This window comes from Chiloscyllium punctatum, chromosome 16 (genome assembly GCF_047496795.1).
Source record: "Chiloscyllium punctatum isolate Juve2018m chromosome 16, sChiPun1.3, whole genome shotgun sequence".
NCBI classification, from domain to species: domain Eukaryota; kingdom Metazoa; phylum Chordata; class Chondrichthyes; order Orectolobiformes; family Hemiscylliidae; genus Chiloscyllium; species Chiloscyllium punctatum.
In genome coordinates, this window is record NC_092754.1 from 55,394,643 (window position 1) to 55,466,731 (window position 72,089).

Consider the following 72,089-nt stretch of genomic DNA (forward strand, 5'->3'; position numbering starts at 1 on the left):
TAGTGGGAGAGTTCTTTAAAAAGATCCTCTTGAATATCCAACTATATGTTATCCATTAGCTCCTCATTGCCTACGTCCACAAGAATCATCTTCAAACCATTCCAAAAAATGTTTGCCACTTATGGTTTTCGTTTCATCGATGCATTATCATCCTCCCCAGTTTTCCCATTACCTTCTATATATCCAGTAACACGTTCTTTATAATCGAGCCCAACAGACACGCGACCGCGGATTACAAGTTACTGGTCTGTAGTTCACCACTCTCCATCTTCATCCTTTCTTAAACTGTTGGATAATATTTAGAACCTTTGCCTTATCCAGATTGGCTAAATATCTTTCAGGAATGTATTGGAAAACAATGTGATAATCTGCAATGCAATCAATATGCCTATTGCTGCTTCCTCTGAAATTCTTGTATGAAGTACATCTGATCTGTCAGATTTATAAATACTCAATCCAGCTTTCTTTTAAAACATGACCTCAACACTTATAGGAATGATCTTAGTCTTTACTTACACAAGCCCCATGGTCACTTGATATTTCTGGGAGTATTTCTGGATATTCTGCCTTGAAGATAGACGCAAAGTATCTGTTTCTTTTCCCTGCGATTTCTCTGTTGTCATCAATAAATTATTCTGTCCGCACACCCACTGTTCCATATTTGACCTTGTTTTTACTTTTGTTTCATACACTGATGTACTTTTTTTTTTAGCAGTCTTTATGTTTTTATTTTGTTTGTATGCTTTTTCGCTTTTTGCTTTTCTTTTATTGGTCATCCGTTGCTGGGTCCTATATGTCTCCGAATCCACTGGCTTACTATGGTACTTGGCATTTTTCGAAGCTAATTCCTGTGATCTAATAGATAGTTGAAGGTGAGGAGTAGTGTGTACAGATTTAGTCTCTTCAATGAAGAAAGAATTTTGTTATATTGGAAGCAGCTCAGAGATGGTTCGCTCAGCTGATTCCTGCAATGAAGATGCTAGCTTATAACGAAAGGATGATCAGGTTGATCCAATAGCCATTGGAGTTTACAAAAATAAAGGATGATCTTATTTCAACATAGATGACAGGAAGGAGTCAACAACTGAAGAGAATAACACAGATAGTGGGGGAATCCATTCCGTTCTCAGCCTGTTACACAGGAACAACAGAAGGATATTCAGGCCTTTGACCTTGTTATACCAGAATAGAACGAGGCTGTTCAGCCCCTCGAGTACGATGTATATTTACAGGAGGAGGCCAATCAGCCCCTTTAATCTATAACACTGGACCCAGAGTAGGCCATGCTACACCAGTATCCTGTTAAACAGCAACAGGATCAGTCCATTCAGCATCCTCAAGTCCGTAACATAGGAACTGGAAGTGGTCACACAGTGACTGGAGATTGTTACACTGGGATAACAGGAGGCCATTCAGAACCACCGAGCCTGTTGCAAGGGAAATGTGTTAGGATAAAAGCTATCTGAGATTTTTTTCATGAAAAAGGAGGAGGCAATTCAGGCACGTGTCTGTTGTATGGGAACAAGAGAAGACCAATCGCTCCCTTCGTCCCATCTCTGGGATACATGAGGAGACCGTTCAGTATCTCCACCGATTATGGAGAATTATGAGAAGACCCATCAGACCCTCAAAATGTTACACAGCAACGGGAAGATTCCATAATCCCCCACCCCTATAACGCATCAACAGGAGGAGGTCATTCTGGCCTTGGAGATGACAACATGGGAACACCAGAAAGACTTCATCCCATCGATTTTGTACAGCAGCAGGATGATGAGTCCAGTCAGCCACACATACCACTTATGCAGCAATTGGAGCACGTCTCTTGAAACCTTTTGCCCATCAAACAGGAATTCAAAGAAAACGTAAAGGTTTTCAAAAGGGAAGAACTTATAATAACTGAACACATTAGGGATTAAAATGCAACAATAAAGTATTGTAATTTAAGGCAAATTATTAGAATCCATTGTTGAGGACATTTGCAAACGTAAACCACAATCCATCGGACTCAACATGGTTTGACAAAAGATAAACCATGATTGAAGTGTTTTCTTGAGTTATTTAAAGATGTGACAAACAAGGTGAATAGTGGGAATCCTAGAGATGGAATATATCTGGTCTCCACAAAGGCATCGGATATGTCGCTTCTCCAAAGAGTGAGTGGTAAGATCAGACAGCATCAGTTTAGGAGTAATTTATTAGCTTGGATGGAGGCTTGGTTAACGAACAAAATGCCGTAAGATGAATTAAATCTATCATTTTTTATTGGAAAATGCAATTTGTTGGGTGCCATAGATTTCAGTTCTCATGCCTCAACCATTTGGGATCGATATTATTACTCGGTTGACGGGATACAAAATACTATAGCTACATTTTCAGATGACACTAACATTGGTGGGAAATTACTTCGGAATGATGATGCAAGAGATTTAAAAACTATATGAATAGGTTGGGTGAATGGGCAAACATTTGGCAATGAAAATTGAAGTGGATAAATATGGGGTTATTCAAGTTGGCCAGCCTAATAAAAGGCAGATTATTATCAAAATGGAGAGAAACTTCAAAGTGCTTAAGTGCAGAGGGAGCTGGGTGCCTGCTTGCATATCACAGAAAGCTTGCTTGCGGGTACTTCAAGTAATGAGGAATGTAAGCATAACTTCATCGTTTATTTGTAAAAGGATAGAGTAGAAAGGTAGGGAGTGTAGGTGGAGAAATGCAAGGCATTAGTGAGGCTACAACTGGAGTACAGTTTGGGTGTCCTGCAGAATGAGGTATTTCCATTGGAGGCAATTCAGAAGAGCTTCATTAGAATGATTCCATATTTGAAGTGTTTGTCTTATGAAGAGAAATTGAGCAGTTCAGGCCTATACTCGATTTTATAAGAACGATAGGAGAGCTCATTGAGGTCTATAAGATGTGAAATATAATTGAAAGTGTAGATGTGGTGTGGATATGTTTTTCATCAGCCGCAATCTCCAACAAGAGACTAGAGTTTGACGATCGAGAGATAGCAGGGATGTGGAACAGAGGCCGCGATGACATCAGCCATGATTGTATTCCATGGCGGAGCAGATTCGAGGGGTTGGGTTCCTGACTGATTCTCCTCATTCATATTCAGCTTTTCCATTGTGTTACACAGTAATGGGAGAGGACTGTGTATCAAACAGGAAGCAGGCGCTCCGGATAAATCAGTCTTAATCAGTTTGACAGAACGTCACCAGTGGAGTCACACAGTGACCAGTGCAGGGCCCTGCACTATTTACAATCTATATCAATAACCAGGAGGATGGAACAGATATAAGTTTGGTCATGTTGCTGTGATAAGCAAGAGATTAAATTATCAAGAGAGGTAAAGGCAATGGAAAATTAATTTGGCAGATGCAATATAACATGATATAAACTGTCATTTCATTTACAGGAATAATGGAAGGCAGTATGTTACTGAAATGGAAAGGGATTACAGGACTTAGTGATACTGTGTACTGGGGCGTTCACTCAGCCCCGTTCAGACATGGGAGGTTTTGCTCCATCCCTGATCGTCTGCTCCTTCACACTCCAAGTGACCCCATTGCTCTCCGTACACATGGAATGTTTTGAAGTGTTTGGTTGGTGATGGGGATGCTGTATTCAAACATGTATTAAGGGGACGGCCTTTATCCAAGATACATTCATTCATTTCTACATGGAGACCCGAAGACGATGGGAATGCTATCTGCTTGTGAATGAAGGAACTGTGGCTGCTGTCAGGACAGAGGTATTCACCAACATAGTGTACTGAGCATGGACACACGGTAACATTAACAGAGAGAGAGAGCTCCTTCAGTTCCTCTACCTCTCCCCATTGACATGGGTACTCTGCAGATGCCATGTACACAATCGGGAATCCCATTATACTGGATACACCCGGCAGCTCCCTGCTGTGGGGGAAACGATGTATTTACCTCATCCACCATATATATCCTCCATCACCGAATGGTTACATTGATGGTAACATACTGGGAGATGATGGCTATGTCACCCAGTCCTGTTTGGAAAGTTCCAGAACATAGAAGCTGAATGCAACTGTGACCCGAACAGCCACTGGCAGCACCGTCCTTTCCCCTGGGGATGAAGCTGCAGGATGCGTTAAAGGAGGTGACACTGCTCTGTGACCAGCTCCATGTTCAATCAGTGTCCCCTCACACTCTGCTCCTGAATTAAGTGTAGCTTGCGAGGCTGTTAATGGAAAACTCGGGTGGGTCCAACAGATCCCTTTCCACACATACACTAACTCTGTGTTTTCAGAGTTTCCCCACTCTGTAACCTTTGCTCTATTTGTTGCTCATGTTACAGACCCAGATGCTGTAACTACAGTCCCCAGGCTCCACCCAAAGATGGGTCAGCAAATCCTCACGTCTCCCTGAATGTCTCAGGCAGCTCACAGCACAAACCTCCAGCAAACCATCCCCAACCCCTCCACTAAATTTTCAATAAGAGTCAGTCAGAAACTCCTCATCTATAAGTGTTGTGGACCAGACCAGATCCCTGCAAAATATTTTAAGAAGGTCGCTTAGACCCAAACCTTTCCTTATATTGAATATAGATGTGAAGTGTGCGTTCCAGATATGTTGTGACTGGTGAAACTACTCGACATTAAGCAAAATATAATCTATTTAATCTTTAGATAAAACACAATTAAAGAAAAGAACATTTTGAAATAGGTTAAGTGTTTGAACACTTACACAAACAATAGATACTGTACCTTCTTGGTATACACTGCTTGGCACAAAGATATATTCAAATACAGATCCTTACATGCAGTTTTCCGATCGAAGAGATATCAACATCAACAGAGATCTCAGAGAGAAAAGCAGCTGGGGATCATGTATTGAAACTTCCAACCCTTTCCTGGATCCCCAACAGCTTCTGAATGCTGCAGCTAAAAGTAAACCGAGTAAACCTGGTCTGGGAGAGCTGGCCACTGCCCTTCCATTGTTACCAATGTTTTAATAAAACCTAAAGGCTTTCTCAATTATTTACTTAAACTGTTTTCAGTCAGCAGTTCTGCACCTCTGTCTTTATAACCTCTCTTCAAAAAAAAAATCCCAAGATAAAATAACCTTTTTATAGTGATAGTATACTCACAACTCCACCTTTAATATAATGATCCATCAATATACAAAAAGGGATTCATTTTAGACCTCCTAATCTTCCCCTATGAGTAGACTGGTGGGAATGGCGGGATTAATTTACACTGAAAGACTGAAGTGACTGGGCTTGTATACCCTTGAGTTTAGAAGACTAAGTGGGGATTTGATTGAGACGTATAAGATTATGAAAGGATTGGACACTCTGGCAGCAGGAAACATGTTTCCGCTGATGGGTGAGTGCCGAATCAGAAGACACAGCTTAAAAATATGGGGTAGACTATTTTGGATAGAGACGAGGATCTATTGACGCTCTGGTCAAGGTAAGGAAGGAGGCATGTGTCCGGTAAACAGAGATGAGATTAAGTGAATCCCGAGAGGAGTATAAGGGCAATAAGTGTATAGTCAACGGGGAATTTGGGCCAGAAAAATGTGGACATGAGATTGCTTTAGAAATAGGGTTAACGAGGCATTGAAGAAATTCTACAAATCCTTTAATGGTAAACGATTAACTAGGGGGAGTACTGGGCCCCTTAAAGATCAGTAAGACTACCTATGTGTGGAACCACCCGAGATTGGAGGGATATGAAACAAAAATTTCTCCTCAGTATTTAATGAGGAGGAGGTTACAAGATCGAGAGAAAGAATAAATATACAGTGAAACATTGAAAGGTGTCTATATTACAAGGAGGTGTTTGACATTTTAAAACACATAAAGGTGAACTAATCCCTGGGACCTGATCAGTTGTATCCCAAATGTTTGTGAGAAGCTAGGAAAGAAATTGGTCAGCATTTTGCTGATATATTTGTATCATTGATTTCCACAGGTGAGGTGTCAAAAGACTGGAGGGCAGCTAACATTGTGTCATTATTTAAAAAGTAAGGAAAAAAAACAGGTAACCATAGATCGGTGAGCCTGACGTCAATGGTGACTAAATTGTTGGAGGGGAGTTTGTTGGAAAGGATGTAAATGCATTTGAAAAGACAAGGACTGAAGAGGGCTTTGTACATTGGAGATCGCGTCTCACTGACTCGGTGTAATCTTTTGAGGAAGTGATGAAGATGATTGATGAAGACAGGCCAGTGGATGTTGTCGTTATGGAATTCAGTAAGATTATCAAAATTTTCTACATGGTAGACTGGTTAGCAAGGTTAGACTTCCTCGGATCCAGGAACAACTCGCCATTTAGATCCGAAATTTTCTTGAATATTGGAGACAGGGCGTGACAGTGGACATTTGTTCATTAAACTTGGAGACCTGTGATCAGTGGCGTGCCGCAAAGATCAATAGTGGGTCCACTGCCTTTTGTCACTGATACAAATCATTTACATTTGAGTATATGAAGTATGGTCAGTAAGTTTGTAGATAATTCCAAATTTGGTGGTGTAGTCGACCATGAAGAATGATCTCTCAGACTATAATGGGACCTTTTTTAGGTGAACCGAGGAGTGGCAGATAGAGTATATTTTAGTTACATATGAGGTGTTGCATATTGGCAAGACAAATCAAGGTAAGACTTACAGGTAGTGCCCTGTCGAAAGCTGCCAGTAAAGGAGAACTCCATTGAAATTATCGAATCCCTACAGTGAGGAAACAGGCTTTTTGGCCCATCGAGGCCACACCGAAACTCTAAACAGTATCCCACTGAACAAACACCTGCCCTATCCCTCTGAGCCTGCATTTCCCATGGCTAATCCACCTACCCTACACATCCCTGGGTATGGTGCGCAATTTAGTATGGCCAATCTACACTTATCTGTATATCTTTATACAGTTGGAGTAAAACATAGCACCCGGAGGAAACTCACACAGACACGGGGAGAATGTACAAACTCCACACACCGAGTCACTTAAGGTTGGAATTAAAAACCCAGGTCGCTGCTCTGTGAGGCAGCAAAGCTAGCCTCGTGGTGCAGGTTCTCCGTTCCTTGAAAGTGCCGTCACAGGTAGACAGCGCAGTGAAGAAGGCAATTAGTGATCTTCCCTGTATTGGTTCGTGCTTTGAGTCGAAGCATTTGCATGATATGTTAAATCTGTACAGGGCATTGGTTTGGCCACTTTTGTAATATTGCCTTTAATTCTGGTCTCTCTATTGTCGGAAAAATGTTGTCAAACTTGAAAGGGTGCAGAAGAGATTTAAAAGAATGTTGCAGGTGTTGGAGGGTTAGAGTTACAGGGAGAGTTTTAATTGGCTGGGGCTATTTTCATGTGTTGAGGCTGGTGGGGGGGGGGGGGGGGATCCTTAAAGGGGTTTATAAAATCATGAGGGGCATAGATAAGGTAAACAGTCAATGTCTTCCCAGTATAGACGAGTCCAAAATTAGAAGACAAAAGTTTAAGGTGAGAGGAGAATGATTTAAAAAGGGACATGAGGGACAACATTTTCACACAGAGACCGCTGTGTGTATGGATTGAACAGACAAAAGAGGTGGTGGAGGCAGGTACAGTTACACAATTTAAAAGGCATTTGGATGGATACATGCATGGGAAGTGTTTAGAGGGAGATGGGCCAATTGCTGGCAAGGGGGACGAGATTAATTTAGGATATTTGGCGGTATGGATGACCAGACCGAACGATTTTTTTCCGTGCTGTACATCTCTGAGAGTCTATTGACTCTTCAGTGTATAACACGGGAACAGGAGGATGCGATTCAGCATCTGAATTTTGCCAATCGGCTTGTTTGCTCAATCACAGAGAGTCAAATACAAAAATACATCATTCAGATTTTGATGGTGCTTTACAGAAACGGGGAAAGGCCTTTAGTCAAGAAAAAGCTGTAAAGATTGTGAAGAGGCCATTCAGTCCCTCACCTCCATTCCACAGGAGCAGCAGGTGATCACAGAGCTATTGGAGCCTGTTACTCAGGAACAAGAGGAGGACATATACTTTCACAAACTTGGGATCAGGAGGGAGTCATTCAACTGCTTGAAACTGGGGCACAGGGACAGGAGACAGTCACTCAACCGCTCGAGACAGGGACACAGGAACAGGAGCCAGTTATTCAACTGCTTAAAACTGGGGCACAGGGATATCTGGAGGCTAGTGAGGCCAAAGGATCCTGTTACGCAGGAACAGGAGGAGGTGACTCACTCCCCACCAGTATGGGACACTGGGAGAGAAAGGAAGTTTGCTTGGAACAAACAGAAATATGTGATAAGTTGCATCAGTGGTCCATTCAATCCTGCCCCACCATTCACTAAGACGACGGTTGATCTGATTGTGATTCCCTCATTCCATTTTACAGAGACTGTCCTCTCTGCAGCCTGTGCTCCATTGTTGGTCATGTTGCAGACCCAGATGCTGTAACAACAGTTACCATGACTCATCCAGAGGGTCGGGTCTAACTGCATGAGTCAGGATTTGAAGAGTCCAATCACAAGAATTAAAACAAAAATAAAGGCATAGCCGGATGTTTAGTTCTCTCACATTCGCAATCTAACTCACATAACCATTACATATTCAGGATGGACCACTGTGCAGATCCGGCTAGTGTACTGCTGAATGCAACCCAGCTATGTGCAGAGTGAAACTCTGTGCGGCCCACACCAATGCTGGATCTATAATCCTGGGCTAAATGTCCAGCGTGGGGGGCTGTGCAGTCCGCACTGGATCATTCATATATAAACCCAGATTGTTGCATTGTTCGGTAACACTGTGTTAGACCGCAGCTCAGTGTGGGGAAACTTGCAACCAATGTTGGAACTGACAGGATGTGCAGCTCCCATCCATTTACAGCTCCACATCTCCAATATGCCTTGACAAGGGATGCTGCGGATGTGAAAGTCACTGCGAGGAAGAAATGTAAATGGAAACAATTTAAATACCAATAGTTCTGATTAAGGTGCGTATCACTCTAGTATTTAAAGATGAAATAACTGAGATAATATCCAACGAGATTTTGTAAATGATGCAAACAATAAGAGGGGTTGGTAACGTTATAGTGGTTGCACTATAAGCCTTCAAATAATCAATGGGAATTAGAAGTACAAATATGCAGGAAGACTGGCGAGACTTGCAGGAGCAATAGGGTTGTCATAATAGGTGATTTTAATTATCCTAACATAGACTGGGACTTCCAGAGGGTTAAAAACTTAGGTGGAACGTAATTTGTTAAGTGTGTTCAGGAAAGCTTCCACAAGCAGCATGTACAGGGTCCTACTCGGGAAGGGACAAACTCGACCTACTGTTCGGAAACAGGGCAGGATAGGTGACGGAGGTAAAGTGAGGGAGCATTTTGGGAAAAGTGACCAGAGATGTATTAATGTTAAAATAATTATGGTAGGGAGAAAATTGGCCCACAGATTCAAGTTCTAAATTGGGGCAAGGCGAATTTTGTTGAAATTCGACAGGGGATTACAGGGCTTGATTGGAGTAGTGTGTTTCCGGATAAAAGGATTCAGAGCAAGTGGGAGGGCTTCAAAGTGAGATAGCTCGAGTTCAAGGTCTGCATGTTCCTGTGAGGGTGAAAGGAAGGTGAGGCTGGAAGAGAGAACCCTGGCTGACAAGAAATATTGAGGCTCTGACCAGCAAGAAAGGAGGCGTCACTCAAGTACAGGCAGCTGGGACCAAGGGAATCCCTGGAGGTACACATGGGTTACAGGAGTTTACTGAAGAAGGAAATCAGCAGGGCTAAAGTGGGGTATGAGATAGCATTGGCTGAGCAGATTAAGATGAATCCAAATTCAGTATAGTAAATAAAAAGAACAACTAGAGAGAGATAGGACGCCTTAAAATCCAAAATGGGCATGCATGTGTAAAACCTCAAGAGATGGGTGAGGTCCTCAATTTCCCCTCTGTGTTTATCATGAAGAAAGACATGAAGACCTGTGACCTTTGGGAGGTTAGATGCGATATCTTGGTACAGTCAATATCACGGTAGATGTGTTGTTGGACATATTAGAATGCATAAAGTCAGATAAATCTCTTGGTACTAACCAGATATATCTAAGAGCACTGCACAAGGCGAGAGAAGGTAGTTCAGGGGCAAGATCCCGGAAGACTGGGCAGTAGCAAATGTAGTGCCCTTATTCAGAAGGGCTGCAAAGAAAAGCCTGGGAAAGATAGACCAGTAAGCTTCACATCTGTTTCGGAAAGCACTTGAGAAGGTTCGGAGATATAAGATATGGATGCATTTGGGAAGACAGAGTTTGACTTGGAGTAGTCAGCATAGCTTTGTGCGTGGCAGATCATGCCTGACAAAGTTTGATAGAGATTTTTGAGGAAGTGACATGGAAGGTTGATGAGGAAAGATGGTGGACATAGTCTATATGGATTTCAGTAAGGCCTTTGATAAGGTTCCACATGGTAGGCCGCTCTAGAAGGTTAGATCGCATGGACTCCAATGTAAACTAGCAAATTGGCGACAAAATTGGCTTAATGTTCTGAAACAAATGGCTATGGTGGAGGTATGCTTGTCAGACTGGAGGCCTGTAACTAGTGGAGTGCCTTAGTGGTCGGTCCTGGGCCCATTGCTGTTTGTTATCTATATCAATCATTTGGACCAGAGTGCACAAATCAACTTTAGTTGGTTTGCAGATGACACTAAATTCGGAGACATCATTTACAGTAAGGAACGTTATCAGAAATTGCAGCAGTACCTTCATCAGCTGGGGAAGTGGGCTGAGAAATAGCAAATGTGACGTCTTGCATTTTGGAAAGTCAAATCCAGGTAGGAGTTTAATGACGAATGATAGTGCCTTAAGACGTGTAGTGGAACAAATGGTCGTTGGAGATCAGGTGCACGGTTGTCTGAAATTTGAGTCACAGATACACAGGACAGTGAAGAAGGCTATTGGCACATTGGCCTTCATCAACGCATTGAGTATAGACGTTTGGACGTTATGCTGCAATTGTACAGGATGTTGGTAAGGCTGCAGTTGGAGTATTGTGTTCAGGTTTGTTCATCTTGCTCTAGAAACGATATTATTGAACGACAAAGTATGCAGAACAAATTTCCAAAGATGTTTCCTGGGCTATAAACTCTAAGTTATAGGCAGACATTGGACAGGTTAGAACTTATTTCTTTACAGCTTAGGAAACTGAGGGGGTTCTTATAGAAGTGTAGCCCTTATAAAATCATGCGAGGCGTGCATGAGGTGAATACTTCAAACGTCTTTCTCAAGTTTGGTGAATCGAAGACTAGAGGACATCCATTAATGTTTGGAAAGGATAAAAAATATAAAATGGAAACTGAGGAGCAACTTTTTTACATAGAGTGTGGTACGCATATGGACTGAGCTGTCAGTGGAAGTGATTGAGGTGGGTACAATAACAACATTGAAAAGGCAATTGGACAAATACACAGATAGGAAAGGATTAGAGGGATACAGAACAAGGGCAGGGAAATGGGGTGAGTCTGGATGTACATTTTGGTTGCCATGGACCAGCTAGGCCAAATGACTAGTAATACTGGCAGTCTCGTGCAATATGACTGTAAATGAGTGTGTTTTGGGGTGGAGATAGGATGCGGGGGGGGGGGGGGGAAGACTGAGATAACATGTCATGGAGGGATATGTTCACAGGTTTCAGAATGAATACATTTCTATAGTATCATGCAACACGGGTCTGTATTTCGAAGAATTATGAGTGAAATGGATATTGCTGTGAGTTCAGGCGATGGAGAGTTTTGGATGAGCATTTGTTCTGCAGCTTTGTAACTGTGAATGAGGACAGCAGAGTCTTCGCCTCACTGGGCTGAATCAAACAAAAAACTGTCACAGTGACATTTTAATTAAGTGTGACAGAGGGGTTGTCTGCACGAGGCCGAGCTAGTTTTCTGGTGCTATCTTACCAAACTCATCTCATTAACTAGCCTTTCCACTCCATAGTGTCCTTCTCATACAATGCCAGTCCGATTCTGCAACCCTTCATGACTGGAGGTACTCACAATCGCCTGGATGCCCCTGGATATTCTGTGATCACTGACACTGGTGCCATCTTTAAAAGGCCGATGGGCACACGGTTGCGCTTTCTCAGTTTGGAGCTGCCCTGCACATTTTCCCCAAGCATGGCAGCGAAGGGGAAATTACACCACGGTTTGTCGACAGCAACATGGAGGTCCTGGTGGATGGGCAAGTACAAAAGGGGACCATTGTCTTCCCAGAGGGGGCCACACTACCGGACCCACCGAGCATGGTCTGCTCTCACCACCAAGCTCAGTGCAGTATCTACGGTCTGAAGAAATGTCCAGCAAAACAGGACAAGCATCAATAACCTTCCCCACTCTGTCAGGGTAAGGGTGACCGTATTCTCTCTGCTCCCTCACACTCACTGTATATCTGTTATTGCACCGACCCCCGAACAAGGCTCATGCTCCACCACTCTCACTGCCGCATGCAGCACCTTCCCTCTCTTTCTCTCTTGCCTTTCTAATGCCCCCCACATAGTTAGAGAATATTCCTGGGAATGCTAATTATGGAATTTTCAAGGTATTCTTCCAACTTATTCCCAGTTTCAGGAAAACGGCTGTGCCCCAGTGTGTAACACGAAAGAGGATGGAGTAGAGATGTACGTTTTTCAAATCACAAACAATTAAAATCCATCATGAGGCCATTCAGTACTTCAAATATGCTCCAACATTCAATACGTTTCGGGGTGATCTGATGGTTTTCTCAGCTCCATGTTACAGGAACTTTCAGTCATTCAACCCCCAGGTTCCTGTTACCGAGCAGACGATTCTCAGACACTTCATACGGGTTTCTTCCACCATGTGTTCAGAAGGCATATCCCATGGGGACGGACTCTCCTAACAATATATTTCAACTGATTTATAAATTCATGCAACAGTCAACATGCTTTCAACAGACCAATCAAAAACATGCACTTATTTTATGGTTATCGATATCCAATCACAATTTGTCATTCTGGTTATTTCACTTGTCTCACCTTATTGCATTCAGCCAAAGACAGCTTCCAAACATTTGTCTCATTATAAAATACAATGTCTAGCAGAGAACATTTTGTATCAAATACACCTTTTTCCTTGTCATTAAAATTTCTCTTGCCCTTTTTCTGAGGCTAATTCTGTGTGTAGCAGTTACACAGTCTCCCACTCAGTTGGTTGGATGGTTGGTTTGTGATGCAGAGGGAGGTCACCAGCGCAGGTTCAATTCCCCACAATTCCCCAGAGGTTACCATGAAGGGGATCCTCTCTCAACCTTACCCTATCACCCGTGTGGTGACCTTCAACATAAACCACCACGGGTGGTCTCTCTAATGAGAGTTATTTGGGACTCTAATCTATCCATATTAGCATTTTAATTTTTTTACAAACTTTTTTATTGAAAAAGATATTTTTATTATTATATTAAACCAATAACAAAACAACTCAAATAACTGAACAAAATTACACCCATGTGCATGCATATACAAAATAAGTTAAAGTCTCTAAACGGACAGAAGAAAACAAAAATAAACAATAAATAATAAATAAATAATAACAAAGTGATAGCTCTCGTTCTTCGAGAGCATCAACTGATACACATTCATACGTTCATAGTTCCTAATATGTGATTCATTAGACATTATCGTCATGGCTACATAAAAGACCTTTTGCGAGTGGCAAATAAGCCTGCATCGCGGTAATCCAGAAAGGGTTGCCATATCTTACATTAATCTCTGCTTTTCGGTGCACCATACTAATGAGAACGTCCAAAGGGATATTCTCCATGACGAGCTTACAACGACCCAATAGGGTTTTCAGACATCCAATACAACAGAATATTCTTCCTAGCACATGAAGTATGGGGGAGATACTAAACGAGTATTGTGCATCAGTATTTACTGTGGAAAATGATATGGAAGATATAAATTGTAGTGAAATAGATGGTGACACCTTGCAAAATGTCGATATTACAGACGAGGAAGTACTGGATGTCTTGAAGCGGGTAAAGGTGGATAAATCCCCAGGACCTGATCAGGTGACCCCAGAACGCTGTGGGAAGCTAGAGAAGTGATTGCTGGGCGTCTTGCTGAGATATTTGTAATATGGATAGTCACAAGTGAGGTGCTGGAAGACTGGAGGTTCGCTAACGCTGTGCTATTGTATAAGAAGGGTGTTAAGGACAAGCCAGGGAACTATAGACCAGTGAGCCTGACGTTGGTGATGGGCAAGTTGTTGGAGGGAATCGTGAGGGCCAGGATGTGTTTGTATTTGGAAAGGCAAGGACTGATTAGGGATAGTCAACATGGCTTTGTGCGTGAGAAATCATGTCTCACAAACTTGATTTAGTTTCTTGAGGAAGTAACAAAGAGGATTGAGGAGGGCAGAGGGGTAGATGTGATCTATATGGACTTCAGTAAGGGTTTTGATGAGGTTCCCCATGGGAGACTGAATGGCATGGTTAGCTCTCATGGAATACATGGAGAACGAGCCATTTGGATACAGGACTGGCTCAAAGGTAGAAAACATAGGGTGATGGTGAAGGGTTGTTTTTCAGACTGGAGGCCTGTGACAAATTCAGTGCCACAAGGATCGGTGCAGAATTCACTACATTTTGTCATTGACATAAATGATTTGGATGCAAGCATAAGAGGTACAATTAGTAAGTTTGCAGATGACACCAAAATTGGAGGTGCAGTGGAGAGCGGAGAGGGTCACCTCAGATTGACCAAATGGCCAATGGGCTGAGAAGTGGCAGATGAAGTTTGATTCAGATAAATGCGAGGTGCTGCATTTTGCGAAAGAAAATCTTAGAAGGATTTTTACACTTAATGGTAAGGTCGCAGGGAGTGTTGCTGAACAAAGAGAACTTGGAGTGCAGATTCAAAGCTCCTTGAAAGGGGAGATGCAGGTACATAGGATAGTGATGAAGGCGTTTCCTTTATTGGTCAGAGTTTAGAGTACAGGAGTTGTAAGATCATGTTGCAGCTGTACAGGATACTAGTTCGGCCAGTGTTGGAATAGTGCGTGCAATTCTGGTCTCCTTCCTATCGGAAAGATGTTGTGAAACTTGAAAGGGTTCAGAAAAGATTTCAAGGATGTTGCCAGCGTTGGAGGATTTGAGCTATAGAGAGAGACTGAACAGACTGGGGCTGTTTTTCCTGGAGCGTCGGAGGCTGAGTGCTGACATAACAGAGTTTTACAAAGTTATGAGGGGCATGGATAAGGTAAATAGGTAAAGTCTTTTCCCAGGGGTCGGGGCGTCAGAACGAGAGGGTATAAATTTAGGGTGAGAGGGGAAAGATATAATAGAGAACTACAGGGCAACTATTTTATACAGAGAATGGTACATGTATGGAATGAACTGCCAGGTGATGTCGGGGAGGCTGATACAAGTGTAACATTTAAGAGGCATTTGGATGGGTAAATGAATAAGAAGGATTTGGAGGGATATGGGCCGGGTGCTGGCAGGTGGGTTTAGATTGGTTTGGGATATCTGGCCGGCATAGACGGGTTGGACCAAAGGGTCTGTTTCCATCCTGTACATCTCTATGACTCTATGACTTACATTAATCTCTGTTTTTTTGTTGCACCATGCTGGTGTGAAAGTCCAAAGGGATATTCTCCATGATGAGTTTACAAAGTCCCAACAGATCCAGGGAGTTTACAGACATACAACACAACATAATATTTTCCCTAGCCCAGAAAGTAAGGATATATTTTTTTCCCATGTGCATCTGTGTAAGATACTCTGGGCAGGCCCAGGAAAAGACAAACCGGGTCCATCTCCAATTCGGTCCCCATGATCCACTCTAGCACAACTAACGCAGTGCTCCAATATATACGAAGCCTGCAGCAGGACCACATGCAATGACTAAGAGTGCCTGTCGTCATTCTGCATATCGGACCTGCTGAAGATAATCTCACTTTGAATTTTGAGAGAAAATCTGGGGTCAGATAGACCCTATGAAGAATTTTCAACTGCATGGAATGGGTCCTATTTCAGATCAAAATCCTTCGAGCATTTTCACAAATATCCTCCCATGTCTCCGAAGAGATCTAAACCCCCAACTCTCTCGCACAGACGTCACGAAGCTGCAGTCTGGTCTGAGCAGACACTATCTAACTAATGATAAAGGGTACTGACGGAGAGTGTATTCTTAGCAGTAAGAACCCACTTCTCTATATCGGATCTCTAAGTGTCTGTTAAAAGTAATTTTTTAATCAAATCTCTAATTTGGAAAAAAAACAGAAGGAGTCTCTACTAGGTAGCCCATACTTACGAATTATTTGACCAAACGATATAATTGTTTCTCCTTCAAGTAACACGTGGTGGCTCAGTGGTTTGCACTGCTGACTCACAACACCAGGGTCATGGGTTTGGTTCCAGCCTTGGGTGACTGGCTGTCCGAAGTTAGTATATTCTCAACTGTGTCTGCATAGGTTTCCTCCCACAGTCACGCAGATGTGCAGGTTAGATGAATTGGTCATTGCTAAATCGCTCATCGTGTTCCAGGTTCTGTAAGTTGGGGCATTAACCAGTGTAAATATAGGATGGTAGGGGAATGGGTCTGAGTGAGTCACTCTTCAGAGAGTCGAAATGGACTTGCTGGGCCCAAGGACCTGATTCCACACTGCAGGGCTTCTTCTAATTCTAAATCACCCAAGCAAGGTATCCCCCTCGCTGCCCACAGTTTACACCTGGAATCCATTATCATGGTTGACAACCTGGTATACCAATTAGAGGGGTTAAGAAACATGGTTTTGGCTGTATTGCCCTCAATCTGACAGATTGTCCTTCATGCTTTAACAGTATTGATCATCATCAGTTTCTGACAATACTCCATAAACTTGTCAATTTATCTAAGAACGACAGACTAAAAGGGTTCACTTTGTCTGAGAGGGCTCAATGTCTAGCCATATTGACGCCAAGACCACAGCGGTCCAGGCAATCAAATACGTTGAAAAAAACTTAATTGATTGCTATTAATTGGGGAGATCAACTCCCCACAATCTTTGGGGCATTTGCAATTTTGTTAGCTTGATAAAGAATCGCTTATGGTGCCAAATAAAAGAGCTAAACCAGCAATTTTTTTCAAAAAAAAACCTTTCATTACTTACAGTCTGGAAACAGGCCCTTCAGCCCAACAAGTCCACACCGACCCGCCGAAGCGCAACCCACCCACACCCATTCCCCTCCATTTACCCCTTCACCTAACACTATGGGCAATTTAGTGTGGCCAATTCACCTGACCTGCACATTTTTCTACTGTGGGAGGAAACCGGAGCACCCAGAGAAAACCCGCGCAGACACGGGGAGAATGTCAAACTCCACACAGCCAGTCGCCTGAGGTGGGAAGTGAACCGGGTCACTGGCAGTATGAGGCAGCAGTGCTAACCATTGTGCCACAGTGCAGCCCACATGCCTCATTTGTCTGGGAAACATCAAAGAAAGCATTCACACGGGTGTAGGAAATGAGGAAGGACATTCATTTTAATAACAGCTATCTGACCTGGCCAGGATTTTGGAAATGCCTCCCGTCTTTGAAGGTCTTGTTTAATTTTGTCCAAAAAATTGACATAGTTCACGTTACATAAATGATCAAAGACAGATGCAATGAATATACTGAAATAGGGAAACCACCCCCGTGACCATTTAAAAGGAAACCAGGATTTAGCCTCAGTATCAGGTATTTCCCTGAGATCTCCCATAGGCATGGCCTCCAATTTTGTAAAATTAATCTTATCGCCCGGAAAGGCAACAAGCGAATTAATGCATTGCATCACATGAACTACCGAAATTGCGGGATTTGACAAAAAACATAATACCCTCATCTGCATACAATGTAATCTTTTGTGACTTATATCCCACCTTTGGGGCAGATATGTTGACATCCACCAGACGCTCAATCCCCAACGTAAACAACAATGGTGAAAGGTGTCAACCTTGTCGGCTGCCTGGAGAAATATTAATATTACTGGTTGGCACACCATTAGTGAGAACTGCAGCCAGAGGATCACGGTAAATGACCCTCACCCACTTGATAAAAACTTTGCGTAGACCAAACCGTTCTAACGTACAGAAGAGATCTGGCCACTCAACCCAATCAAATGCCTTCTCTCATCTAAAGAGATCAATAATCCCTGGACAGATTGATGTTGACACTCTTGGATCATATTGAGTAACCACTTAACATTGTAGGAAAATCTGCTGCCCTTTATAAAGCCTGTTTGGTCCTCTTTGGTAATGGAAGGCAGCAAAGTTTCCAGCCTTAATGCACGGGTTTCAGGCGGGATTTTTAGACCAACATTTAAAAGTGAGATTGGCGTGTAAGAAGCACAATCCTCCGGGGTCTTCATTTCTTAAGCATCAGAGAGACATGAGCCTCTCTTAAGGATGGAGGGAGGGATTCGTGACTGTATGAGTGACAGAACATATTAAACATCAGCCCTGACAATAGGTTTATAAATTATTTATAAAATTCACTCAGAAATCCGTCAGAACCGTGCACCTTTACATTCTGAAGTTGCTTCACACCTTCCCGTGCTGACAATGGTGCATTAAGCCACAACACTTATTCAGGGGTTACTCCTGGAAGACCCAGGTTTTGAAAAATGACTCCATCTTAATCCATCTATCCTCAAAATGTTCAGGCTGAAATAATTTGGTGAAAAATCTCAGACAGGGGGCATCAATCTTTTTAGAATTGAAGGTAAGGATCCCAGTACCTTCCCTAATTGAGGTAATGGCTTAAGAGGGGCGTTCGTTTTCCTGGCAAGATAGAATAAATACCTGCCTGGCTTATCACCATGTTCAATCAGCCTTTGTTTTGCAAAAGTAAGTACCTTCTTGGCTGTCTGTGTGAGCGTGGAATTCACTGTAGACTGAAGCATTGTGATCCTCTGCAGCTTAGCCACCGAGGGTCTATCACAGTATGCCCTCTTGGCTGGCCTCAGCTCTGCCTCAAACCAGCGTTCCTGCTCCCCCTTCTGCGACATCCTAAGGATTAATTATTCCCTCGGCAGAAGCCTTAGCAATTTCCCATCGAATGGATGGTTTACTGTTTAAATCTGAATTAATGGCTAAGAAAGATCTGAATTCATTGCAGTGGGTGGCACGGTGGCACGGTGGTTAGCACTGCTGCCTCACAGCGCCAGAGACACCAGTTCAATTCCTGCCTTAGGTGACAGTTTGTGTGGAGTTTACACATTACCCCTGTGTCTGTGTGGGTTTTCTCCGGGTGCTCCGGTTTCCTCCCTGTGCAGGTCAGGTGAATTGGCCATGCTAAATTGCCTGTCGTGTTAGGTGAAGGGGTAAAGGTCAGCGAATTGGTCTGTGTGGGTTGCTCTTCGGCGGGTCGGTGTGGAATTGTTGGGCCGAAGGGCCTGTTTCTACACTGTAAGTAATCTAATTTAAATACTCGATTAACCAACTCGTCTTAATACTAAAGAGATTGATTCGCTAATGTCTCGAAGCTGTTATATTGCCCTTAATCTTAATCAATAAGTATCCTGCTTCATGGTCAGAAATGGTAATATTCCTAATTGTGCAGGATGCCACCGAATCTAAGATTGTTGCAGGATGGGGAAGATATCAACCCACGTGTGGCATTTCTGCGGGTTAAAGAAGAAAATAAAATCCTTACTTGTGATGTGGATCTGCCACCAGATATCCACCAGCTCTCTTTCTGCACACAAATCCACTAATTGCTTACATTATAACGAGGGTATTGGGGCACCTTAGGACATTCTGTACACCGTGGGGTACATAAGACAGTTAAAATCTTCTACAATAATGTGCCACGATGAAAGATAACTGAATTTGGAAAATGCATCTACCAGGATTTTAAGAGCGTGCACCGGGGGTGGGGGGGTGGGGGGGGGGGAGTGGGGGAGGTGGGGAGGGGGTGCATTAAACATTCAAAATACTGTATTATTTACCATAGTTCAAGGCTTTGGGGATTATCAGCCACCCGTGAGTATCAAATACAATCTAGTAGGTTAAATGGAAGATTCTTTTTATCCATTATGGCTTCTCCCCAACTCGTAATATTAAAAGAGGAAAAATAAACCCGATCAAACGCGACCTGCTGGAAAATCAAATGTTCTTTGTCATCAAGGTGCATCTCCTGCAATAGGACAACATCCATCCTCTCTTTTTAACACTAGAAAGTAAATTTTTCCTCTTTTCTGGTTCATGATACCCCTTAATGCTCCAGGTAGACCATTTAAGCACATCATTACCCAGAACACACTGTAGCAACATTTGAACTTGAGAGACGAAGAACTCGAATTACTGATCATTAATAAACAAAGTCTCACAGAGCTTAAAAACTACACAAACTAAAACTACCACAACTGCCAAATCTCAAATCTTTCAAAAACTAAGCATTTTAAGTAAATGGCTGTGATGGAGTGGGTAGGGGAAGCACTTTGCCCGTGCTGTGATGCAGAACCCGACAAAGCAGACCTTCCAGATCACCACCATCTTGAATTTCCCCTTAATATTTTATCGATATTATCATTTCATTTTGCATTATATTCCTGGATGTTCTGGAGCAATGTGATTTTTTACCACTGTCAGCATTTCCCCAACACTGCACATTCCTGCCATTCCTCGATAATCCTTGACTCCGTTATTATTTATGAACCTTCTGTCTGTGCCTCAAACATATTTAATATCTCTGCCTCCAATGCTTTGCAGGGAAGAGATTTCCAAATAATATCACCACTGAGAAAACTAAAATTAACTTCATCTGTGTATGAGATTATTTTTGTCTCCTTACCTGAGAAAGGATATAATTAAATTGGAAGCAGTTCATAGATATTTCACTTCATGTACTCCAGGGATGAGGGTCTTATATTATGAAGGCTTTAACAAGTTACTCTTGGAATGAGAGGTGATGTTATTGAAACATACAAAACCTAGATGAGAGTGATCAGATAGATACCCACTGGGTGTTTGTATAGTAAAGCTTCTTGTTTTTATAGAATCTCGACATTGTGGAAGCAGGACATTTTGTCCATCAAGTCCACATTGACCCTCGTAACAGTATCCCCCCACCCCCCCGGACCTGCCCCCCTACTCTATCCATGTAACCCTGCATTTCCCATGACTAACCTATCTAACCAACACATCCCTAGGCGCTATAGGCAATTTAGCATAGCCAGTCTGCTCTAAGCTGCATATCTTTGGACTGTGGGAGGAAACTGGAACGCTGGGAGGAAACCCACACAGACATGGGGAGAATGTTCAAAATCCACATCGAGGGTTGCCCGAGGTTGGAATTGAACGCAGCTACTTGGGGATGGGAGGTAGTAGTGCAAACCACAGATCCACCATCCACATCCGTTAGTACGATTAGTTATTGATGGCTGACTAAAGAAATCTTCCTGACTTGTTCCTGTCACTGAACCCGACTCAGTCTGAGAACTTTATCATCGGCCATATCACCAACCTGGTTACATTTAAAATTATGTGTCAGCAGTGGAGGAATGAGATGAGAAAAGGAAACAGTGATACCCTCCAACCTCCATCAGAGCAGGAATTAGGAGAAATACACAAAGTAGGATTTCAGACAAGTCGGAATTCTCTTACCCAGAAGTTTGGGATGTCTGGATCTTTAAATTATATCTAAGCTGGCTTTGTCTGATTTTCCATGGACAGGTGAATCAGGGATACTGGTGCATGGAGAGAAACGTGCAGCAGGGATCACAATGAGATGAGTTATTTATTAGTGGAGTAGTGTCAAAGGGCTGAATGGTCCACTTGTGTCCCTCAGCCCTATGTTCTGATGTTCCATTCAGCCCTCAGACATGCTAAACAGGGGCCGATCGAGGCCATTCCGATGGTTAGGTGTAGTTTTGGAAATGCACTTGGAAAATCCAGACTGGATCAGGAAGTGACCACCACCCCCACCACCCAGTCCCTGTTTCCAGATCTTCCCCTCTCTGTAACTTCTGCTCCAGATGTCGGTCATGTTGCAGACTCAGATTCGCTGGGAATACAGCTACATACCCCACCTAGGGTTAAAACAACAAATCCGCTGCTCTTCCTGAATGCAACATTGTACAACACGATTTCCAGCAAAATAACCCGTTACTTTCCAAAAACATAACATGTGAAATTATTAAATAGGAACAGGAGTAGGTCAATCGGCCCCTCAAGCTAACCCTGTCATTTAATAAGAACATGGCTGATCTACTCCAGGACTCAACTTCACTCTCTTGCCGACTCCTTGTAGCCCTCCACACCTCTCTGGGTTAGGAAATTCCAGACATTCACTACCTTCGGAGAGAAGACATTACTCTGCATCTCAGATTGAAATCGATGTTCCATATTCGGTATCTATATCATCGAGTTCGATACTTTGCTCAAGAATGGAAACAACTTCTCAACACCTACCTACTCCAACCCCTTCTGTGTCTTGTAGGTTTCAGCAGTATCACTCCTCATTCATTTAAACCCTAATGAATTATCGCCTCAACATTTTAGAGATTCTCAATAACACAACCCTTTCTTCCCAGGAAACCACCTAATGTACCAATCAAGTTACTTGCTGCATCATCATGCTGACTTTATGTTTCATACACAGGAAGACTCCAAAGCCTTTGTACTGTTCATTTTCTGGAAGTCCTCTCCATTAAGTAACAGCCTGCCTTTTGATTCTCAGTGTCATCCTCAAACTCGAATGTGTATTGCACTCAACTCCCTCCTTCAGGCTGTCAGCTGAGATTGTAAATAACTGATGCCATCAGACTGATATTTGTGGTACTCCAGCAGTTAAACCTTTAGCATAAAGATCCATTAATCCTGACTCTCCGATTTCTGTGTTAAACAATTATCATCCCACGTTAATACAGTATCCGACGTCCTGGAGCTTCTGTTTTGTGTAACAACCTTTATTTTGTAATACCTTGTGGAAAATCTCTGGAAAGCCTCGTGTCCACCAGATCCCCTTTATCAAGTCCACTTGTTACATTTACAGGCATCTCCAGAAATACTTTGCATGATTTTACAGGGCAAAATATCATTTCCTTTTCACAAAACCACCTTGACTCTGCGTGAAGATTTTCTAAATGTCCATGATTGCCAAGTTTTCCAAACTATACTAGTCCCATCTGTTTTCATTAGGTCCATGTGCCTCTAAATGTTTCCCATTCATACGTTTGTCCAAATGAGTTTTAAATGTTGTAGCTGTCCTTACATCTCCCACTCTTCCTCTGGAAGCGCATTCCATACCCACACCGCCCTCTGTGTAAGAACGCTGATCCTTCATCCCTTTTAGATCTATCCTCTTTCACCTTAAACCTATTCCCACTATGTTTGGATTCCCCTACCCTTTGGAAAAGATCTTGGCTATTCACCCTATCCACACCTCTCAAGATTTTCTAAGTTTCTATAATGTCACCCCTCAATATCCTACACTCCATCTGATACTAACTTCAAGAACAAGCGTTCAAAGATAAGCACTGCAAAATTAAACAATATTAAAAATGACAGGTAACCATCACGCGGCCCAAAAGTCAAACTGTGATTTGTTTTTCTTCATGTTACAATACTAAGGCAGCATGAAACGTTTACTAGTGCCAATAAGAAGTCAAGCACCTGAATTCCTTTATCTAAAGAGGGTGATGATCAGGACAGTGAAAACTTATCTGTGGCCGGATGTATATACCACATGGTCAACATTCTCCCTCCTGGCCTCCGTATAACTTTGTGTGGTTGTGCCTTTTTTGTCTTACATTCAATAGAGAGAACCCCTTTCCCCCATTCACACCTTAAATTCGACCCGTTATACAGAATCTTTCCTTTCACCACTGCTAAAAGCCCGTTTTTCTTTTACCACACCTTCTTTTCCCTGCAACCCATCCTCTACATCTGGCAAGGGACTAAAAGAGCATTTTGCAATTGTATTCAGTTTTGAAGAATTGTCACACTGGACTGGAAACGCTAACTCTGTTTCTCCTTCTCTGCATATGTTGACAGACCTTCTGAGTTTCTCCAGAAATGAATAGGCGCAGAACAATTTTTCAATGAAATAAATAATTATGGATACTGGAAATAAAAATAAAAAGCCTTTATAGAAGGTTCACTGGACCTGAAAGTTAAACTCTGCATTCACTCCAAAACATTCTTCAACATCTTCCGCAATTTCTTCAGCAATTTCTGTTTTTGAACAATTTCCAACGACATATTGTCAAAGATGCCCAAACACCCTGTCCAACATGGAGCACTGTACACTGGGAACTGAACAGTAACGCATGGTGACAAGTTCCTTGACTCTGAAACTGCATAAGGCTGGCATCACTGACACTGCAGAGCTCTGAATCATGGTCAGGGAGAAAAACAGAAGGAAACACATTCACTTCAAATACCGAAGGTGACATTACTTTAAGGAAAAGATTCAGATTATTACCTTAAATGGATATTGTTTATGTAACAAATTGGAGGCGTGACACCAAGGAAAGACTTCCAGCAGAAAGAGAATATGAAAATGGAACTATTTCCGCATCAGAAACCAGAGTAGGTCACTGAATACAGGGCTGATGGGTGAATGGGTCTCGGTGTGAACTGGGGGGCATTCAGTAGAATTGAATTGTAGATATTGCAGCTAAAACTTGGTAATCATCTGATGCTGTAGATTTCAATGACAATCTGTAACTTTTCCCCCAGGATCGTCCATCCATCTACCTTTTCCATCAAGTCGAACCATGGGTCAGTGACCAGTGTGGATGAACATGGTCGGTTCGGAATCACGTGCACCTCAAGCTGATGACAATCCATTAAAGCTACCGCACTTGACTGGTTACACTAGGAAAAGGAGGACTAACATCTGATACAGAGAGAGAGATGATCCCAAGACAAACAAATCAGATATAAGCTCTGTCGTCCTGTCAAATCCATGCATAAAAGTCGATGGACCATTAAACAACTTACTGGAGGAGAGGACTCCACAAATATCCCCATCCCAAATAATGGAACAGCCCTGTGCATCCATGTAAAAGATGCAGTATCTGCACCATCCTCAGCCAGAAGTGTTGAGTCGATTACCCACCTCACCCTCAATATGATACCCTCAGAATCACAGATGCCCGTCTTAATCAATTCAATTCACTGCACGTGATATGAAGCAACAGCTGAACACTGTAGATATGACCAAGGCATTTGGCCCTGACACCATTCCTGCAATAGGACTGAGGACCTTAGCTACAAAACAAGCCGTGTCCCTGGGGAAGCTGTTTCATTCCAGCTCCAACTCTGACAACTCCATGGCAATGTGGGTAATTAGCAAATGCAGTCCTCACTTTCTCCTAATGTAGGTAATTACTCAACTATGTCCCATCCCCTAAGAAGGGAATAATTACAGTCAGACCAATTACCACGCCCTCAGTCCCATCACGATAGTCAAATTGGTTGGGGTTATTTTTGAAAGAGCTGTCGCACAGTACAAAAAATCATCAGTTCGGTGTGGTTTCCGCTAGGCCCACATGTGGAGATGGTGGTATTGTGGAATTGTCATTGGATTGCTAATCCAGACCAGGATAATTCTCTGGCAACTGGTGCAAGTTAAAAACAATTAATAAAATATCGAGATCTATTATCTGGTGTCAGTAATAGTAATCTTGTGTTCATTGTCGATTGTAGATGTCAATCTCCTTCCCCAGTGTACTTTCAGGAAGTGAATCCCCCGTGCTTTCCTGCTTGGCCTAAAAGTGACTCCAGACACACAGAGATGTGATACACTCTTCAATGGTCTCTGAAACGGCCAAGCAAGGCACTCAATTGTATCAAACTGTTCCGAGGTCTTAAAGGATAAACCCGGAGAGAACAGCCGGCACCAGCCTCGTTATCAGAAATGGGAATGGGAAACACAATCCTGTCGACCCTGCAGAGACCTCCTTCCTAACAGCTGAGAGCTTGTGACAACATGTACAGAGCTTTCCCACACACGGCACAGAAGCATTGGGAAAGGAATACGTCACACAACTCATTGAGCTTTCCCTATTCTAGTTAATGGCCGAACATCTCCTCAACGCAGTTTTCCCCATACAATATACATATCCCTTAATATGTTTAAACATTGTGAAACATAAAATGAGAACTGCTGTAGTCCATTCAGCCCATCAGTTTTGCCCCTCCATTCTATGTACAGGCAGTTCACTGATAACGCGTGTTGATTAAATAGATTTCGGTTGCAATGCAATTCATGAACCTTTTTCTATAAAGTGAACTAGCGTTCACTGTGACGCGATTCCTTGTCGGGCACCAGCTGACCAGCAAATCCTGCCTCAGAAACCCTCTTTCTACAAAAGGTACAATCAATGTGTTCAGCAAAAACAGGAATGCAATCGACTCTGCAGGCCTTGAAACTGAGCCTGATCTGGGAATTGTAGTCTATGTTTCGAAATAACTTTATTTCAAACTGTGGGGAGAATCTTGGGAGAACTGAAATTCGGCATCGGCATCACATGGTCAGTCAGCCCCCGCGTGCTTTCTGGTGAAGATTGTGGTAAAAGGTATGGTGCACCAGTGAGTGACTGTAGTGTGAAAGCGTTACATTTACAGCACTGTTCCATTACAACATGTAATTTAAAGATTTATTTAAACTGTCCTATTGTTTGTGAGATCAAATTTAATTTTTGGTTTTTACTGATAATTTTGGGGGTTCGCCAATTACCCTCTTTTTTCCATAGACCCCATTATTAATATTGTATGATTTTGTCCAACACAGTGTTGCACAGGAACACAGTTATTGCGTTTTTGGAGAACAACCTGGAATGAGAGCTGATTTTCTATCTTCACACCATACTCCTGCTCTCTCCCTATCCCTTTAGCTTCCAGAAATCCTTATTTATACTCAGCCCCTTGACTTCCACAGACTGATCTTGGAGAGAGTACCCCTGGTTCGCCAGTCTCCGAGTGCAGTCATTTAATCTCATCTCAATGCAAAGTGGCCTGCCTGTACCTAATATTGTCGCCCCTTGTTTTAGACGTCCCAGCCACGGGAATTACCATCCCTGCTTCTAATCTGTCTCGCCCTGTCAGAGTGTTATATATTTCACTGAGATTTCCACTCATTTTCCTAAACCCATTGAATACAAGTCCAGTTGCCCCAAACTCTGCTCCCACAACAAGTCTGTCATCCCAGAGATCAGTCTGGTCATCCTTTGCTGCTCTCCCTCAATGTCAGGTTTGTCATCTGTTTGGAAAAGAGATCAAAACTGCACACAATACTGCACAATGTTCAAGATGGGATCTCACCAAGGCCCTTAACAGCTGCAGTGAGATACATTTACTCCTGTAATCAAATTCCCCTGAAATGAAGGTGAATACAGCATTTATCTTCCTTCCTGCTTTCTGCTCCTGCAATATTGCTTTAAGTGATTGGTGTACAGGGAGATCCAGATTCCTTTCAAAGTTACAGTTCCCCACGTGCTGGGCCTACCTGCAATAGTCAGCGTTCCAATGCCATTCCCAGAATTGACTTCTGGCTTCAGAACTCACTGCCACACATGGACTCGGAGGGCTACGCAGGAATAAACAAAAATGGAGCTTAAGTTCATTTATAGTGCAATGTTTTTCAACCACTCCTTTTTTAAATGAGAGGCTGCCAGTCCATTGTTCCCATCAAAGTACACAACATCTCATCTCCCCCATTACTCTCCACCTGCCACGTATTTGCCCAGTCACTCCACTTGTCTCAATCACCTTGGAACTTTTGTACATCCTCCTCATCCACACACAGGCTGACACCGTTTAGTGCTGTCAGCAGACTTGGGAATATTGCATTTGCGCCCCTCACCCAAAGATATGAAGTGTATTGGGAATAGCTGGAGCCCAAGACACGATCCGTACAATATCCTCCAATCCTTCCATTTAAAGATAAAACATTGTTTTATTCCTACTCACTGTTTCCTGCCAGCTCTCCCATTCTAAATCTATGACCATATATTCGCCCGAGTCCCATAGGATTCGAATTTGCACAATAGGCTTGGGGCTTTTTCAAAAATCTTTCTGATAATCCACTCGCATAGCATTGATATCTGCTACATAATTTTACTAAAAGCCACTTTCTCAAATATGATTCCCATGTCATAAATCTCCGTTGAATTTGTCTATGCCCATTAATTTCAGTCCAATACTTTTTCTAAACTACTTACTTGCTATTTACATTCTATTCCCCTTTTCTCACAAGACTAAAGTTCACGAGTATTGCTAGGAAGTTTTCTTTTCTGCTTTGTTTTCTTCTGTGAAGGCATAACTAAAGTATTTGCTCCTTAGTTCTGCTATTTCCCGGTCCTCAATTATCTGGTATCACACTGTAAGAAATCTGCAACTTTTTTTCTCTTAATTTTGCCATTGACGTATTTCCAGAAAATATTACAAGTTCTCTCTTATCAACTTTGTTAAGATAATCTTCAGAAACCGATCAATTCCTACCTTAAGCTACTCAATGATTGACCATACAATCACAGAAGCACAGACTCTGTACTCCCAGAAATACAGCAAAGTCTACATTCGGCCCACTTTCCGACACAAGACCTTAGCTGTGAATCTTAAAGCATTTGAATTGCACAACAGTCTCGTTTCTAATTGTTTGAGGTTGGCATGACAACCCCACTCTCAAGAAGTGCATTCCAGACCCCAACACGCTCTGGTTGAAAAACAATTCTCAAATCTTCACTAAACCGCAAATCCTTCACTTTTAAAGTGTGGTCCTTTGAGTAACAGCAACAGCTGCTGTCTATTCACCCTGTCCATTTACCTCGTAATCCTATCCTTCTGAATCACAGACCTCGCAGCCTTCTCTCCTCCAAACTAAACAACCTGAGGTTATCCAGCCTCTCTCCATAGCTGATATGCTCCATCCAAGGGAACATCTCTTCACCCCCTCCACTACAATCACATCCTTCCTGCAATGTTGTTCCCAGACCTACACACAGTATTCCATCTTGCCCTCACCAATATTCCACATAGTTCTTATAATCTATGCCTCGATTAATAACGGCTATGTTTACATCCCACAAGCCTTTCCCAGATTGTGTACTAACCTGTGCAGTCACATTCAGCGATGTCTGGAGAAGCACCCTCTGAGCTTTCTAGTGTGCTGCCTTCATTGAGTACTCCCCTGTCTGGTTCCTTCTTCCAAAGTAGCATCACCTCATAGTTATCAGGGTTAAATTCCATCTGCCATTGATCCACTCATTTGACCATTACATCAGTATCTACCTGTAACATAAGGCCTTCCTCCATACTGCCAACCACCCGGCCAATCTTTGTATCAAATACAAAATTATTTATTACACACCCCACTCCTCATCCATATTCACAGCTGCATCATTTATGAATACCACAAATAATAAAATTAAAAATATCTCAACATCAGTTATATCACATGGTTGTGCATTTTGATGAAGAAGCTGCATTTCGAAAGCTAGTGCTGCCGAATAAACCTGCTAGACTATAGTCTGGTGTTATACTATTTTTAGATTTGTCCACCGCAGCCCAACACTCGCACCTCCGAATCACAAATAATAAGGGACCCAGCACTGATGCCCGTGGTACACTAGCCTCCAGTCACAAATAAAACAGCCTTCTCCCACTCCCCTCTTTCTCCTACTACTAAAGTTGATTTAGATGCAACTTGCCAAGTCACTAATGAATCCTACGTATTCGTGGTTAATCTGTTCCACTTCACATACGTGTAGGTTATCTGGGGATTCCACGTAATCTTGCCCTGCCTTGCCCCTGTGTTCGTCAGTCCCCTCAATGCGCAGAATTTCCTGCTCATTGCAGTCTTTAATGGTCTGTCCCTTATCCTGCCATTATTTGCCTTGAATGTGGATTAGACAGCCTGATAAACTTTCTGTTAATTTCCAATTTGCCGTATGTTTTGTGAGTTTTATAAAGTTCACAGTGACCCATCGCTGATTCGTTGAAACTCTAGACAGCATTGGCCGAGTTTCCTCATCACGCAATCTCGCCACCTGAGGGATTTATCTGAATAATGTCCATTAGACTTCCTCTGTGGTCAGTATATTCTTTCTTAGATTTGGTTACCAAAACTGTTCTCAATACTCCAGGTACAGTCTCACCAACACTCTGTGAAACTGCTTCAACATGTCTTTTCTTCTATATTCTGACTCCCTTAAAGGAAGGCAAACCAAACTTTAAGGTTCCACTTACATATATTCCTCCAAATCCCTTCACATCATTGCATTTCCTAACTCACAGTGTGAGTTCTTATAGAAAGCCTTCTGATAATCTAAAATATGCCAATTCTACTGGATCCCCATTATCTATGCTGTAAGAATCAACTTCAAACAACTCCAAACTTTGTCAAGTATGATTTCCCTTTCAGAAATGCATACTGAGTCTCTCAAAGTTTGCTGTTAATGTCTAAATATCCAATATCACATCCTATATAATATATTCCAACAGTTTCCCCACAAATGTCAAGTTAATTGGTCTGCAGTTCTCCACACTGTTTCTTCTTCCCTTTGTAGATGCTTGGATCCCTACCATTCATCTATAGTGTTTGGATCACATTTACTAATGTTCATTTATCTACACCAGCTTCCAGATTCTGCAGAATGTACAGGAAAATAGAACGCAGTCATCGACAATGCAATCAATACTTCTATTTGTGATTTATTTCTGAAGATTTTGGTATGAAGTACATCTGGTTTGTCAAGCTTAGCAATGCTCAATCCAGCTGCATGTTCAATATTGCCTTGTTACTGATATGAATTAATTTTATGTCTTTACTTCCACAAGTCTTATACGATCACTTCGTACTTCTGGGTGATTTTCTTGATCTTACTCCATTAAGACAGATGTAAAGTAACTGTTCATTTGCTTTGCCATTTCCCTATTATTCACCATAATCTCGTCTCTCCCGATTGCAAATTTCCACATTTGACAATTTTTTTTCTTTTGAAATATAGATCATAGATTTTTGCAGTCTTTGTGTTCCTCTTTGTTTGCATGCATGTTCGCTTTTTGATTTCCTCATCAGTTTCACGGCCTTCCTTTTCTGGATTGCAATTTTCTGAGAATTCTTAGGATTCCACAATGTCTGGAATTCTTCTGAAGTCACTTCCTGTGATTAATATATTCTTTAATTTGTTATGTTAGTCATCATTGAGTCACTTACTCACTCTTTGGTGTTTTCACCTGAAATAAGTAGACATATCTTTCAGACTATGAAGTATTTCTATAAATCTCCTGGTCCTGACCAGATATATTCAGGAACACTGCACGAGGACAGAGAAGTAATAGTGGGGGCCCTGGTTGGTACTTTTATATCATCAGTAGCCAATGGGTGAGGTCCTGGAGGACTGGAGGGTAGCGAATGCTGTGCCTTTATTCAAGAAGAGCTACAAAGAAAAACCTGGTACCTATAGACCGGTAAACCTGACATCTCTAGTAGGTAGGTTTCTTGAGAAGATTCTGAGAGAGAGACGATATACATGCATTTGGAAAGGCAGGGTGTGAATATGAGCAGTCAGCACGTCTTTGTGCATGGGGGATGTGAGAGGTAATTTCGGTTTAAACTTTAAGATGTGCCTGGACCACAGACTGATCTATAATAAAAGACAAAACTTTTGTTTCTTTTCTAAAACATTTTGTATACTCAAAAGTAGAATAGTTTAAATTGTGCAGAATGCTGACAATTTGTGAGCAGAGTAAAAACAAACAGGCCCTTGATTGATGAAACCATTAACACAGGCAGGGAAGAAGGAGTCCTTGACTGATAAAGGCTGCAAGACAGGGAAACGACTCGAGAGACATCTGCTACAGATTGATACAGAGACATCTGCTACAGCACAGAGAAGAATAAGTCTTTGACTGATAAGACTACAGGGAGAGAAAAATAACACCTCTAGGGTCTGGAGACATTTGTTGCAGACTTTGTGATAAGGATGCAAGTTGGAGAATAATGATGTTTTTAAGAATGTGAACCTCATGGCTCATTAAGAGCCAGGAAGGGGAGGGTCTGGAGACATTTGTTGCAGACTTTGTGATAAGGATACAAGTTGGAGAATAATGATGTTTTTAAGAATGTGAACCTCATGGCTTGTTAGAGCCAAGGAGGGGAGGGATTTGTACTGTATATAATGAGAAACTTTGTAAGCCTCAGGGCGCCTTTTACTCAGAAGGGTGCCCGACTCTGCAGACTTGCTAATAAAACTTTGTTTTCCTGAATTTGTCTAGAGCGATTATTAAGAAGCGATTTTCGTTTCTAACAACTTGGGGGCTCGTCGTCCGGGATCAACACTCCGGCCGCGGGGGGAGCTGAGGAAGGACATCGGAGAAGGTGCACCCTGCTGATTTCAGCAGTCCCTGATTCCTTGCTTGTCGCCCCGCGCGGCTTGAGCGAGTGATATCCGGGAGGCTCAGGAAAACAAAGGAGGGGTGTGGCCGAGGCAGTGGGGACGGTTAACGATCGAGTAATTTCGGTGCACCGAACCCAGGTAAGAAAAAACTTGCGGGGACCGTGTTTCCGGAGGCCTGGGGACCTACGGGGTGCCTGTGGATTTTTCTACAGAGACGTGGGACTCAGGTATCTAGAGACCGGGGCTTGCCTGTGAGGGATTTTGCAGAGACCGTGTTTGAGGAGGAACGTGTACCTACGGGGTGCCTGTGATCTGTGTCACAGAGACGTAGGACACAGGAATCCAAAGACCGGGGGTGCCTGCAAAGGAACCTGGGCGATCACGGGACTGAAGGTCCGGGAATTGGCTAAATTGTGATAGATTATCACGGGAAAATTACGAAGTCCTCGGCAATGGGAAATAAGGGATCTAAGGCGATTAAGGGATGGGCTGGGGTATGTTTTCTTATTTGTAGATAGAATAAGTATAAGTAGCAGGAAATGATCTTGGAAACATATGTTGTAAAATCCATATAAGTGGGAGCTTATAAAAATAATGGGTAAAGATGCTGCTGGGAGTTGTCCACAGACCCATCAACAGTAGCTTTCTTTGGGACAGAATAGTTCAGGGAGAAAATAAGGTGTGTAAAAAAACAGGCAGTATATTTATCACTGGTGATTTTAATTTTCATGTAGATTGGGAAAATCAAGTTGCCTAAGGAAGTCAGAAGGACACTTTTCTAGAATCATATGTTCTACATCCAAATGGGAATCAAGCTATTTTGCGTCTGATAATATATACTGAGGAAGGTTTAATACATGATCACAAAGTAAAAATAAACTCTAAAGGTTACAGTGACCATAATATGATAGAAGTTAGCATTCATGTTAAGAGTAAGAAACTTGGGTTGAAAACAACTGTGCTATAAACTCGAAGAAGGTAGGCATTGTGCAGAGTTAACTGGAGTGGACTCAGAAAGAAGTTTAATAGAAAAGACAACTAATGAACAACTGCACACTTTTATGAAAATAGTTCATGACTCCCAGTTTCCTCAGTGAGGAAAAATGATTCCAGGAAGGGAATATCAAAGAATGATTAACCAAGGGAAAAAAAAACAGACAGAGTTGAAAGAAAAGTCATAAAAATGGAAAAGATTGTGAGAGAATCAATGTCTGGAAGGTATCAAAAAAAAAACTTAAATTTTGCTGCAAACAAAAAAACATTTATGACAGCAACAGACACACAATGCATGAAAATTGGTCCTATCCACTTAATGATTCAAATGGTTAAACAAGCTTTTGGAGAACACAAAGGACATCATCTGAAAATTGGTTGTGCACGGAGAGAAATTGTATTATTGATAGCCACTGCTCGGATGTTATGCATTTTCCACCAAAGATATTTAATTGTGATTACTTTCCCCAATAATTGCATACAAATTAAGTCTGCAAAGGCTGCCAATTGTTATAACACCACCTTCTTGTGGTCTGTATGAAAATAGAATCTCTGTTGTATACTATTTATTATAAGGGAACACTGTTCCAACTACATGACAGAAAGAATAGCTGGCTTGCTTAACTGTAAGTATAACCTGTCTAAACAATAACTTCTCAGGATTAGTGACAACTGACTGAATTTCTGAATCATACGGTGCATTCTTGTAGTGTGCAGAAAACTGAGAAAGAACTCCATTAGCAGCTAAAAGGGTGTAAACTACTCAATGTATAAAACATACAGGAAACAGTTTGCAGAAAAATTCACCATTGACACGTTTAATTGCTACCATTCAAACACCCAAACTTCAGAAATGTAGGCCATCATTTACCTAACTGTGCAAATGTCCAAATCAACTGGGTTTACAGAAGCCCCGAGAAATTCTAAAGGACTGTTGCAATTTCAGGGAGGTGGGGGGATGGAATGGTGGAGAAGAGAGACCAACTGAAAATGATATTACTTTGAAGAGAGTTAAAGTTTCAATCAACCTCTTCAATTGTTGGTCCACCAGAAGGGTCCTTTCTGACTTGTTCTGAGAATGGCCCTTCGGGCATACCTCCCTGGTAAAGTTTGGCAATGATGGGCTTGCATATTTTTTTTTTCAAATCTTTCAACTGCTGCTCAAAGTCCTCCTTCTCTGCTGTTTGGTTTGCCTCCAGCCAGGAGATGGCCTGGTTACACGTTTCGATGACTTTGTTCTTATCTTCCTCACTGATCTTGCTTTTCGTTTTCTCTTCCTCCACTGAACTCTTCATGTTAAATGCGTACGACTCCAGGGAATTCTTGGCTGTAATTTTCTCACGCTGCATATCATCCTGACCTTTGTACCTCTCCGCTTCCTGCACTATCCTCTCGATCTCCTCCTTACTCAACCTGCCCTTGTTATTGGTGATGGTGATTTTGCTCTCTTTGCCAGTGCTCTTGTCCACAGCAGAGACATTCAAGATGCCATTTGCGTCAATATCAAAGGTGACCTCAATCTGTGGTACACCACCTGGCGCAGGAGGGATCCCACTGAGGTCAAATTTGCCCAAGAGAACTCCGGAGGAAAGGTCTCCTGGCTCACACTCCGCCGCTCGACTTCCTCTTGCATAAGGTGGAGCCCGGAGATTGGGTACTTGTTAAGACCTGGAAGGCCGAAAAGCTCCAGCCGCGGTGGGAAGGACCGTTCTTGGTTCTGTTAACAACTGAAGCAGCTGTTCGGACGAAAGAGAAAGGGTGGGTCCACGCATCGAGGATAAAGGGGCCTGTTCCATCTGAAGAAGAAAGCACTTGGACATGCGAGCAAGGGGACAAGCCGTTGGTGGTAAAACTGAAAAGACAGCAATAATGAACTCTACTTGGACTGTATTGGTGGGGATATTGATCAGTTTATTCCTGTATGTGGGGGAGGGTGAGGGGAGATGTGACAAATGTCGAACTATAGTAAGACTTGGGATTTGAATCTACTCGGGAACATTGTGTCCCATTCCTATGTGGACGATTGGTGTTACGATGTGAGTGCACGCCATGAATGTTGGGAGGGTGGAAGACCCTATTATCAGGTATATAATAAAGGATACGGTGGCAAAATCCGTGGATGCCCTATAAATGACCGCTGGGTGTGTATTAGCAAAACTGGGAGGTGGGACCTATCCTCCGTGTTGCGCAGGGAACAGGTTGACAGAGTCAAGGAGACCAAGATACAGATCACTGATCGGGGGTTGGGGAAAGAGCAAGACCGTCAGGGAACGGTCGTGCTCTCTAAAGTGCCATCGGTATACGAAGAGGTAGAAGGAAAGATTGAACTCCCTGATGTTACACAAAACCTGTTTATTGATCTCACCTCTAGAATAGCCACTGTTTTAAATGTTAGCAATTGCTGGGTTTGTGGGGGGCCGCATATGTCGGAACAATGGCCGTGGACTGGTCAAAGCTTAGACATAGGGGAGTTGGACCTGTGTCAACGATAGAAAAAGCCAGGGGTGGAGACTGACAAACAGCCCTGAGGGCCGGTTCTGTATTGAAGGCAAGGGGACAGTGGAGGTAGGGATTAGTCCCTGTCACAATGTATTGGATGCAACCACGCGAGTATGGTGGCCTGAGGATATTACTTGGTACATTGCAAACCGAGGTCATCAAAATTGCGTTCCATTACGTTCTGATTCCTCCTCTGACGAACTAGGTGCTGATTCTTCCGATGACATGATGAGAGCCTGGGGTGGTGGTTGTCAGGGGAGTCGATGCTGGGATACTCCTGTCCAGACTCTGGCACGGGGCCACGAGCCCGAATATTGGAATTGTAGTGGTCCTGGTCCTTATGAGGGCGTCCCTGTGGTAAAGGAGCTGTGGGATGACGTTGTGAGCCAGGGAGGGCCTGCTCCAGATGGCCTATTTTGGATATGCGGTAATCGGGCATACTCCAAACTGCCCATGGGATGGGCTGGGGTATGCTTCCTGGGTCTAATACGACCTGCGTTCTTCCTATTACCCCGGGAGGAAGGCGATGATTTGGGGATTAAACTCTTTGACTCCCTCCGTAGGTCACCAAGGGATATCCAAGTCGGTGATTGGGGGGATGAGTGGCCACCGGCCCGGATTATTGAATACTACGGGCCAGCTACATGGGCACAGGACGGATCATGGGGATATCGTACTCCTATCTATATGTTAAATCGAATTATCAGGCTCCAAGCAGTCGTAGAGGTTATTACTAACCGGACTGCCCTGGCCCTGGAGTTGCTGGCTAAGCAGCAGGATCAGATGAGGGCTGCTATATATCAAAACCGACTTGCCTTGGATTATCTGTTGGCCTCGGAGGGGGGGTGTGTACGGGAAGTTTAACCTGACTAACTGCTGTCTAGAAATTGACGATAATGGTAAAGCGGTTTTGAAAATTTCCGATGAAATTCGGAAATTGGCCCATGTGCCAGTACAATCTTGGCGTCCTCTTAGTGGCATCGGATGGTGGGATGGTCTCCTAGGTGGTAGCTGGTGGCGCACGGCGTTGCTGGTGGTTGGGGGGGGCATGATTCTTCTTCTCGTATTACCCTGCCCAACCCCCTGTATTCAGTTTTTAATTCAGAAAAATATTTCCCGACTCCAGGCAGTGGTGGTTCCACAACATGGGACGCGTGAACTTAAAGTGATGTTGCTGCGAAAGACCAAGGATTTCCCGGGCCCTTGAGGAGGGGGGGCTATATTGGTCAGGCACATCTTAAAGAAAGAAAAGGGTGGAATTGTGAGAGGTAATTTCGGTTTAAACTTTAAGATGTGCCTGGACCACAGACTGATCTATAATAAAAGACAAAACTTTTGTTTCTTTTCTAAAACATTTTGTATACTCAAAAGTAGAATAGTTTAAATTGTGCAGAATGCTGACAATTTGTGAGCAGAGTAAAAACAAACAGGCCCTTGATTGATGAAACCATTAACACAGGCAGGGAAGAAGGAGTCCTTGACTGATAAAGGCTGCAAGACAGGGAAACGACTCGAGAGACATCTGCTACAGATTGATACAGAGACATCTGCTACAGCACAGAGAAGAATAAGTCTTTGACTGATAAGACTACAGGGAGAGAAAAATAACACCTCTAGGGTCTGGAGACATTTGTTGCAGACTTTGTGATAAGGATGCAAGTTGGAGAATAATGATGTTTTTAAGAATGTGAACCTCATGGCTCATTAAGAGCCAGGAAGGGGAGGGTCTGGAGACATTTGTTGCAGACTTTGTGATAAGAATACAAGTTGGAGAATAATGATGTTTTTAAGAATGTGAACCTCATGGCTTGTTAGAGCCAAGGAGGGGAGGGATTTGTACTGTATATAATGAGAAACTTTGTAAGCCTCAGGGCGCCTTTTACTCAGAAGGGTGCCCGACTCTGCAGACTTGCTAATAAAACTTTGTTTTCCTGAATTTGTCTAGAGCGATTATTAAGAAGCGATTTTCGTTTCTAACAGGGGATCATTAAAAATTTATGAGAGTGCTTTGGTGAAATGACCAGTAACTTTGACAAGGCATGGTGGTATACGTAGTGCATATGGATTTCAGTAAGGCCTTCAGTAAGGTTCCACATGGAATTTTAGATCATATGGAATTGAGGGGGTGCTGGCAAATCAGATCCAAAATTTGCTTGATGGTAGGAAACATAGAGTAATAGTGGAAGCATGCTTATCGGACTGAAGGCCTGTGACGAGTGGAATGTCTCAGCAGTCAGTTCTGGGACTATTACTGTTTGTTTCATGCATGTATATTGTATATATATTTACAGATAAGTGTCGGTTCTTAAGGAGTGTACTGAGACAAAGGGACCTTTGAATTCAGGTTCTAGGTTCTCTGAACGTGGAGTCACAGGGAGATCGGGCAGTGAAAAAAGCATTTGGCACACTGGCTTTCGTCAGTCAGAGTTATGAGTATCGAAATTAGGGAGTGTTGTTGCAGGTATACAGGATGCTGGTGAGGCAATACTGGTAGTGTTATGTTCAGTGCTGTTCACTTTGCTATATGAAGAATGTTATTAAACTGGAAATAGTGCAGAAGAAATTTACAAGGATGTTGCCCGGACTCAATGGTCTGAGATATAGTGAGAGGTTCGGCAAGCTGGGACTTTTTACTTTCGAGTGTATGAGACTGAGGGGTATCTGATAGAAGTGTATAGGATCATGGGAAGTATAGATAGAGTGAATGCACTCAGTCTTTTTTTTTCCACAGGATTAAGCAACCTAAGGACTAGTGGGCATCAATTTAAGATCCGAGGGGAAACAGTAAAAGGGAAGCTGAGGGGCAATTTCTTTTACACACAGGGTGGTATACACATGGAATGAGCTGCCAGCAGAAGTGTTTGAGGGAGGTACATTCACAAAATTTAAAATGCATTTGGACAAATACACGGATAGGAAAGAATAAGACGGATATGGGGCAAGGGCAGGGAAATGGGGTTAATGTGAATGGACATTTTGTTCGGAATGGACCAGTTTGGGCTGAAGGGCCTTTCTCTGAGCTGTCGGACTCTATGACTCTCACAATCATTGGTTCTCCCATTGAATGTTATAACATACTTCCCCAATTCATTGGAGCGAACTTGACCCTCTAGCCTCCGGGCTTCCATGATGTTTGACCAGAATGTTCAAACATTCGATATTGTATTCAGACGCTGTGTAAAAATGCAACATATTGATGTCACTATTCCTCCAAAGCTGCTTCAGAGCAAGGTTATTAATTAGTCCTCCTAACAACACAACACCGAATCTGAACTAATGTGCTCTCTAGTTTGTTTCACAACATACTGTTCAACCTACCTGCTACACACTTACGGAAGTTATTCTTCACAGTTTCAGTGCAATTTGAGACCATCTATTATTACTGGAGCACACACGAGTATTTGTTACTCATTCACAGGATGAGGGGGTGGGCGTCCCTGGATAACCAGCATTTATTGACCATGCTAGATGGCAGTTAAGAGTCAGCAGCGTTGTCTTGAGTCTGCAGTCACTTGCAGGCCACACCAGGTAAGGACATCAGTATCCTTCCCTCAAGGATATCAGTGAACCAGATGAGTTTTTCCAACAATCGACAATGGATTCCTGGTCATCATAAACCCTTGATTCCAGATACATATTGAATTCAAATTCAACCATGGCAGGATTTGAATTCATGTGCCCAGAATATTACCTGGGTCTTTCGGTTAAGACCCCAGCGATAATATCACTGTGTCATTGCTCCCCCTTGCATATACTTGCATACCTAATTTCCAGAGCATTTGTTGTAAAGTATTTACGTGACAGATTTGGTTTTGATATATTATACTCTAATGTTTGCTTCACCTTGCTATTTGTAAGATCCACCCAAACTGATTCTGTGGGAAGTGATGGAAAGGGTCTGTGGCGTTATTACCGATAGACTTGGACAAGACGTTCAGCGAGACTCACCTCAACGCTGAGATGATCTGAAGAATTGGTCAGCAATATAGGATAAGCATCAATATTCTTTCCCCCGACTTTGCCAGGATAAGTGTCACTATATTCTTCTGCTCCCTCACACTCACTGTATATCTGTTATAACACCTACCCCCGAACAAGGCTCACACTCTATCACCAAATAAGGCTCAAGCACGACCACACTCACTGTTGAATTCAGCACCTTCCTTCCCCCACTTTTTTCTGTCACTGACGCAATAGCCCCACACACTAATACCACTGTATGGATACAACACTGTGGTCAGACTCCCTCCGGACATCTCACCCTTCACCCTTCCCCTATACCAGCATAAACAGCAGGGACACCCACTCCCACCTTCACTCCGACCCTCCTCTTCTCCCATTCCAGGAGAAACATCCTGGAATAGGACATAAAAGGCCAAGCCGGGTGTTAGAGTGCCCGATATCCATTCCCTCCCCCCTTTACCTCGACATGTGGGAAGGATCCTGGAAAGAGCCAGAGAGGAACAGGACACCTTGTGTGGAGATTCTGAAACATCGATGTCCCACCAACCAAGTAAGCAGCAATGTTCAGGATGGAGCAATTCTCAATTTAAACTTGCTGGCATTTCCAATCTCATCTCTCTCACTTTTCAGGCTTAGTTAAAAGCATTAATGAAAGACTAAAAATAAAAATAATGTTTATTCTCTTCAGTAAAAATGTTAAAAAGAAAAAAATAAATGATATAAGTTCAGTACAAAAAATCTAAAACATGACGTTCATTCAAAATTATGGACAATCCTCGTAAATACTCGACATCATTTCTCTCAATAAATCTTCCTACGAGTGTTTGTATTCTTGCATCTGCTTCTTTAATTTCAAAGGAATATCATGCCCTGCTATCAGATGCTTACAGTAAATGTCCCTTCCTCGCTGAACTTTTCGTAAACTCTCAATATATTTCCAAATAACTAGATGTTCCACATCAAGTTCGCATTGGCATCTGCTGTGGGAAGCTTCTGCATTATTGTTTGTTTTGTCCTCATTGTTTAAAGTTCTTTCATATAAATTCCACATTCCAACTGGAAAAATCGGTGGACACCGACCATTTCCTCTGCGTAATCTTCTACCTCCATAGTTATCCTTGAACCAGTCCAGCAGCGGTTGCAATTCATCTGGAAGCGCATCAGTCAAATGTTCAATAGCTTCATGAATGTTTCAATCTGAATAAATGCAAGACCAATGATCATTTTAGCTCTGAAAGAAAAGTCTGAGTCAGTGTTATACTTACTCAAGTGTCTTTTTAACATTTTTACTGAAGGGAATAAGCATTATTTTTAGTTTTATTGCTTTGATTAATGCTTTTATCTAAGCCTGAAAAGGAATAAATATGAGCTGCGCTCAAATAGTTCTGCGCCTGAATGGGTCTGCGGCAAAATGGGCTGCACCAATCAGACCGCACCAAACAGAATGAAGTATTCAGTAAATTACACAGCACAGGGGGACGTCATATGCCCATCCTAGGCTGTTATGCAGAAACAGGGACACCCTGGGTAGTTGTCAGGAAATGCAGAGTAGAGATCATTACTCATTTTGTGTTTGGAAAGCTGTAACGAGTGGAGTTCTTCAGGAATCTGTATGAGGTCATCAACAAATTACAATCTATTCTAATGAATCGGATGAAGGAGATGGAGCTCAGTTTGATCATGCACCAGGATAATCATTCAATAACGTGTCAAATAGAGACAGAGCGTCTGCAATGGGATACAGACAGGGGGAGGGCAGAGCGTCTGCAATGGGATACAGACAGTGGACGGAAGACTTTCTGCAGTGAGATACAGATGGAGGATGGCAGAGCGTCTGCAATGGGATAGAGACAGGGGAGGGCAGAGCCTCTGCAATGGGATACAGACAGGGGGAGGGCAGAGCGTATGCAATGGGACACTAATAGGGGAGGGGCAGAGCGTCTGCAATGGGATACAGACAGGGCGAGGGCAGAGCGTCTGCAATGGGATACAGACAGGGGGAGGGCAGATCATCTGAAATGGGATACAGACAGGGGGAGGGCAGAGAGTCTGCAGTGGGACACAGACGAGGAAGGGCAGAGCGTCTGCAGTGGGATGCAGACAGGGGACGGCAGAGCATCTACAATGGAATACAGACAGGGGGAGGGCAGAGCGTCTGCAATGGGATACAGATAGGGGGAGGGCAGAGTATGAGCAATGGGATACAGACAGGGGGAGGGCAGAGAGTCGGCAATGGGATGCAGACAGGGGGAGGGAAGACTGTCTGCAGTGGGATACAGACGGAGGATGGCAAACCGAGGGCAGTACATCTATAATGGGACACAGACAGGGAAGGGCAGAGCCTCTTTAATGCGATACAGACGGCTGAATGCAGTACGTCTGTAATGGGATACAGACAGAGAAGGGCAGATCGTCTGTTATGGGACACAGACTGGGGAGGGCACAGCAACAAGCAATGGCATACAGACAGAGGATGGCTGTGAGCAAAGCATCAGCAGAAAAAAAAACAGTGCAATAGATATGTGATGGAAATTTTCTGTTTTGGGGAAGATGAAACAGCAGAAATTTATTTAAATGCAAGGAGAATGCAGAACTCAGTGTTACAGACGGACTTGTGTGTCTTAGTACATGAATCACATCAAAATAACCTGAAGATGTAGCAAATGATTTAGAAGGTAAATGTCATGATCCTGTTTCGTGCAAGGGGTGTTGGGTATGATCTTAGCGATGTTTTCTGTATCAGTACAGGGCATTGCTGAGATTCCATCTGTTGTATTATGTGTAGTTATAACTGTCTAAACTGAAAAAAACAAAATTGCTTTCGAAATGTCTCAAAGATGTTTCCCTTTACGCATTCTTGGGCTGAAGGCATTACGTTGTGAAGAATTAACAGTTCGGCCTGAGAATGAGGGATGTTTTATTGACCATATAAGATCTTGAGAAGAGTGTAGTTGGCGAATACCGGATGGATATTTCTTCTTGTGTGGAAGAATAAAACTGGGGAAATACTTTAAGAATAAGTCAGTTCCAAAGGAAAAGTCATTGGACAGAAAAATTGAATTCTGAATTCTCTTCCTACATGCTGACAGACAAGCTGAACTTTTCCAGCAATTACTGTATATGTTTTAGAATATTCATTTTAACACAGATATTGTGAAGACATGAAACGCTTATTTTTACATTATGCAAGCACATATTAACACATCTTCAAAACAAGTATAACCATTTATTGTGAATGAATTGATTCTGCAATAACGCACTGACCTGGAGTCGAGAATGTAATGGAGTCATATAGTTTGGACAATGTTCAGGAAGACCTCACTGAGTTCAGTGTGGGACTTATAATGTTATTGTTTTAACTTACAGATGGAAAATGTAGCCTATCTGTGGAGAAACATTCTATTGCTCCCTTTCTGTTTCCCTATCGCTCATCACAGCAATGTTTGGGAGTGAACAAAAGCCCAGTCGTCTTTCCCACTAATGGAGGATTAACATGGTGATTGGTAGGACCTTAAAGAGTGTAGCAGAGCAGAGGAACCATGGTGTTTATGTCCACCGTTCTCTGAAAGTGGGGTCATAGTCAGACATGGTAGTGAAGTAGGCTTTTGTCACCCGAGCATGCATCGGTCAGGACATGGAGGAAAGCAGTTTGGAAGTTATGTTGCAGTTATACACGATGTTGGTGGGGCTGCACTTGTAGTGTTGTGTTCAGTTTTAGTCACATTGCGATCGGAAGGATGTTTTTAATTTGGAATGTGTGCTGACGGAATTTATAAAAATGTTGCCAGGACTCAACAGTATGAATTATAGGGAGAGGTTGGACAAGCGAGGACATTTTTCTTTTGAGAATAGGAGACTGAGAGAGATCTTATAGAAGTTTACACGGTTAAGGTGAATGGATCCACCTTTTTTTCCTGGAGTTTGGGGAAGCGAGGAGGAGAGGGTATCAGTTTAAGGTGAGAGGGGAATGAATAAAAGGGAAACTGATGGAAACTGTTTTACGCAGAGAGTGGTACACAAATGGAATGAGCTACCAACGGAAGTGGTTGAAGCATTTATATTAACGATATTTAAACGGCATTTGGGCAAGTACATGGACAGGAAAGGACGAGAATGCTATGGGCCATGTGCTGGGAAATGAGGTTAGTGTGGTTGGATATTTGGGTCAGCATGGACAAGTTTGGACCAAAGGGCCTCTCTGCCTCTCTGCATGCTCTAGGACTTGATGACTCTGCAAATAGAACAGCATTTGAGTCAAACTGTCATTTTTCCTTTGGTCATGAGTTTGAATCATATTTGGACAATATTCTTTCAAGTTAACTTTGCAGATATTTTGCTTTTCAGTTTGTTATCAACAATACGTGTGTGTGTCCGTGCGTGTGCATGTGTGTGTTTGTGTGTGTATGTGTGTGTGTGTGTGTGCCTGTGTATGTGTCTGTTTGTGTGTGTGTGTGTGTGTGTGTCTGCGTGTATTTCTCAGTATTTTTCAAAGAAAAATATCAATGTACATATTTGCAATATCCTCTCGTCATTCCTCTTTCCACCATAGTTTGAGCAACTTTGTTTTGGTCATAAACGTGTTGTTTTAGCAGATTAAAGAAATCTGCCTGATTTGTTCCTAGCACTGACCCTAACACACTCTGAGAACTATATCATTTACCATATCACCAACATAGTAATAATTATTTTTTTAATCAGTGTCAGCCAACGTCAGTGTCGAGGAGTTCGTTGGAGGACAGTCTGAAGGATAGGATTTCCATCTATTTAGAAAGACAAGGACTAATTAGGGATAGTCAATATGGATTTGTGTGATGGAAATCATGTCTATTTAATGTGATTGAGTATTATGAAGAGGTGACAAAGAAGATTGATGAAGACACTGTGGTATAAATTGTTTACACAGACTTTAGCAAGGCATTAAATAAGGTTCTCCATCGTAGACAGATCACTAAAATTAGGTTATATGTAATCTAGGAAAAACTAATCAATTGGATACAAAATTGGATTGAAGGTAATGGATTGTTTTCCAGACTGAAGACCTGTGGCCAGCGGCGTGCTGAAAGAATCAGTGCTGAGCTCACTGCTTTTCATCACGGATATAAACAACTTTGAAGTGATTATCGGAGGCATAGTCAGTAAGTTTACAGATAACATCACCAAAGTGGTGCAGTGGACAGTAAAGAAGATGATCTCAGAATATAACGAGATCCTTGACCATCAATGAGCCAAGAACTGGCAGATGGAGTTTAATTTAGATATTTGTGAGGTTGTGCATTTTGGTAAGTAAAAACAGGGTAGTGCCCAGGTGAATGTTGCTGAACAAAGAGAACTACGGGTGAAGATTCATAGTTCCTTGTAAGTGGAGTTTAGGTCGGGAGAGTGGTGAGGAATGTGGTTGGCATGCTTGCCTTAATCGGTCAGAGCATTGAGTATAGGAGTAGGGGTAGGGTGTTGCGCTTGTACAGGACAGAGGTGAGGCCACTTTAAGAATACTGCGTACATGTCAGTTGAGTCTGCTAAAGGATGGATTTTGTTAAGCTTGAAAGGGTGCAGAAAAGATTTATTAAGGATTTTCTGGAACCTGAGGGTTTGAGCTACAAGGAGATGATGAACAGGTTGAGGCTTTTTCCCCTGGCCTATCAGAGACTGAATGGTGACATGACAGAGGTTTAACAAGTCCTGAGGGGCATGGATAGTCTGAATGGGCAAGATCTTTTTCCCAGTGTAGGTGCATCCAGAACTAGACGGCATAGTGTGAAGGTGACAGGGCAAAGACTTAGAAGGGACCTGAGGGGAAACATTTTCATACAGAGGCAGGTGGGTGTACTGTCAGAGGAAGTGGTGAAAGTGGGTACAATTACACGTTTAAAATGTATATGGATAGGTACATAAATAGAAATGGTTAAGAGGGTTGTGGGTCAAATGCTGACAAGTGGGACGAGATCTGATTAAGATGCCTGATTGGCCTGGACAATTTGGACAAAAGGATCTGTTTCCACGCAGTATGACTCTCTTATTCTCCCAACAGGATGAGGGAAAATTCATAAAGGGCCATTCGAATGGGAATTCTCTTCCCCAAAAGTTCGTGGTGCCTCTCTGATTACAAGTATTCACAGCTGAGTTGGCTAAAGTTTTGACAGAGAAGTGTTTCATGGATAATGGGACACAGGCAGGAAAATGGGGCTCAGACCACAATCTGATCAGCCACAATCTTAATGCCTGGTGGAGAAGGCTCAAATTCTCTAATGACCCACTTGTGCTCCTCAGTCCCATGTTTCTGCATTCCATTCAACCCCTCAAACCTGCTAGCAATGGCTTCCCCTCTCTGTAACTTGTGCTTCATTTGTTGATCATGTTGTAGACCCAGATTCACTGTGAATACAGCCCCCAAATCTCACCCAGCGATGGCTCACAAAATCCGCTGGTCTCACTGATTGCAACATTCCATAAAAGACCTTCCAGGAAAATAACACCAACTAACTTTCTAATAACAGAATGGGAGAACGTCAGAAACAGAGGCAGGTCATTCACATCCTAAGCCTGTCTTGCCCTGCACTAAGATCAATCTGACCTGTTCCAAGTCTCAAATCTTCCTCAATGTCCAAGTCTTCTTGAGCACTTCCATAGAACACAGAACAAAGAACAGTACTGATTTGAAGATGCCGGTATTACAATGGAGTGTACACAGTTAAAAATCACACAACACCAGGTAATAGTCCAACAGGTTTCTTTGGAAGCACACTAGCTTCCTCAGCATCGCCCCTTCATCAGGTGATAGTGGAGGGCTCAATCCTTACACAGAATTTATAGCACAAATTTGCAGTGTGATGGAACTGAAATTATACATTGAAAATTTGATTGTTAAGCCTTTCATCTGTTAGAATGCCATGATAGTGTCTCTGCATTCTCAGGTTAACTGTTAACAATGCTGATGCCTAGACAATATGGTGAAAGTGTTGCCTCCCTGTGTTCTCTCTCTATGCCATGATGTTTACATTGATTCTAATCTAAAAAGTGAGATAACGGTGTTTTACATGAATTCATGCAGTTTTTGAGCTCAGAGTTCTATATGAATGCATACAGTTCGGACCTTCATCACTCGACTTTGTGCCATTTATCCTACTCTAAGGTCAGACTAATCTACATGCTTCCGTTCACTTTGTTCCATGTGCCTATCCAAGAGTTTCTTAAGTTTCCCTCACGTATTTGACTCTACTATCACTGCTGGCAGTGCATTCGACTCACCCACCACTCTCTGTGTAAAGAATCTACCGCTGATATCTCCCCTAAACCTTCTCCAATTGCCTTAAAATTATACCACCTAGTCATAGATATTTCTGCCATGAGAAAATGCTTCTGGCTATTCACTCTCTCTATGACTCTCATCATCTTGTACACCTCCAGTGAGAAAAGCCCTCGCTTCTCATGGTTTCCTCATAAGACCTGCCCTCCAGTTCAGGCAACATCCTGGTAAATCTCCTCCTGGTAAGTCGCACTTAATTAGAATTAATTATGACCTCTCCACTTTTTAGAGTCATTCATTGCACAAGGAAAGATGATTATCATTGGTGGGCATCAATCATCTCAGCCGTGGGACACATCTGCAGGAGATCCTCAGCGTAGCTTCCTCAGCCCAGGCATCTCCAGTTTGTCATCACATAATCCCTACAGTGTGGAAGGAGGCTATTCAGCCCACTGAGTCCAAACTGAGCAGATTAGATTCCATACAGTGTGGATACAGGCACTGCGGCTCAACCAGTCCACAACGACCCTCTGAAGAGTAACCCACCCAGACACATTTCCGTCTGACTAATGACCTAACATAATGGACAATTTAGCATGGCCAATTCACCAGGCCTGAACATCTTCGGATTATGGGAGGAAACCGGAGCAACTGGAGGAGACTTATGCAGACAAGTGGGGAACGCGGAAACTCCACAGAGACAGTTGCCCACGGCCGGAATCGGACCTGGGACACTGGTGCTGTGAGGCAGCAGTGTTAGCTGCTTAGCCACCGTGCCAGCAGAAAAGGGGGCATTCACTGAAATTTACAAAATTTCCAGGACAAGTTGTCCCTCTTCAACTCTTGAAACAGTCTGTGACCATGTACAGCAAGACGTGGACAACATTCAAGATCGTACTGTTAAAGTCTGGGCAACATTTATGTAACAGCACAGTACATTTCCACAGTAAGACGAGGATTTTATTCAGCACCTCAATCTGGTTTCACAAGAATATGGGGAAGCCATTCATCCTATCAAAACTACTGCGCAAGAAGAAGGATGGACCATTCAGTCCCTCCTGCCTGTTGCACAGGAAGACAGGGAGTCTATTCTCTCCCACATGTGATGTAAATGAGATCAGAAAGAGCCATTTCACACCCGGAGTCACTTACAAAGGAACAGGAAGAGGTTATTTAGCTTGTCAAACCACTAACACAGGAACAGGAAAGTGTCAGAGATGTTCCAACATCACAAACAAATGGAGCAGGGGCTGCACAGACAGACTGCTCCAAATTGATCCACATGGCTTAATTAATCATGGTATATATGTGTTACTTGAACATGGGTGTCTGGCAGTCGGAATGAAGCCAACATTTTTAGCCATTCTCCAAGTTGTCTTCCATCTCTAAGAAGGCAGACCCATGGTCTCCGTGGAGGTGGGAAACCGGTGGGGAATAACTAACTGTTTCAGAATGATGGTATTTTGGCTGCTGACAGGATTGTGTACAAAGTGACGTTCAATGCAGTGTCACACAGTAACTGTGCATTAAAGTGTTCAGAGTTCATTCAGAGCCTGAACCTCTCTGTCAATCGACATGGGAGCTCTTCAGATGCACATAAACTGTCGTGAATCAAACATCCAATGAAAAGTATGACATTGTCACCCCATTCAGCTATTTGGGACATAATGAGTTTCTGTCCATACCCATCAAGCTTCAACTTCTTATTCTCTCACAGCGCTAAAGATTAAACACATAGTTACTGCACTCTCTCCTCATGGCAACATCATGCCAGTGTTTAGTCTGGTCAAACTCCCGTACACTCTCTCAGTGACAAAGGGATCATTGTTTATAAAGCAGACCAAACCTTTACACAAAGCACCAAATACTTTCTCAACAAAACATGATCATTGGGAAAGATATTCTAACTTTGATACTTCAATCATTTTGCCTGAAGAGCCACATATCATTTGCTTCCTGCCCCCGTATGAATTCTGTCAGTGACTTATGACCAAGGACTCCAGGTCCTTTTCAACAAAAGCACTCACCAACCTCTCTACCATTTAATAAATATAAATGTACATGATGATATTTGTTGTTCACACCTGAATCATTTTTATACCTTGTGAACAGCTATTGCCCAAACACTGATCCTGCTGCCACCCATCAATCCTTCAGTCCCGAGAAAAACAGTATTCTTCTCGTATCTCCATTACCCAATTTTTAATCGATGTGGTATATATTCCACCCCTACCTCCCCATGAACTCTAACATTCCCCACTCACCTGTATTCAAAATGTCAAACGTCTTCTAAAAATACAAACACTCCACTCCCATTGGTTCTCAACTGTCAATGTCACAACGGACAATCTCCATAAACAGGTTCATCAAAGATCATTTCCCTTTCCTGAATTTAGGCAGAATGTACCAAATTACATAATTATTCTCCAAGATTCTAGTTGTCACATTCCTTATAAAAGGTTCCAATATTTTTTCTCACAGCTGACATCAAGCTATTTAGTTTTCTGTTTTCCCTCTCCATCCTGTTTTAAACAATGAAGTTTACAATAATTGTTTTCCAGTCTGCAGCATCCTTTCCAGAATCTAACTAGCTTTGAAGAATAATCAGTAATTCTTTCATTAGCTCTGTTCTCATCTCAATCACCCTTGGATGTAGCTCATCAGATGCAGCAACTTATGAAACTTCAATTCAATTAGATTTTCAATAACATACTTTTCATTAATTCTGATTTCCTGCAGTTTCCCATTTTTACCAGTCACTCTTTTCCCCAATATTTCTGGAAATTAGTTTCTGTACCTTCCTCTGTGGAAATGGAACCAAAGCATTCCTCTCAGCAGGTAGATGGCTTCAGTCAGCTCGTGAATATATTGGAGGACTGCACTTCAGAGATGGTGGATATATTACCCACTGCTGCCTGCAAAGTTCCAGTATCAATCCAGTTTAATTCATCGTGAGTGCCAGCACAGTCCTGTCCCTGGTATGAGACTACAAGTTATAATGAAGGAGGGGATACAGCTCAGTGACAACCTCAATTTTGAGACAAGCTGGTATTACACTTTACACCTGAATAGGTGCAGCTTAGACAAATGTTCCTGGTAATCCCAGAGAGTATAGTACAGTGTCCTGCTCCTCCCAGTTTACACAGCTTCCCTTCTTTGTAGTCTCAGCTCCATTTGTTTATCATGGACCCAGCCACACTGTAAATGCAGTATCCAGAGTGGGGTCCCCAGACCCTCGGGGTTCCCTGAATGAACCCAGTAGCTGACATCACAATCCTGAGAACACCATCCACAGAATCTCCACTGACATTCTAGATGACCGCAGCAAGTCAATTCCCCACACCCACAGTGCATCCATTCATTGTTGAAAATGCCTCGGTCTCTTCAGTTTCTCTTCCTGGCTGAGAAAGCTGTTACATCTCCACACAGTCGCACAGTAACAATCCCTCTCTCCAGAGAAGCAGTTGACAATGGAACATTACGTTTATCTCTATCTCAGCGACTATAAGTATTGCTGATGGAGTTGATCACCACACTCAGAGACGAGAGATAGAGGAACATTACTCACGGTAAGCAGGGACATCCCGTAATAAATATGATATTCAGGAATATGTGAAAAGGGGAATTGTTAGAATAACATCCCATTCTGTTTTCCTTCCAGTCCATCATCAGCAATCATTTTGCTTGCTTTTCCTTTCTCTCTCTCTCTCTCTCTCTCTCTCTCTCTCTCTCTCTCTCTCTCTCTCTCTCTCTCTGTCTCTCTCTCTCTCTTGCTGGACATCATCCACTCAACACAAACCTCACACTCACCCTTCCAACCATCCCTGATATAATAATATTATTTCTCAGTTGTATTCAGTTTTTATAGGTTCACTGAACTCGAAACGCTATTTGTGTTTCTTCTGACAGACCTCCATACCTGCTGAGATTCTCCAACATTCTTTCAAACGGTGGAGAATTTTATTTCAGATCGCCAGCATCCGCATTTCCTTGGTTATTTCACCTTTAATGTTGTTGTTTCGCGGGATGCCAGCATTTGTTGTCCATCCTAACTGCCCTTGACCACGCAGCCGGTTGTCAAGGCAACACAGCGGCAACCATATTGTTGTGGATCTGAGGTAACACTTAGTTCAGACAGGGCAAACATGTTAGGTTTCTGTACCATAGGTTATTAATAAACGAAGAAAAGAAATCCTGATGGTTTATCCTTGCCATGAGTGAAATTAGGTTTCATTCCAATTTTTGTCATTGAAATTTTAATTTAGTTATCGACTGTGATAGGATTTCAGACAATGGTCTTAGAATCATAACTCGTGCCTCTGAATTACACAGTCAGTGACATTATTACTCTGTTTAAGATTCCCTGTTGTGAAGTAATTGTAGAGACAAGAACAAGTTTGTGGTCAAAATATTTGTAACTGGAAGAGAGGTCAGAAGAGAACCGGAGCCATAAAATCTGTCATTAATGAAGGGGTAGGTGATGGCGAAGTCAGCAACAGAAACCAGGCAGAGCTGTAAATTGGGGATATTATGAAGGTGGTGTCAGCAGGTTTGAGCACAGAGAGAATATGGAGACAGAAAATAGTTCACGGGTAAAAAGGGACTCAAGTTTCCGAACAGTCTTGTTCCTTCACAGATGTTTATGAGTAAGTAGTTTGGAAATGCATGAGAAGGAAGTGGCGTTTGTGACTGAAATTTTATTTATTTGTTAAATATAATCAACCAGAATAGCAATAACATTCAGAATCATTTATAGAATCGACAGAGATAGACTTACAAGGAACGCCAATAATAGCGAGGATGGGATAGTACCCTGCTTGAATAATCATCAGTGCGGCTTGTGTCCGCAACTCTAACCGTGGCCAATCCTGAGAAAGCCAATAAAGACCCCAGGATAAACTCCTGTCCACTGTTGTAACATTCCAGTCTAATGTTCCCAGATTCTGATCCATTGTTAGAAAATTCCAGTCGAATGCTCTCAGATTCTGATCCATTGTTGGAACATTCCAGCCTAATGTTCTCAAATCCAAATCCATTGTTGGAACATTCTAATATTCTCAGATTCTGGTTTCTCTCTCTTTCTCTATAGCTGCTGATCCCAATCTTGTTGAGGTTGACTCTGCGCCGAATACTGTGGCATTATAAGTTGAAAGAAGTCCCTAATGATGGAAGAGGGAAAGCCTCCAGTGACCCAGTTAGGTCCAAGAAGACTGCTATTAATCACAGAGGATGTTGGATTCCTTGGATGCTGCCTGACCTGCTGCGGTTTTCCAGCAACACGTTTTCAGCTGGTATTAATCACAGTCACAGGACAAACAGCTCCAGTTAACCCAGTTCATGGCAACTCTGATATATCACAATAATTGGTCTGGGTGGGATTTTGATATCGATGATTATTGGTCTAATGGCATATCTCCAGTTGTAAACATAGAGGTGGGGGAGCGAGATAAATCTTTCTTTTCACAAGCTCAATGATTCTGCTGTGTTTTGGCAGTGTAGGAATTGCTGGGCCCCCGAGGCCGTTTGTGTCTGATCACCAGGCCTGCTGCATCTTTTCATTTTATTTATTTATGTTTAACTTTGACTTTTGTCTCTCCAGCATTGAACGCTGAGGTGGGTTTAGGCATTTTTGAGAGACACCTACAGGGCCATAGGCGATGTAGATACAGTCCATTCCTTGTGTTCTTGCAGCCGCTGCCTGGTCCTGTGGAGTGATGGTCGAACTCTCACAGAACCAGGATTCTTAGTTTTACCTTTCGGTAGTTATTGCGGAGGTCTCAGCAGAGTTGGAAGGCAGTAAATCTCTCCCGGGTGCTACACACTCTCTCTGTGATTTCTCTCAGAACTGTCTATTGATGGTGTTTACTCCTGAATTGGAGAACTGCATGTGAGACAATCTGTTTCCTGCATATGTTTTTTTGAAAAAAGTGTGCTTATTGGACGATACCATATTGGAGCAGTTACTGTATAGCTATTAAGTAAACTATTATTCTGCTAAGTTTTACAACAGAATTAAGTTATTGCAAGTTCCGCTTCCTTTTGTTGTCTTTATTCGACAGTATTCGAATAAATAGTATTTTGCTTAATGTCGAATATTTTTACCAAGTCAATTCTATCTGAAACACATCACCTCACATTTACCAGTGGAATGGGCCGAGCTGGAGGAGTGATAATCGTGTAAGGAATTATATCGGATACTGAATCCACCTCTCAGATCCAGCCCAGATATGTCTTAGCCCTGATGTGACCCACTCAGCATGAAGCACTGCGTAGACCACGCTGGTGTACTGCTCAGCAATCCGTCAAGGATCTAACACTGTTTAGAACTCACCAGCTCACAACTTATCTGTCCAACAGGCACTGATCTATAAACTTGGACTAGATAATCTTTTCAGCACAGGGCGCTGTGCAGAACACACAAGGGCATTGTTCTATTCACACGGACTGGATATCTGTGCAGCATGGGGAGCTGTGCAGTGAATAGCAGTGAATTTATCTAATAATGTGGAGCAGTTATCTTCCAAGCATACACAACTATGTGCACCAATCACTGCATTGCTGCGGAACACTGTGTTAGATCACTGCCCAGCGCGGGGGAACTTGCAGCTCATGCTGCAAATGAGAGGATGTGCAGCTTCCTTCACTTACAGATCCATATCTACATTGTGGCATGACACAGGGGTGCTGTGGATGTGAAACTCACTGCCAGAGAGAGATGGCGGGGTCATCAGTTTAAATACCAACAAATAGGAGGAGCTTGGTTAAAAGAGAGGGGGAGATTGAGAGAGAATTTCACAGAAGGATCTGATGGTAGGTTTAAAAATTGTGGAATGAGAACATTTCGATGGTATCTTGCAATATAGGTCACTGTTTCCAGGCATGATGGGTGAGCAGGATATTGGTGTAAGTTAAGATGATGGAGAGTTTTGGATAAGCATTTGCCCTGCAGTGTTGTAACTGGGAGTAGGATCAGCAGAGTCTTTGACTCATTGGTCTGAATCGAACAATAATTTGTCTCAGTGCCATTTTCATTGAGTGTGACAGAAGGAATGTCTGCACGAGGCAGAGCTAGTTTCCTGGAGCTATCTTATCGAACTCACCTCATTCCCTACCCACCCCACCCCATGGTGTCCCTCATTCAATACCAGCCCGATTTTCCCAGACATCATGGCTGGAGTTACACACCATCGCTCGAGTACCCCTGGATATTCAGTGATCCGTGCCACTGCTGCCATCGTTAAAAGGCCAATGGGCACACGGTTGAGTTTTTTAAGTTTGGAGCTGCCCTGCACAGTTTACCCCGAGCATGGCAGATTGGGAAATTACACCACAGCTTGTCGACAGGGGCACGGAATTCCTGGTGAATTGTCTAGTATAGAGCGGGACCATTCTCTTCCCAGAGGGAGCCGCACCACCAGACTCATCAAACATGATCTGAGCACACCACTCAGCTGAGTGCAGTATCTGCGGTCCAAAGAAAAGTCCAGCAATACAGTAAAAGCATCAATAACCTTCCCGCTCTGTCAGGATAAGAGTCACCGTATTCTCTCTACTCTCTCACACTCACTGTATATCTGTTAGCGCCTTACCCAGAATAAGCCACCAGCACTCTCACCACTGCATTGCAGCACCATCTCTCTCCCTCTTTCTCACCTTCGCAATACCCCCACATGGTTATAAAATGTTCTTATGAGTGCTGTTTCTAGAATTCTCTGGATGATGTCATTTGTACAATATTCCAGATAATTTTCAAAATAATTCAACTTGAGCAAAATTTTCATCCTCCAGTATGTAACGCATCAGAGGAAGGAGCAGAGTTTTACTTTTTTCAAAATCACTCAGGATGAAAGTGCCTCATGAGGCCATTAAGCCTCTCAAATATGCTCCATCATTCAGACAAAGGGAACACCTAAACACTTGAAGACTCACTCTCTTCTTGAAGACAGGCGCCACATTGGAGTTTCGCCAGTTTCACTGGAACACGCCTGTAATATCGACAGTTATGGAATATTTCACACAGTGCCACCAGTCACTCTGTAACCACTTCAATTAAAGCAAGCTATGAATTGCTGATGAGTTGTTTACCCTTGGACTTTTCTGTTTGAGAAAGGCCTTGTTTGTATTGTTAGAGACTATGCAAAATTTTCATCTGACTACAATTTTTATTTATAATATTGAACCTATTTGTGCCTACCCTGTGAGGAACGATGTAAAATACTGTTTTAAATTCTCTGCCTGTTCCCTGAAACCACTTCCCCAGTCACATTCTCCTGATGTCCCACATATTCTCTCCTGCCTTTCTTCCAAGGGTCACAGATAGATCATGAACTTTTTTTATTTGATTTGTGAAAACTCTTGCGGTTAGTTTCGTTTCATATATCTTGCCAGTTTTGGAATATTTTTCTTTGTATTTTGTTTTATACAATCTGCTTCTGGTTCCAGAAGTATACTTCCCAAATGTGCCCACGCCAGAGAGCCCCGCTCTGAATTCTTCAGTTTGTGATTGATTAGCAAACTTCACAGTCGTTGTGCATCATGGGTGGTTTATCTTCACATCTTCATATCATCTTCTTTTTGACCAGAGTCAATCATTACTGAGCGTTATTAAGCAGTATCTGCTTAAATGATTCCCCCCCCACACACACACACACACATCTGCTGACCTTCACCTATGTCTGTTTTCACACTCCGTATTTGACCACATGTATGACATAAATCTGCATTTGAAATACCTGGCTCTTTTCAATCATTGAGGGGGAACCTACGTATGTGGCTGAACATATGATCAGCTGAGGGTGTCTCCATTCTCCCAGTTTCCCTGCCTCTGTCATTTCTGTGAGATGATGCCGCATTCCTTTGGGAAGCTTCATACATGTCATCCTTTTCATTCAAACGAGAAAACCCTTCACTCTGATGGACTGAGCTTTCAGCTGTGTCTGTCCCATCTCCCTCATTTCTGCCCTCACTCCGTCCCCTCCTCCCCAGAACAATGATAGATCTACCTTGTCCTCACTTCCTACTGCACTAGGATCTACATTCACTGAATCATCCTCCACCACTTCCACCACCTCCAGCAGGACAGCACCATCAAACACGTCTTCCCCTCCCGTCCACTGTCAGCATTTCACAGGGACAACTCCTTCTGTGGCACCCTCCATCATCCCGAACACTTCCTCACACCCCCATGGCACCTTCCCATGTAAATGCAGAAGCTGCAACATTTGCCCATTCACCTCTTCCCTCCTCACTGTCCAAGGCCCTAAACACACCTTCCAGGTAAAGCAACATTTCACTTGTACACTTTCAATCCAGTCTCCTGTCATTGCTGCGCACAATGCAGTCTCCTTTACACTAGTGAGTCAAAGCGAAACTGTTTTGAGGAACATCTCCACTCTGTCTATATAAATGACCCTGGCCTTCTGATTGCTCCCCATTTCAATAACCTACATTGCTCTCATGATTATGAGAATGCTTTGAGGAGTTAATGATGGGTTGGACCAGAGAGTGTTACCTGTCTGAACTTCCAGAAGGCCTCTGATATGGTACTGCACAGGAAGCTGCAGAGTAAGACAAGGACCCATGGAGTCAGAGGCCAGATACTACAATTGATAAAAGGTGGGTTCTCTGGCAGGATGCAGAGTGAGAATAAAATTGTCCCTCTCAGGACGGCAGCCAGTGCCTACCAGTGTTCCACAAGAGCCAATGTTGGGGCCACAACATTTCACTTTGTAGGTTAATGATCTGAGTGGCGGGGCAGAATGCATTCTGGCTACATTTGCAGATAATGCAAAGATAGGTGGAGGGGCATGTAGTATTGAGGAGGCAGGGAGCCTGCAGAAAGATTTCGACAGTTTAGGAGAGTAGGAAAAGGAGTAGCAGATGGAATACAATGTGGGGCAGTGTGAGGTCAAGCACTTTGGTATGAAGAATACAGATATGGACTATTTACTAAATGGGAAAAAATCAGAAATCTGAGAAACAAAGGGACTTGGATTCCAAGCCCGGGATTCGCCTTAGATAAACTTGCAGGTTGAGTCAGTTCAGAAGGCAGATACAATGTTGTCATTCATCTCGAGAGTAGTAGGATATAATGGTGGGGATTCTGAGGCTTTCTAAGGCTCTGGTCAGACCACATTTCCAGTATTTTGTGCCTCATACCTCAGGAAGGATGTGTTAGCCTTGGTGTGTGTCAAGAGAAGGTTCACCAGAAATGAAAAGCTTAACACATGAGGAACGTTGGAGAACACTGGGTTTATACTCGATGGAGATTAGAAGGATGAGGGGGGGATCCAGTTGAAACTTACAGAATACTGAATGACCTGGATACAGACAAAATTAGGAGGACGTTTGCACTGGCAGGAGGGCGCAGGCTTAGAGCAAAGGGAAAATCCATTAGAATGAATATAAGATGAAATATCTTTAGCCAGAGACTGGTGAAATTGTGGAATTCCTTACCACAGAAGGCTGTGGAAACCAAATCATTTGGCACCAACGATATAGCCAGTAAAGGGACTGAGGATCTGAGAAGTGACCTCAGAGAGTTAGTTTGGAAGCTGAAGAGCAGGACGAGTAGAGTAGTGATCTCAGGTTTGCTACCAGTGCCATGAGCTAGTGAGATGAGGATGAGTCAGCGAATGCAGCTTTACACGTGACTGTGAGGTTGGTGCAGGAGGGAGTGCTTCAGATACCTAGGCATCAGGATACTGTACATGAGAGACCTGTACATGAAGGACGGGTTGCACCTGAACTGGAGTGGCACAAATGGCCTGTTTGGGAGGTTTGCTCGTGTGATTCTGGCCGGTTTAAACGAGTTTAGCAGGGGGTTAGGAATAAGACCACATGTCTGAGAGGGGGTTAGTTGCAGGCGGGACAGTGACAGGGTATATTGAACCTATCAGGGAGGTTTCTCACGCGATGAAACAAAGGGATCAGTTAAAGTGCGTCTGCTTTAATGCAAGGAATGTCCGAAATAAGTACTTGGGGCTACGATGTCGTGGTCATAACGGAGACGTAGGTTTCACAGGGACAGGGATGGTTGCTTGATGTTCCAGGGTTTAGAACGTTTAAAAATCTTTAGGGGCGGCACGGTCGGCGCAGTGGTTAGTACTGCTGCCTCACAGCGCCAGAAAACCGGGTTCAATTCCCACCTCAGGGAACTGTCTGTGTGGAGTTTGCCATTTTCCCCGTGGGTTTCCTCTGGGTGATCCTGTTTCCTCCCATAATCCAAAAATGTGCAGATTGGGTGAATATGTCGTGTTAGATGAAGGGGTAAATGCAGGGGAATGGTTCTGAGTGGGTTGCTCTTTGGAGGGTTGGTGTGGAGTTGTTGGGCTGAAGGCCTGTTTCCACACTATAAGTAATCTAATCTTAAAAAAGAACAGGGTGGGTGGAAAATGAGGAGACGGTATAGCATTGCTTATCAGAGAGTGCGTCACAGCTACAGAAATGAAGGTTGTTCAGGAAGATTTGTCTACTCAGTCAGTATGGGTGGAAGTTAGGAACAGCAAGGGAACAGTCACTGCATTTGTGGGTTTCCTATAGACCACGTAATAGCAATGGAGAGATTGAAGATCACAGAGGTGGGCAGATTCTGGAAAAATGCAATAGTAGCAGGATTATTGTTATGGGTGATTTCAACTTTTCCAACATCAACTGGAACCTCCTAAGGTGCAAATGGTGTGGATGAAGCCGTTTTTGTCAGGTGTGCTCAAGACGGTTTCCTTGCTCAGTATGTAGACAGACCGACGAGGGGAGAGACTATTTTGGATTTGGTGCTCGGCAAGGAACCAGGACAGGTGTCAGAACTCACGGTGGAAGAGCACTTTGGTGAAAGTGATCACAAATGCCTCACATGTAGCAAAGTCTGGGAGAGTGAAAGGAGCAGTTTCCGAGGGAAGATATGATGCTGTCAGACAGGAGTTGGGAAGTACAGACTGGGAGCAATTGTTCCACAGAAAGGGCACAGCAGACATGAGGAGACTGTTTAAGGAGCAGTTGTTGCGAGTGATACATAAATGTGTTCCTCTGAGACAGGTAAGAAGGGTAAGATTAAGGAACCTTGGATGACGAGAACAGAGGAACGTCTCATCAAAAGGAAGCAGGCAGCTTACGTAAGATGGGGGAAGCAAGGATCTAGCCCACCTTTACAGGATTACAGGCTTGCTAGAAAGGAGCTCAGAAATGGACTAAGGCGAGCCATGGTGGGGCACGAAAAAGGCTTGGCAAGAAGGATTAGGGAGAATCTAAAGGTATTTTCCTCATACATGAGGAATAAGAGAATAATCAGCGAGTAGGTAGGGCCGATCAGGGATAGTGTAGAGAACGTATGCGTGGAGTCTGAGCAGATTGGGGAAGCCAGAAATGAGTTTTTTGCTTCGATTTTCACCATCAAAGGGAACTTATTGTAAATGAAAACTTAGAGGAGCTGGGGCAGATCAGTCTTGACCAGGTCAAGATTGATGAAGTTGATGTGCTAGCAATTTTGGAAAACTTTAAGATGGATACGTCCCCAGGACCAGATTTATCCTAGACTGCTCCAGGAAGTTAGAAAGGCGGTTGCTAAGCTGCTGGTGAGGATATTTGCCTCCTCATTCCCCACAGGAGTCGTACTGGAGGATTGGAAGGAGGCGAATGTTGTTCCTTATTTCAAGAAGGGTAATAGGGAAATCCCTGGCAATTAGAGACCTGTCAGTCTTACGTCTGTGGTCAGCAACGTTTGGAAAAAAATACTGAGGGATTTGATTGATGACTATTTGGCAAAGCATTGTGTGATTAAATCTGTCAGCATGGTTTTTTGAGGGACCGGTCATTCCTCACAAATTTTATTGATTTCTTTGAGGAGGTGTCAAGATAGGTCGACGACAGTCGAGCAGTGGACGTGGTGCATGTGAACTTCAGCAAGGCATTTGATAGGGTTCCCCATGGAAGACTCAGTCATAAAGTCAGGAAGTATGGGATACAGGGAGATTTGGTTATCTGGATTCAGAATTGGCTGGCTGGCAGAGGCAGTGGTTGAAGATGGAAAGTATTCTGCTTGGAGGACAGTGTTGAGAGGAATCCCACAGGGCTATGTCCTTGGGCCTCTGCTCTTTGTAGCATTTATAAATGACTTGGATGATGTGGTTGTGGGATGGATTAGTAAATTTGTGAATGACACAAAGGTTGGAGGTGTCGTTGATAGGAAAGATGGTGACTGTAGGCGGCAGCGCGACATAGACAGAATGCAGAGCTGGGCTGAGAAATGGCAGTGGAGTTCAACCTGGGTAAATTAGAAGTGATGCATTTTGGAAGGTCAAATTCGAATCCTGAATATAGCATTAAATATAGGATTCTTGGCAGTGTGGAAGAACAGAGGCAAGTGCATAGATCCCTCAAATTTGCCACCCAAGTGGATAGGGTGTCAAGAAAGCATATGGTGTTTTGGCTTTTATTAACAGAGGGATAGAGGTTAAGAGCAGTGAGGTTTTGCTGCAGTTCTACATGTCCCTGGTGAGACCACACTTGGAATATCATGTCCACATGTGGACCCCATACTATCGGAAAGATACAGCGGCTTTGGAGAGGGTGCAAAGAAGGTTTACCAGGATGCTGCCTGGACTGAGGGCTTGCTTTATGAAGAAAGGTTGAACAAGCTTTAACCTTTCTCTCTGGAGACAAGGAGGAGAGAGGAGATCTGATCGAGGTGTACAAAATAATGAGAGGAATAGAGAGAGTCAATACCCAGAGACTTTTCCCCAGGGTAGGATTGACTAGTACGATAAGTCATTGTTTGAAAATATTAGGATGAAGGTAAAAGGGAGACGTCAGAGGTAGATTCTTTACACAGAGAGTTGTGAATGCATGGAATGCATTGTCAGCTCTGATGGTGGAAGCAAAGTCATTGGGGACATTTATGCGACTGATGAACACACACGTGGATAGCAGTGAATTGAGGGGTGCATAGGTTAAATTACTACATTTGACATTAGGATTCAATCTCGGGACAACATCGTGGCCCAAAGGGCCTGTTCTGTGCTGTACTGTTCTATGTTCTATGTTCTATTTAGTATACTTAAAATAGACTCAGATAAGTTCTTGCTTGACAAGGGGATCAAAAATAACTGACAGGAAGAGGGAAATGGGGTTGAAAATCTATCATTCGTGATCGAATGGCGGAACAGACTTGATGGTCCGAATGGCTTCATTTCTGCTCGTATAGAGTTGTGGTCTTATAATATTTCGGTCCTGATGGCACAGTGTCTCAGTGGTTTGCACTGCTGCCTCATAGCATCAAGGAACTGGGTTCGATTTGCTCTGGGTGTTCTAGTTTCCTGCCACAGTTCAAAGTTGTGTAGGTTAGGTGAACTGGCCATGCTGAATTGCCGATTGTGTTCAGGATGTTGATATTAGGTGCAATAGTCAAGGGTCTATGTACAGTATTAGGGTAGAGAATGGGATTGGTTTGCATACTCTTTGGAGGGTCAGAATAAACCTGTTGGGCTGAAGAGCCTGTTTCCACACTGTAGTGAATCTAAGAAAATGCAGGTTGCTGCAATGTTCCAATGAAGTGCAACCCAAGCTCGAGTAACACCTCACTTTACACTTTGGTACGTTACAGTCTGTAGGAGTTAATATTCAATTCCATAAATTCACAGCCTGAACCCACTATGGCTGTTCTCCATTATCCGCACACTCTCCCTCCTGGGCTCCCTAAGTTAGTGTCTTGTTTTGTTCCATTCAACACAGAAAACCAACTTCTAATGTCTACACATTTATATACACCCATTATATATGTGTGTCTCTTTCACCATAATTTAAAGCCCATTTGTCTTTCACAATGGGCCTCCAAACCCTCTTTCCCATCTCTGCCAAGATACTAAAATGCTCACTTTTCAATCCTTTACACGTCTGAAGAAGATTTGCACTGGACTTGAAACATTAACATTGTTTCTCTGTCTCTGCAGATGTTGCCAGACCCCTGAGTTCCTTCAAAAATGAAAAGTTACAGAATACATTTTCAATATAGCAAAGATCAATGGATACAGGAAATCTGAAACAAAAACAAAAATTGTTGGACTTACTGGATGCTTTGAGGAACAGTCACAGAACCCGAAAGATTAACTCTGCTTTCACTCCACAGATGCTGTCAGACTTGTCAGTGTCTTCAGCAATTTCTGGTTTTGAACAAGTTTCAAACATGCGTACCAAAGCTGCTCACACGCCCTGTCCAACATGGAGCACCATACACCGGGAAGTGAATGATAATGCAAGGTATACAAATTCATTTGCTCTGAAACCACATCAGGCTGTCATCACCAACACGACAGAGCTCTTAATCATGGTCATGGAGAGAAACAGGGAAACACAGTCGCTTTAAACAGAAGATGGCATTACCAGAGGGGAAGAGATTCAGGTGAAAACCTTAAATGCTTCTGAAGAATGCAACAAATTGGAGGTATGGCATCATGAAGATACCCAAGCAGGACGAGAATTTTCAAAAAAGAAAATTTTCCCACATCGGAAAGCGGGATAGGGCACTGTGTACAGGGGAGAAGGGTGACCGGGTCCCCGTGCGAATGAGGACAGGCAGCAGAATTGTATTGCAGATATTGCAGCTCAAACTGGGCATTCATGTGATGTCGTAAATCACAGCAGCTGTAGTAGCAGCAGCAGCAGTAGAATTATATTCAACCACAATATAATCTCTCAGTCTACCATTACCATGAAGCCGATCTCCGCTTCAGTGATGAGTGTGGGTGAACAGGCCACGGTCAGAACCGTCTGTACCTAAACCTGATGACAACCCATTCAAGCTACCGCACTTACTGCTTACATTAATAAACATCAGAATTAACATCTGATAGAGAGGGCGCCATGATCCTAAGACTGTGACCATTTCTTTTAAAACCAGCTGTGAATTACTGCTGGCCTGTCTACTCTTACTCTCACCTGTTAGAAAAATCCTTGTTCCTTTTGTTAGAGACGGTTCAAGAACTTCCCTCCTATTACCATTTTGTTTACATAATTGAAAAACTCACTGTACTTTCCCCTGTGAGGAATGATGTAAAACATGGGTTTAAATTATCTGTCTGCTCCTTGTAGCCAATGCTTCAGTCACATCCTCAGTATCCTTTCCTAATTAATTACCCATAAGATAACACTCATCTTGAACTTTTTTTATATGCTCGGAAAAGTTCTTGCTGCTTGTTTTTATATTTCTTGCCAATTTACTACATCATGTCTTTTCTCCCCTTTTCCTCGCTTTCTAGATTCATACAGTCATATCGCGCACAAACAGACCCTTTGGTCCAACTTGTCCATGCTGGCCAGGTTTTCCAAACTAAACTAGTCTCATCTGATTGCATTTTGTCCATATGCCTCTAATCTTTTCCCATTCATATGTTTGTCCAAATGAGTGTTAAATGTTGTTGCTGAACTTGCATCTCCCACTCTTCCTCTGACAGCTCATTCCATATACACACATCACCCTCTGTGTGAAAACATTGACCCTTCGTCCATTTCAAATCTTCCCTCTTTCATGTTAAACCTATGCCTTCTATGGTTGTACTCCCCCGTCCCCGGGAAAAGACCTTGGCTATTCACTCTATTCATACCTCTCATGATTTTATAAGCTTCTACAATGTCACCCCTCAACCTCCTACACGCTATCTGACACTAACTTTATGAACAAGCATTTGCAGATAAAGCACTGCAAATTTGAAACAGTATTCAAATGACAGGTAAATAACATTCAGCTCAAACTTCACACCGTGATTTGTTTTTTCTCCATGTTATAATACTAAGGCAGCAGGAAACTCTTACGAGTACCAATAAGAGGTCAAACACCTGAATTGCTTTGTCCAAATGGGGTGATGATCTCTACAGTGAAAGCACATCACTGGCCTGAACCATATAAGAAGGGGAATTCTTGTACCACACGGTCAGTGTGCAGTTGCCTTTAGCAGAGTGATATGAAGGCCGATTATACCTTTTGAAATTTGGACTGCAGTGTGACTTCAGTGTTTTCAATAAGGTTTACTCAAAGAAGGAAACTTTCCAGAGTGAGATGTGTGGGAGGTGGAAAACAGCATGTATGGAGAGGCCGAGCCACATTGAGACCAAAGGCAAAGTGGCAGCACTGAACGCAGCTTGATGCTACTGCAGAGTAGGTAGACTTGATTAGAGTTTCAGGTGAAGTGGGGAGGGACCATAATGTAAGACAATGTACTCTGTAATTTGAGAGGGAGAACCTGGAATCACGAAGGGGACACGAGCAGGGAAGAGGATGGAGCAGCAATGGCAGTAGTTTCTGTGTGGATTTCAGGAAGCACAGCTGAAATTCATACCTAGCATCTGCTTCTGGTCTCTGCAATAAACATCCTAAATCTGGCCCTCCACTAATGCTCATCAGTTGTACCCTTGAGAGCCTTTGTCAATCATGGGTGGTTCATCTTCTTATCGAGTTCTTCTTTTTGAACAGAATTAAGAATTACTGAGCGGTTTGGGATAACTGTTTGAATTTCTGCTCACGTATACTCACTGTCTTCCTCTGGGTATATTTTCACATTCCGCTTCAGACCAGACGTGAGGCAAAAATCCTCAAATTAGATGCCTGGTTCTTTTTAATCATTCGGGGGATCTTCTGCCTGTGGCTGAACACAAGATCAGCGGAGGCTGCCTCCATTCTCTGAGTTTCTACATCTCTGTTGTTTCTGTTTGACGATGCCACATTCCTGTGAGCTATGTCTAATGTGACCTCCTTTTCCATCAAACCAGAAATCCCCGAACGCTGGTGGACAGGGCCTTCAGCTATGACTGTCCAATCTCCCAAGGTGTTGCCCTCAATCCGTCCCCTCCAATCCCAGAACAATGATAGATTCCTCCTTGTCCACACTTCCTCCTGCACGAGAATCCACATTCACATATTCATTTTACGCCATTTCCACCGTATCCAGCAGGACAGCATCATCAAACACATCTTCCCCTCCCGCCCACTGTCAGTATTTCACAGCGACCGTTCCCTCTGTGTCACCGTCCATCACCCCGAACGTTTCCCCACTCCCCCATTGCACCATCCCATGCAATTACAGAAGCTGCAACACTTGTCAATTCATCTCTTCCCTCCTCAATGTCCAAGGCCCCAAACATAGCTTCCAGGTGAAGCAGCATTTCACTTGTAAGCTTTCAATCTGATCTCCCGTCATTGCTGCTCATAATGCAGTCTCTTTATATTGGCGAGACCAAATAGAGATTGCTTTGATGAACACACCCACTCTGTTTGTAGAAATAACCCTGACCTTCTCATTGCTTCCCATTCCAATAACTTATGCTAACATTTCAGCCCTGGGCTGCTGCAATGTTCCAAGGCAGCACAACCTTGGTGAGAAAATTAATAATGCCAAAGCACAAAGGGATCTGGGAGTGCTAGTCGAGGATTCTCTAAAGGTAAACATGCAGGTTGAGTCTGTGATTAAGAAAGCGAATGCAATGTTGTCTCTTATCTCAAGAGGGTTGGAATATAAAAGCAGAGATGTACTACTAAGACTTTATAAAGCTCTGGTTAGGCCCCATTTGGAGTACTGTGTCCAGTTTTGGTCCCCACACCTCAGGAAGGACATACTGGCACTGGAACGTGTCCAACGGAGATTCACACGGATGATCCCTGGAATGACAGGTCTAGCATATGAGGAACGGCTGAGGATACTGGGATTGTATTCGTTGGAGTTTAGAAGATTAAAGGGAGACTTAATAGAGACGTACAAAATAATACATGGCTTGGAAAAGGTGGATGCTAGGAAATTGTTTCCGTTAGGCGAGGAGACTAGGACCCGTGGACACAGCCTTAGAATTATAGGGGGTCATTTCAGAACAGAAATGCGGAGACATTTCTTCAGCCAGAGAGTGGTGGGCCTGTGGAATTCATTGCCACGGAGTGCAGTGGAAGCCGGGACGCTAAATGTCTTCAAGGCCGAGATTGATAGATTCTTGTTGTCCAGAGGAATTAAGGGCTACGGGGAGAACGCTGGTAAGTGGAGCTGAAATGCGCATCAGCCATGATTGAATGGCGGAGTGGACTCGATGGGCCGAATGGCCTTACTTCCACTCCTATGTCTTATGGTCTTATGGTCTTAACCCAAGCTCAAGTAACAACTCACGTTACACTTTCGTACCTTACAGCCTTTCGGAGTTAATGTACAATTTCACAATTTCACAGTCTGACCCCATTATAACTGTTCTCCAATTTCCGTACAATCTCCCTCCTGCTCTGCCTATGACCTTGTGTGGCTGTATCTTCTTCATCGTTCACTCAGTAGAGAGAACCTCTTTTCCCCATTCACATCTTAATTTAAAGCTATTTCACATGATCTTCTTGTTCACCACTACTAAAATCATGTTTATCTTTTGCCACGCCCTCTTTTACCCGTCAACCCACTCCCCACATCTGTCAAGGGATTATAAAGCTCATTTTCCAATCCTTTTCAGTTCTGAAGAAGTGTCATACTGGACTTGAAAGGCTAACTCTGCTTCTCTGTCTCTGCAGATGATGCCAGACCTGTTGAGTTTCTCTAGAAATGACTAAGCTCAGAACAAGTTTTCAGTAAAACAAATTACTATGGATACTGGAAATGAAAAAGCAAAAATTGGTGGAGAAAATCGGAGCTTTGTAGAAGGGTCACTGATCCTGAAAGATTAACTATGCTTTCACTCCACAAGATGCTGCCAGACCTGCTGAGTTTCGTCAGCAATTTCTGGTTTTGAACAAGTTCCACAGACGTGTGTTAAAGCTGCTCAAACGCTTGGCCTAACACGGAATGCACTGTGATGTGCCCGATAATGCAAGGTGCACAAATTCATTGATCTGAAACTGCATAGGGCTGGCATATCTGACACTGCAGAGCTCTTAATCTTGGTCAGGGAGAGAAACAGAGGGGAACACATTCACATCAAACACAGAAGATGGCATTGGGGGAATGGAAAAGATTCAGATGCATATGTTAAGGGGTTTGAGTAAAGTAACAAATTGGAGGCGTGACACCAGGGCGAGACCCTCAGCACAATGAGATTAGGAAAATGGAAGTGTTACCACATCAGAAACCAGGCTAAGACATTAGTACAAGACTGATGGATGAATGGGTCTTGGTGTGAACTGGGGGACAGTCAGTAGAATTGAATTGAACATATTGGAACTCAAACTGGGCATTCATGTGGTGCGGTAGAATCACAGCAGCAGCAGAATTGTATTCAACTATAATCTGTAACATTTTCCCAAGGAAAATCCCTCAGCTACCATTACCATCAAGCTGATCTATGGTTCAGTGACGAGTGTGGGTGAACATGTTAGGGTCAGAACCATGTGTAACTAAACCTGATGACAATCCATTATAGCTACCGCACTTGACTGGTTACATTCGAAACAGCAGGACTAACATCTGATACAGAGGGCGAAATTATCCCAAGACGAACAGATCATATGGAAGTTCTGCAGTGCTGCCACATCCAGACATAAATGTCAATGGACTATTAAACAACTCACTGGAGGAGAGTACTCCATAAATATCCCCGCCATCCTATATCACAGGACAGCCCTGTACATCAGTGTAAAAGACATGGTTGTATTATCTGCACCGTCCTCAGCCAGAATGTTGAGTTGATGATCCACCTCACCCTCACCATGCTGCCCGCAGAATCACAGATCTCAGTCTTTAAGCAATCTGATTTGCTGTATGTGACATAGAGAAACAGCTGAACAGAGTAGATACGACAAAGGCAATGGGCCCTGACACCATTCCTGCAATAGGACTGAAGCCTTGTGCTGCACAACAAGCCGTGTCCCTGGGGAAGCTGTTTCATTCCAGCTGCAACTCTGACATCTCCCTGGCAATGTGAAAACTTACTCAGCTATGTCCAATCCCATAACAAGGGAATAACTACTGTCTGACCATTTACCACGCCCTTGGGTCCGTCGCGATAGTCACATTGGTGGGAGTTCTTTTTGACAGAGCTGTCAAGCAGCACAGAAATAACCAGCTCAGTGTGGTTTCAAATAGGTCCCCATGTGGAGATGGTGCTGTTGTGGAAAAGTCACTGGATTACTAATCCAGACCAGGCTAATGCTGTGGCAGCTGGTGGAAGTTATAATTAATAAAATATCGAGATGTAAATCCTGGAGTCATTCACAGTGACCTTGAAGCCAATGTCGATTGTAAACACCAATTTCCTTCCTCAATGTACTTTCAGGAAGTGAATCTCCTGTGCTTTCCTGGTCTGTCCTAAACGTGACTCCAGACACACAGACATGTGATAAACTCTTCAATGGTCTCTGAAACAGCCAAGCAAGACACTCTATTGTCTCAAACTGTTCTGGGGTCTTAAATGATAAAACAGATCACCCGACTCCACCCTCACTATTGGAACGGGAAATACTACCGTAATGACCCTAAAGAGATCTGCTTCCTAACATCTGAGAGCAGGTGGCAACATTTAAAGAGCTTTCCCACAGACTGCACAGAAACATCGGGAAATGAGTAGGTCATTGAACACACTGAGCATCCTCCATTCTAGTTCATGGTGAAAATCTCCTAAATTCAGTTTTCCCCACAGTGTTCATATCCTTTAGTATGCTTAAACATGGGAACACATAAAATAGGAACTACTGTATTCGGTTTGGTCCATCAATTTTGATCCTCCATTCAATATACAGGCAGTTATCCAATAAGGCGTGTTTATTAAACGCAAATTCGCTGCAACACAATTAGTGAATTGTGCCCCTTTCTTTATAAAGCGAACTCCTGTTCACTGTTATGGGAGACCGTCTCTGGCACCAGCTGAAAAGCAAATCCCAGCCTCAGCATCCCTCTGTCTGCCAAATGCACCCTCAGTGTGTTCAGCTAAAGCAGGAATATAAACCGCTCTGCAAGCCTTGAAACTCAGCCTGAATGTGGGATTTGTAGTCTACATTTAGAAGGAAATTAATTTCAAACCTGGAGGGGAATATCTTGGAGAAAACTGGAATTCCGCATAGGCATCATGTGGTCAGTAAGCTCGTGTGCTTTCTGGTGAAGATCTTGGTGAAAAATGCAGGGCTGTAGTCAGTGACTGTCGTGTTAAAGTGTGACATTTACACTACTAATTCATTACAGTATTTATTTATAATGAATTAGAGATTTATGTAGTCTGTGCTATTGTTTGCAGGCACAGAAAGAATGTGCAAACTCCTTACAAACAGTGACCCCAGACTGAAACTGAACCCAGATCTCTGGTGCTGGGAGGCAGCAGTGGCAGCACTGAGCTACCACTGTGGGCAACACAACCTGCCTGCACAATTCAATACTCGAAATATGGCAAAACAGTAGGGAGATTCCATAAGCCCCCAAACTTGTCATTAACCAACAGGAGGAGGACATTGAGATCTTGGGCGGCTTGGTCAGGTATAGGTGCAGGACATGCTAGCCATCGGGACTATAGTGTAGGAACATCAGGAGGACATTCAGCCCATCGTGCGTGTAATGCAGGAACAGAATGAGTCCAATCAGCCACCCATGCCCCTTACACAGCAATTGGAGCAGATCTTTTACAGCCTCGTGCCTATTTCACGGGAACTGAAATGAACTGTCGAGGTTATGGAAAAGGATGAACTTAGAATAACCAACTTCACTCGGGAATGGAAAGGTATGAGCAAACGATTGGGACTGAAAACAAATTGGTCGAATCTGTTATTAAGGAATGAACAACAGGAGACTTTGAAAGTCAAACCACAATCCATTAAAGGCAACATGATTTTATTAAGGATAAATCATATATGAATGATTTTCTATTTTGTAAAAAAGTAAGACAAACAAGTTGAATAACGGGGATCTGAAAGATGTATTATATCTGGACTTCAACAAGGAAATGCATAACATGCTTGACTAAAGATTAATATGCAAGACAAGAGCACACGGGGTTAGAACAATTTATTTTCTTGGAGAGAAAATTGGCTAACCAATAAAAACCATGATATGGACGTGCTAGCTTTGGACTGGGTTGAGTAAGGTCAATCATTACATGGCACCAATTTATAGTCTGACGGGTTTATTTGAAAACACAAGCTTTCATTGTCCTGCTCCTTCGTCAGGTGTTAGAGAGTAAAAACCTTAGGCACAAAATTTATAAGGAAAAGATGAAAGGGTTGTACAACACATGCACATGAATTGAGCACATCTAAGATGGCTGCTAAATCTTTAATTGCTTAGAATAGAGATGCAGGTATAGATTGATGAATATGCAAATCCAACAGTTCCTTTCAAGTCCTGCCTGGAGATACCTTCAGGTATTATCGATATAAAGGAGGTGATCCCTCCAGTCAGACAACATATTTTAGGCAAGTGATCTTGTTTGGAGTCTGTATGCGTCTTCACCTGGAAGTAGTTTGGGTTTATTTCCAAAATAGGAGCTCATAAAATATCTCATTGACTGACTCTACAAATGGTAAATATTTTTGAGAAAATATAATGCATCTGGAAATACAAACCGGCAAATGAAAATTCATCTTACAGATTGGATGTGTGTGTGTATGTGTTTGCGTGCACGTGCAAGTGTATTTGAAAACAAGGTGCAGTGTCTGTGGGAGGGAGAGAGAGACAGAGTGTGTTTGTGAGAGAGTGAGGGGGAGTATGTGTGTCTTTCGGAGGGAGAGAGAGGGTATGTGTGTGTGAGAGAGAGGGGAAGTGTGTGCGCATGTGAGCGAGGGGGAGTGTGTTTGTTTGCAGGGAGGAGAGGGTGAATTTGCATGGGTGTATTTAAAGGGGAGAGGGAAATGATGTGTGTCTCCTTGTTAAAACACGGACAGATTTGGCAGATCCCTTTCCCCACACACACTGTGTGGTTTCAGAGCTTCCCATCTCTGCAGCCTCTTTTTCATTTGTTGTTCATGTTACAGACCCAGATGCTGTAACTACAGTCTCCATGCTCCATCCAGGGTTGGGTCAGCAAATCCTCAGGTCTCCCTGAATGTATTTTGCAGCTCAAAGCACAACCTCTAGCAAACCATTCCCATCACCTCCACTAACCTTTCCATAACAGGAGTCAGTCAGAACCCCCTCCGCTCCAAGTTAGAGACCTATGCCTTGACAATAATTCTCGACGGGTTTCCTTATGTTATGGCCCGCACAATCATCTGAGAGGAACAAACACAGGCTTTCAGTGGTCATGCACAGACCAAGTTTCAAAGACGTGTCTCAAAGCTCCTGGACCCTCTTTCCAACTTGGAGCAACAGCCTGCCACATACCATTGTATTTTTTCTGAGCTTCACAATGCCAGCACTCGATACACTCGGGAGCCAAAAAACAACACCAGGGAAAGGTACAGAAAAACAAATAGTTAATTAACTGATAACATATTGTGAAAATATGGGTAAGGAGACAGGGGAGTGGGAGTAAATGGAGAAGTGAGACAATGATGGGTCCAATCGCATAAATGAGAGCATTCAATAAAATTATTGCCAGATCACATGAAATGGTTAGTTACATCAAATTATGAATCTGCCTCACAGAACCATCCCAGACACCATAAACTTGGACAAGGGACCAGCCAGAATGGAGAGCTATGCACACCATGCTCGTGGACTACTCTATAAACGGGACTACCTGCCCAGCATGGGGACCATTGCAAACCTTTGCCAGTAGATTGCTAATATTTTTGCACTACAAAAATGTCTTGCACGGGAAAATTTGTAACCCATGCAGTGAGTGACGTTAAATGGTCTTCCACAAATGTATGGCTCCGTATCTCCACAGCCGAAATATAAGGCAAGAGATTGTGTGTGTGTGTGTGTGTGTGTGTGTGTGTGTGTGTGTGTGTGTGTGTGTGTGTGTGTGTGTGGTAGTAGATATGAAAATTATTATTTGAGAGAGAATAGACATAGAGGAAATCTGTTTAAATGTGAACAACTGACAGGGCTTTTTGTCATTAACAGAGGGAGACTGAGGACCGTGTCATAGACAGAGTTGACGACGTGCTTTTGAATATTAAAGTAAAGGCATTGCCAGACCCAACAACAATATAAAGCAATCCGTACAGGAAT

General features: G+C 43.0%; 1 protein-coding gene across 1 annotated transcript; it reads right to left on the bottom strand.

Moving 5' to 3' along the window:
* Nucleotides 1-34,363: 34,363 nt before the first annotated feature.
* On the bottom strand, nt 34,364-36,070 carry LOC140486827 (heat shock 70 kDa protein-like). Its single transcript, XM_072585884.1, has 2 exons — nt 36,022-36,070; nt 34,364-34,968 (listed from the first exon to the last, which is right to left on the bottom strand). Exons 1-2 carry the CDS (start codon nt 36,068-36,070, stop codon nt 34,364-34,366), a joined length of 654 nt encoding a protein of 217 aa, XP_072441985.1.
* Between the last annotated feature and the right edge of the window lie 36,019 nt (nt 36,071-72,089).

Coding starts and splice junctions, on each gene's coding strand:
- LOC140486827 (XM_072585884.1), bottom strand. CDS start 36,070: ATGTCATCGGAAGAATCAGCACCTAGTTCGTCAGAGGAGGAATCAGAA. Junction 34,969..36,021: donor GTCAGAGGAGGAATCAGAAC/GTAATGGAACGC, acceptor CTTATGCAAGAG/GAAGTCGAGCGGCGGAGTGT.